This window comes from Hyaena hyaena, unplaced genomic scaffold (assembly GCF_003009895.1).
Source record: "Hyaena hyaena isolate Hyena2069 unplaced genomic scaffold, ASM300989v1 scaffold_199, whole genome shotgun sequence".
NCBI classification, from domain to species: domain Eukaryota; kingdom Metazoa; phylum Chordata; class Mammalia; order Carnivora; family Hyaenidae; genus Hyaena; species Hyaena hyaena.
In genome coordinates, this window is record NW_024080831.1 from 761,571 (window position 1) to 833,659 (window position 72,089).

At 40.6% G+C, this 72,089-nt stretch overlaps 1 protein-coding gene across 1 annotated transcript; it reads left to right on the plus strand.

Moving 5' to 3' along the window:
- Nucleotides 1-36,603: 36,603 nt before the first annotated feature.
- On the plus strand, nt 36,604-55,932 carry TRA2B (transformer 2 beta homolog). The gene is made up of 9 exons (XM_039241676.1): nt 36,604-36,798; nt 48,262-48,395; nt 49,456-49,618; nt 50,356-50,544; nt 50,702-50,817; nt 51,949-52,032; nt 53,712-53,771; nt 54,332-54,405; nt 54,916-55,932. Exons 1-9 carry the CDS (start codon nt 36,763-36,765, stop codon nt 54,924-54,926), a joined length of 867 nt encoding a protein of 288 aa, XP_039097607.1. The 5' UTR covers nt 36,604-36,762; the 3' UTR covers nt 54,927-55,932.
- The last annotated feature ends 16,157 nt before the right edge of the window (nt 55,933-72,089 follow it).

The window sequence follows — 72,089 nt, forward strand, 5'->3', positions numbered from 1 at the left end:
TTGAAACTAGTCTGGGGACCACACTTTGAAAACCATTGTAGGAGTAGATGCAGGCACCATAGGATCCTACCCCACCCAGAGAATTTCTGCCAGCTGGAACACCTTTTCAAAGACAGACATTCTCAGGGAGCAGTTACCCGTGGTAAATGAGGAGGCATTTACCCAGGGTGCTGCACTTCTCTGGAGATTATAAAAGGCAGAATCAGTGAGCCTGACCCAGCCAAAAACTCAGTCTACTGCTCTGGCTCCTCCCTAACATCATGGGAATTTGTCCCATCAGCTTTTAAAGGTTCAAATAAAGTAACATACTCTGAACAAGGCACTAGGTGGGAATGGGGAAGACAAAGCTTAGTCCTGTCCCCAACATCACCAGCAGCACCCACAGGACACAGTCCCATGGAGCAGAAATAAGGTGGCATCAGCTTTGCCTGGAGGAGGACAGAAAGGCTTCTCAGAATGAACCATATTTGAACTGGATCCTTGAGGATGAGGAGGAATCCCTCTGGCAAAGTTGGGAACCAGGTGAGAGCAATCCAGGTGGAAGGACCAGCCCTGGCAAAGGCTCACAGACCGGGCATAGCGGCCCACCTGTGTGATAGCACATACCTACCTGGAGGTGTGCGAGGTTGATGGAAGGGAAAGGAGGAGGTGAGGACAGATGGTAGTTTAGGATCACCTGAACACCGTGCTAATGGTGAGGCTTTTATCTGATAAATACTGGGGAGCCTTGGGTGTTTTTAAGCAGAGAAATAAAAACTGACAGCAGCATTTAGGAAGAACGAGAGGGACAGAGAGGCATATCAGAAAGTGTCGCTGTCATTGGAGGATCAGGACAGGGGGTTGTACTAGGGAAGGACAGGAAGGGATGGCTTGAGAGATGTTGTGGGGGTGGAATCCCAAGGAGCCAAGCCTGTTCAGCATTGTGAATCCTTCCAAATCCCTTTTACACACCTACCCCCACAGCCCTCCAGCTCCCTGGCTCCCTAGCATATCCTTCTTCCCTCCTTGGCTGTTACATTCTAAGGCGAGGAGATTCCAAATGCTGACTACATCTTCCTTGGCCCATCTCAGCTTTTGGCAAATAGATTGGTGCCGTTCCCCAGAAAGCTTTTCTTGAACTTCATAAAGTTAGCAAAGAGAAGAAGTGTTAACAGTATGATCTGTTGAGTCTCAAATTCTAATCCCAGCCCTCACACTAACCCAGCTTTTTCACTCCCTGAAGTTCTGCCAAAATCAAAAGAGAAGGTCTGTGCCAGACGCAAGTAACTGCAGCTGAACAAGCACTCTGAGCGCCACAGAGAGCTGCTGTGCTCACAAAATGTCCTGTCGCCCAAGAACCGGCCATGGGCGGCTAGTGGTGGGGTGCATGGTGTCACACGGTCAAAAGGAGCATGAAAAGTAGTTTTCTTTGGTAAGTAAATATTCCACTGTGGACGCTGAGTTACAGCAGAGGCTCTAAAAAGACAGGTGTGATTCATTTATTAAAAGAATGGAGGCAGAGAGAAAGCATGGTTCTAGATGACCTTCTAATGAGAAACACAAAAGATTTATCCCCAGCAGCTTGAAAAAAATGTCAAGATATGGGAGGCGTGCAATGCACATTCTTGTATGTCTATTATGCATGTAACCCTTTAGAAATACTATTAAATTTAATCCCCACAAATCGCTCTATATGGCAGAGGGTATTATGCCCATTTCACAGATGACAGAGCTGAGGTTTAGAAAGATAGAGATGTGTGCCCAAGGGAATGCGTAAGCAAACTTCATCATAGTGAAGTACAGACTGTAGAGAAATAATCTGACTTTGGGAAATGAAAGGAAAAAATGATGTTGTTTCCCTTACCTTTGTCTATGACTCCAGAGTTAGCAGAGCACACTCACATACATTATTCTCATGTCCTGCTCAGGAAGACCCTGTGAGGAGGACAGTGATATTCCCATTGTAGAGATGGGGGACCTGAGGGTCAGGGAGACGGTCAGTTGAACACTGCTAAACATAAAACTGAGTCTAGACCCAGTTCCTCTTCCAAAGAGGGAGGCTATGCAAAAGACCTAGGGTGTGATAAGAAAGAGAAGAGCATTCCCAAGAGAGAGAGGACAGGGGAAAAGCCCTCAGGGAGCCTTTATGGTGTATGATAGAGAGTCTAAGGTCCACACGGCAGGTTACACTGATGTATAATGGTGTTGCGGTCCTGTGTGTCAGGCCTGGACCCATGCCACTGGGATTTGAACACAGATTCTGCCATTTAGCCTCCCCGCCTCAGTTTCCTCATCTGTCAGTGCTGATAGTAACAGTCCATCATTCATAGAGAATGTTGTGAAGAGTGAGCTGGGGAGAAACCCTGAGCAGAGGGCCTGGGACATGGATAATCTTAATGCAGTTTTGCTATTACTGCCATTGTTATCGTTACTACCACTACAACTACCACCGGCGAGTCCTGGGGATAAGCCCAGCCTGAAAAGAGAAAGGTTGGAATCTCAGGTTGCAAAGTGTTAACCTCATCTTAGCCCATTCAGGCGGCTGTAACAAGGCAGCCCAGTGGCTTATAAACAACAGAAATGTACTCCTCATAGTTCTGGAGACTAGAAGCTGGGATCAGGGTGCTGGCACAGTCGGGTTCTGGTGAGGAACCTCTTCTGGGTTGCAGACTGCTGACTTCTCATTGTGTCCTCACATGGCAGAAAGAGGGTGAGGGAGGTGTCTGGGGTCCCTTCTACAAAGGCACTAATCCCATGCCTGAGGGCTCCACCCCCATGACCTCATCACCTCTAAAAAGCCCCCACCATCTGGTAACATCACATTGGGGTTTAGGGTTTCAACAACATATGACTTTTGGTGGGACACATTCAGCTCATTGCAAACCTGAAGAAGCAAAAGTAATAGGAGGGTGATCTTAGTTAAAACAGGATAAAAGCATTGTTGGATGATGAGGAGTCTGGCCAGCATACACAGGCCTCCCCTATCACTCTCCCCTATCTGGACCAGGATCCCATCTGCAGGCTTCCCAAGCTGCATGTGCTTCTTCCATCACCCACATTCACCCCAAGGCACTGTAAGCGCCTGATCATTGCCTGCCTCCCCAACTGGATCATTCTTGTCTTCCTCACTGGTGTGTCTGGTTTCTAATACATTGGCACCTACTGGGTACTCAGTGAATACCCTTCTGATGAACAAATAATAAACGGTTGGAGTAGAATGACAGTTTGGAGAGGAAAGAGTCTATATGGAGACCAGCCAAGAAGCAGGTCCAAGAGGCAGATGCAAGACTTTTGGTTAGGATGGGATAGGGAGTTAACAGAAAATAAGAAATGCAAGAGGCATGCGGAAGAAAAGACAGTCTTTGTGAATGATGGACTATGGGAATTCATGGGAAAGGAAGGTCAAAGACGACTCCAGCCCCAAGGGCCTAGACACTGGCAATGACGCTTCAAAAATGGGAAGGAAGAAGGAGGCATTGGCTTGTGAGAGAAAATCTGGCCGTAACTTTGCCTCTGTTGAGCTTCATAGAAGTTGCTGGTGATGCAAATGGAGTAATAAAGGGCAGTGTGGGGTAAGAAGTACTGGCTGGAGATGGGGGCTGAGGAGAACCTGTTAAGTAATCTTCAATGAGTGCCTCTTCTTCTGGGAAAGGGACAGCAGCAGGAGTGGGTAGGGACTGCCCAGTCCAAAGAGGCTTAGAGCAGAGAGGAAACGGGTGGATGACAAGGAGAATTCGATAAAGCAATAGGACCATCATTTCCAGCCTGTATTGCCTCACTTTTGCCTCAGACACCCCAATCCATCTGGTGGAGCTGGCTTTAAAGCCAACCCTCGGCCCTGCCCAGACATCCTACTGCACTCTACCTCCTCACCCTGCCCTTTTCCACTCTCCCCTTCCCTCCAGCAGCCACTCCGTCTTTTCTCTGATTTACTAAGAAAAACATAGGGGCGCCCGGGTGACTTAGTCGGGTAAGCATCCGACTTTCGCTCAGGTCATGATCTCGTGGTTCATGGGTTCGAGCCCTGCGTCGGGCTCTGTGCTGACAGCTCAGAGCCTGGAGCCTATTTCAGAGTCTGTGTCTCTCTCTCTGACCCTCCCCTGCTCACGCTCTCTCTCTCCTAGAAATAAATAAAACATTTAAAAAAATTAAAAAAAAAAGAAAAACATAAAATACAAGAGGAAGGCACATTCACCAAGTGTCCTAAATAAAGGCAGCACTTAGCTCTTGCAACCACTTATTGCCCTCTTTCTTTCCTCTTCCATCCATACGTGCCCAAGTCCTGCCCACGGAAGAACTGAATCAGAAAGGAAAGCCATCTAGATCAGAAAACCAACTTAGCTTCAGGTAAGCACAAAAAGAACACGCCACTTCATTTTTGTTGTTTTCTTGAACCGCTTCGTGCTAATCGTGGCTGCTGTGAACCCACAACTTCTCATTTCTTCATTTCTGCAGGAAAACTGCAGCTGCTGGGGTCTCAGGGGAGAGAAAGCACAGAGCCATTTCTGCACGTTTCTGCCTCCCCATGGTGGGTAGAAAATTCACAGAAAGAAAGCTAATGCTTATCCACACTTTGGGACAATAGGGGAAAAATGAACTCTGGAATCAAATATTCTCAGGTATACTCTGTCACTAGTGGCCTGACTCGTTGTCTTTCGAGCTGCCGGTTCCTCACTGATCAAACACAGCGAGAATGACTCTGTGCTCTGGAGACGATATGATCGTGGCATAAGGTGGTCAGGTACTTTGCCCAGTGAAAGGGCTCCCTGACACTGGCCCTGTGGTCCCTGACGCTTTGCACACGAACCCCCTAAGCTCTGATACCTGCCGGCCACCAGCGGAGCCACATAGGAGGGACAGGCTTAGGGGCACACTCTTCTATCTGGTGGTTTCCAAGAATTTTCACTTTATTACACATTGTTTTCAGACTTCATTCTAATTTGACTAAAATGTTAAGAGACCTCACATTTTGGGGTAGCTAGAGCAGGATGCCTTCCGAGGCTTAGCACGCTCTGTGGGCCCAAGTCTGACACCACCTCCAAACAAAACATCTATTTCTGGCCTAAAGAAGGCCCTAGAAAGCCTGAACTGTCTACTTCATCAAGTGGTGCACTTGCTTGGAAGGGGTCCAAGCGTGTTGGAGTCCTGGCCAGCCAAAAGCACCCAAGCCACTTTTGGAGAGGGCAGGCGGAAGTGAGGGCTCTGATTTTCATGTTAAATCCCCATTTGGCCTTGGAAATGTTAAAAATAAACTTTCACCTGCATCTGATTTTCCTCTTTGTTATTGCAACCATTGTCTGTTTGAACAAAGAGGTAGCAAGAGCCTCTTTGAGCAGTTCACAGAGTTCAAGCGAGAGCCCAAATTGGAGGGACACAGATGTTAATGAACAAGGGGACCAAGCAAGAGTGTCACTGGGAATCAAAAACCTTCCCCAGGATTATCAGGCCACACTCTGCTCTGGCAGCGGCCCCTCCCGGCTCTCAGGAGAAAGACCTGGGAGCTGCCTGTGTGTTTCCTCCTCTGTAACTAGATAATAGAGGGAGATGGTGATTCAGCCCTCCCCCAGCCCCTGTTTTCCTTCCCACTTGCCTGCATTTTGGAGGCACCCATCAAATTTGGGGGTGGGTGGATGGGTTACAATAGAACGAGAAATTTACTGCAGAATTTACTGGTTACCTTGGAAGCAGTATGTTGTTATAGAAAGAGCCTGGACTTGGGAGCTGGATAAACCTGGGTGCAAATTCATTTCTTTTCAGTTGTGTCCTTGGGCAAATGACTTGACCTCTCTGAGCCTCAGTTTGCTTCTCAATAACATGGGTATAAAAACATCATATTGGCTAAAACAATGCTAGCTGCTGTAATAAACACACACCCAAGAAAGTCAATTGGCTCTAACATTGTGGAAGTTCATTACTGATTCGTATAAAGTCCAAAACACGTATTTCTAATCTGCTGGCTGCCCTCCTCCAAGAGGGGAGTTACGTGCTGGGTCCTTTCTCTGTCTGGCTTCACCATTTTCTAAACATGGCTCCCAAGGTCATCAGGCTTATAAGTGTCAGTCCAATAGTAGGAGGAAGGTGATAGAGGACTATGGCAAGTGGAAGAGCTTTCTACTAAGCCTAGAAATATCACACAGCACTTCCACTCACAGGTTAGGTCACACCTATAGCACCTGTATCACAGGTGTGTGGCTGCAACTAATTGCAAAGAACACTTACAACTAAGGTCCAGCTGTGTGCCCAGGAAGATGAGGAAACAGGTTTGGTAAACATCTACCTAGTCTTTGCTACATACACCACCACCTTTTCAGGGCTAAGTGAAATAATGAGTATGAAATAGTGCAGCTTTCAACACATGTTGTTTCCTTCCCTCTCTCTCTTTCCCCACGGCCAAAGCAATGAGAGAATGCTTCGTTTGTAATGATGCACAAATAGGGGCAGCTGCTGTTAACAGGCAGACCCTCGCTGCCCTGCCTGGCATTTCCCATTGCCCAAAGCAGGGGACCCTGAAATCTTGTTCTTGCTCCTTCCCCTCATCTTCAAGCCCTCTCCCCAGTCCTTACAGCTCCAGAGGGTCCCTGCCCTTCCACAAAATCTGAAGTTTCGCCGGTTAAACTCAGGGTCAGAAAATCATCTATTAAGGAACAGTTGAGGTAAGTTACGTTTAGTGTTAGATTTTTTAAAAATATTTTTTATTTATTTCTGAGAGAGAGTGAGAGAGAGAGAGCGAGCAGGGGAGGGTCAGAGAGAGAGGGAGACACAGAAACTGAAGCTGACTCCAGGCTCTGAGCTAGCCGTCAGCATAAAGCCCAATGCGGGGCTCGAACCCACAAACCGTGAGATCATGACCTGAGCTGAAGTCAGGCGCTTAACCAAATGAGCCACCCAGGTGCCCCATGTAAGATTTTTATTAATGCCTGTGGGTAAGTCATGCAGTGTCTCCTTGCCGTGGTACCCACCATTTCCTGTGGTATTACAGCCAGCGGCTTCATGCAGTTACCTGCCTGGTTCTTGGAAACGTTTGGATCTGATAGCCCCCCAGACCTGCGGGGGGCTCCCTAGGTCTCCATGTGGGGCTTTCACTCTCAATCCCAGCACCCTTTTCTTAGAAGAATTCCCAGCCAGCCATTCAGACCTCATGGGTTTTGCCTGTAGCCTGAATCACTCCTTGGCTACAGGTTTTCTTTTCCTCCACACATACATGGCTTTGGGGATGCCCTCCTGGTGACTTCCCCAAATACTGCCCTGTCCTCCTTAACAGTGGTTTCATTATTCTCCTGGGTGTGCATCTGGGCGAAAGGTTAGGAGATAGTCTTATTTAGAGTGCTGGTACAAACATGTAATGAAAATATGTACATATAGCTCAGAGCATAATGACAATACCAAGTAAACACTCATAAATAACAATTTATTATGGTTTGCCATAATGTAAAGAAGAATTAGGCTGATCTATGCCGCTCATTAAATTGTATTTTTTACTTATTTTTTAATATAGTATAATTGACAATGTTCTATTAGTTTTAGGTGTACAACATAGTGATTTGACATTTATATATATTATGAAATGATCCCCCACAATAAGTGTAATTACCATCTGTCACCGTAAATAATCATTACAACGTTATTGACTATGTTCCCTATATTGTACTTTGCATCCCTGTGACTTACTTATTTTATAACCAGAAGTTTGTACCTCTTAATCCCTTTTGCCTATTTCACCCATCCCCACCCCTACCCCCAGCAACCACCAGTCCTGTGTATTTATGAGCCTGTTTCTGTTTTGTTTCATTGACTTGTTTATTTTGCTTTTTAGATTATTTGCTAAAATTTTAAAGTAACCTTTTTTTTTACATAAAGTCTCAACATATAATTAACATATTTTTACCATAGATAAACGAGGGGGAAGGAGAAACTTAAAGACGAGAAAAATAGAAATCAACCAAAATTGCACTATTCAGTGAACACCACGATTACCATCTTGGTGATTTTCTTCTCAGCATTTTACAATGTCCGTGTATGCTTTACACCATTGGAATTCAGCTAACTCTAATGTTATTTCACATCCAACATTTTCCACTTAACACACAATAAGCTTTTTGTCGGTAAAAATTCTTTACAAATGCTCGTTTTAAAGAATTTTCAATTCAAAGAAATTTCGAAACTATTCAAAAATGTATTTATCCATTCCTTTCGTGTTGAACATTTAGATAATTTCCACTTTTTTTACCCTCATGAACAACACCTCCCTATAAAATCCTGCAAACCTTATTTTTATCTATATTGGTGTTTATTTACTTAAAACAGCTTCCTAGCAGTAATACTGCCAAGTCAAAGGATTGCACATTTCTAATCCTCTTGCAAGAGCCAGCTGAGCATTTCCTTCAGAAATCCTATTACAACTTATTCTCTGGAGTGTTTTAAAACCCATGCTGTTGCTGTCCTATTGCCTTCTGCACTGAGCCCAGGAGTTGACTCTGTTGCCAGGGGACAGTTACTTTGGAGAGTATGAGGGTCTGCTTGGGGTCTGCCTGGCAAGCACTTCCTTTTTGAACAATGCCCTGAATTCCTTTGGGGGAACTGCCTCTGCCCCGTGTACAGTTTTGGTAGGACTCCAGAGTTGGAAGTGTCCTGTGGGCAGGAGACAGAATGACACTGAAGCCCACTCCAGGGGCACCCATACACAGGCTGTGGCCCCTCACTAATGGGCTGGAGAGCAGTGCTCTATGCTCCTGGGGCAGGAGCCTAAGGGTCCTCTATCCGTAGTAGGTACCCCTCTGCCCAGAGAGCCCCCTTCCAAGGCGGGTCAGGCCAGTGCTGGATTCTTTGGATAATACCCTGGCTCTTCCTTTCCGTAATCCCAAACTAAGCACAGAGAAGGCACTTGATCCCACAGTGCCAGGTGCAGAGACAGTATCCAGCACATGTTTGTTGAAATAACCTTGGAGGGGGACTGAGAGAGCCTTAAAGAGAGAGACCTAAGGGCTGTCATAAGCACCATATATGACTGTCTGCTGGAGCCCTGTCCTCAAGAAAGCCCCTGGAGGAATTCATGTGGGGCCAGGCTGGTGTCGCCCTTTCTAAACAGAGGACTCATCCTGCCACCTAGTGGTGGCAGAGGGAGCTGGGCAGGGACAAGGCCTCCATGGAGGGCAATTGGGGACGATGGACCTGGAATCTGGAAGCAGCTCAAGAGTGGGTGGGGAGACCCAGAGCGTCCTGTGGGCACCACACAACTCAGGGTGCCAAAGGAAGGAGGCAAGGGCATGAATTATTCCCAATAATATTTACAGCTACTGTTTATTGAGCACTTACTGTCTGCCAAAGACTGTCCAAAGTGCTCTTCGTGCTTTCAACCTTGTGATGCTCCCAGTGGGTTCTTGTGAGGATGGCAACTAAAGCCCAGAAAAGTCCAGTGACTTGCCCAACTTCCCACATTAGTCAGTGCCACAGACAGGAATTAAATACACCATTATCTGATTTGATAGTATGGATTTCTAGGGACCTTTCTAAAATCACAGAGAGAGAGAGAGAGAGAGAGAGAGAGAGAGCTATCTCCTTCCCCCTTCTGTTTCATCATTCCCAACCCACTTCTTGGACAACCGAAGGCAGTTTTGTTCACTGTGGTACACAGCCCTGTTTCCACCCTCCATGCCTCTCTTGGCTCCCCATGTCTCTACTCTGAGCAACTCCAAAGGAGCTTTCCTCTCCCCAAGCCTGGAGATTGTTGAGGAAGGACAAGGTGGTAGTGGACTCCCTTATCTACTTTCAACAAATATTAAAATAGTGTTGACTTTCTGTCATAGTCCTTTTCCCTGACTAGTTGTGGGAGATGATGACACAAACTAGCCCTTAAAAGCACAGTCCCATTTCAGATGAGCCACTGTAAAGTTTGCTTCGAAGCCCAGAAAGGGCTTCATGTGCCTTCTTTTTTTTTTTTTTTTTTTAATTATTTATTTCTAGGAGAGAGAGAGAGACAGCATGAGCAGGGGAGGGTCAGAGAGAGAGTCACAGACTGAAAGAGGCTCCAGGCTCTGAGCTGGCAGTCAGCACAGAGCCCGACGCGGGGCTCGAACCCACGAATCGCGAGATCATGACCTAAGTGAAAGTCGGACGCTTAACCGACTAAGCCACCCAGGCGCCTCTTCATGTGCCTTCTAAGAACAACGACGGGGCTGGCCCAGGCCTTCCCTTGTCCCAAGGCCTGAAAGCACCAACCTGCCATGCCAACGAATATACAAGGTGGCCAGGGAACCCACCAGCCTGCAGAGACTCCCAATTTAGGGAATGCTGAAGTTTATTTAGGAAAAAGCAGCCATTTTTCCTGCCTTGTCTACGCAGAGGAGTAATAAACTGCCTATTTTTAGTTTAAAGTTTTGTTTTTCTTTTCCCTTTATAGAAATTTATCCAGGCCCATTTCCCAGGGTTGAGAGTTTGAGTTGCATTGAGTGAGTTTATTGCTCAGTGGATAAGGAAAGTGCCCTTTGAAAAGGAGAGTGGTCCTCAGAAGCACTGTGACTGTGAGTCCCCCCCCAAGAGCTAAGAGTGTCTCCAGTAACTTCAATATCATTCATTCATTGCTAAAACTCCAACATCATTCATCAAAAACTCCTTGCCACTTGATCCCTTAAGAAAGAAAAATGGCCGATGCTTGGCACTGACCCAGCTCCTTCTCCGGGTCAGATCCTAGGCCACTGTCTCCTCTCACACAGGCACACATCCTGTCCTGGCTCAGCTGCTCCCAGCACCATCCACTGCCTGCTTCACCTTCTCTCCCAGAAGTGAACAATCTCTCATCCACTAAGTACCAGCTGCTGGTTCTTTCCACTCTCCAACCTATGCACATGTTTATTTCCTTTTTCTGATAATGATATCATCAATTACCTTTATTCACTCATTTAATCAACCCTTATTTATTTATCTCATAAATAAAAATCTCATAAAAATGAGTGCGAGTCTCTCACAGCCAAGAGGGAACTAGTAGGTAAGACAATTACAACATGGCGTAGGATACGCTAAGCCAGAAATATACAAATATATTATGGAGTCCCTTCCCTCATCTTCTCTCTCCACTTTCCTACTTTTGCACAGACCCCACCTCAAGCTCCTTGCCTTCACTTACTGCAGACCCTCTGAGGTTCGCTTTAACTAAATGGTTAAATGGCCCCCATTGCCCTGGCATGTCACAAATGAAACCACAAAGTGGAAAGGAGTGATGGCAGCCTTTGGAGCATGGACCACCCCAGTAGGAAAACACATAGGAGACGAGTGAAGTCCACAAATGTATCATCAGTGCTGGTGCTAAAAATAAAGCTTGTGGACTGCATAAATAAAGGGTAGATGAGTGAAAAGATGAATAATTGATGACTCAATAGATGATTTGATGGATGAATCAGAGAATGCACTTCCATCCTTGAAGCAACACTGAATTTTAGAGTTTCCAACACTTGTATTTGCTCATTGAACACCATGTTCCTGAGAAAATCCCCTACGTAGATTTTTAATTTAAGAAATTAAAACTACTGGGGCACCTGGGTGGCTCAGTCAGTTAAACATCTGACTTTGGCTCAGGTCATGATCTCACAAACCATGAGTTTGAGCCCTGCATTGGGCTCTGTGCTGCCAGCTCAGCACCTGGAGCCTGCTTCAGATTCTGTGTGTCTCTCTCTCTCTGCCCCTCCCCATGCACACTCTGTCTCTCTGTCTTTCAAACATAAACAAACGTTTAAAAACTTTTAAAAAAAGAAATCAAAATTTCTTAAACTCCACTGAGAATGTGACAATGCCCTTTGTAAACACTAGAGTTGCATGGAGGAGTTTCAAAACCAGGGTTCAGGGTCACTTATGCAGGAGAACAAGAATGCTGAATGGCCCCAACTCATATTAGGGAAGAAGCTTCAAATTCCTCAGGCTAGAGCCTTTTGAGGCAAATTTGACTGCGCAGGAGGGAGAGCTACCAACGGCGTAGGTTTGGGGCTTCTCTCTTAACCAAACAGGGGTACCACCCTGAACACTAGCTGGAAGGTTGTATGTGAGTCAAGTTACTATGTCAGTCACCACTGCAGTGTTCCTAGTGAGAAGAGAGCTGCAGAGGGACCTTTGGCCTTCCAACAATTGGTTCTAACATATCTGTTCTGTAAATGTAGATGTTGTGCGGTAAAGAGAACCAGGATTGGGGAGGAAAGGGGTTATGTGATCAGGGGCCTCTCTCAACAGTTTAAATGACCTTGAAGACTCCCTGGCTCTCTGAGATAAAATGGCTGAAGCTTTGGACTTTGGGGTTTAATCAGTCAGGGAGCCTGACATCACAATCTGGCTTCATTTGATAGAAATGACACATGTTGGCCATTTCCTCAGCTGCAGGAAATCCCAACTTCCCTCAAGCTTCTGGGGTGATCTTTTAACAACAAGTTAAAAGACAGGGAATGCTATAGCCCACATTTAAAGTAGTTTGAAAAGAAAGCATTCACCTTAGTGATGATACAGGTCCACAATTCTTTAGCCTCACTTGAAAACTCAAGAGAGTCGGAACTTTTTTTTATAAGCAACTTTGCAGCACACTGACCTCTCTGAGCTAATTTGGTGGCAAAACCTGATCTGAACTTATGTGAAGCTATTTGTGGCGTTCAATTATCCCATGTAATGGAAATAGTCACCTATTTTTCTGCGGAGATATTGATGTGTTGATTACAGTTTCCTGCCCCAGCCCATGTTGGTGATGTTACGTAATACATGTAGACCATAACCTATCTAAAGGCTGGAAGATTCTGAAAGCTAAGTGTTTTGGATAAGGTACTGTGGATCTGTACCCCCCCTTCACCTCCCACATTCCATCTACGTTTCCTCATGGCCTTCATCAGGCCACCCTCTGCGGTATTCCACACATTCATCCCTTCATGCAGCATCTGGGAGCTCTCTCACTCTGGCACTGGGCTCTCTACCTTTCCTTCCTTTCTGGCTGATACCCCTTCCATCATCACTCCCCTCCTTGGTTATAAATGAGCATTTTGACCACCCCAGTCTCTGCCAGGGCCAGGCCCAAACAGAAACACTGCTGATCACACGCCTACAGGCACCTTCTACAAAATCCACCCCCTGAGTCCCTTCTGACACTAACTGGGTCAATAGTTCCCCTATCTAAATCACCAAAGACCATTTCTAACTATTGGATCCAATGCAATCTGTCTTTAGTCCCCAAAGATAAACTCTAACCTTGCAATTCCACTTGGCTTTAAAAGATGTGACTAACATAAACAACTTCTATGAAACAGTGATTGTCTTGTGCCATTTATAATGATGAAAAATCAATAACAAATTATGTGTCCAAAAACAAAGGAATGGCAAAATAAATTTTGATACATTTACTCTAAGAATATTGTGCAGCTATTACAATTGATGTGTTTGAAGAAATGGAACAAAACAGAAAAATGCATAATGTTAAGTGAAAAGCCAGATACAAAATGGTACATATAGTGTTATTTTCATTTCATTAAATAAATACAATAAAAAAAAAAGATTAGAAGAAAGTCTGTGGAATTTTAACAGTTACTATCTCTGATAAATTGCATTATGTGATCGTTATTTTCTTCCTTATAATTTTCTGTATTTTCTGAGTTGTCTGCAGTAAGCATTTGTTATTTTTGAAATCAGAAAAAAATAAGTTTTAGTGAGTTTGGAAATAGAACCCTAAAGGAGAAGCATGAAAGGTGACTTCTGTCTCCTTGGGTCAGCCTCCCATCCTGCAATTTTGATTACTAATATCCCTCAGTCAAATAAGAGATTCTTTTCTGCAGATTTTTGGAGGAAAGAGATTTGTTCTATTGTGTCTCACTTTCAGAGAGAACAATGTTCCTTTTGGGATTAGACGGACCATTTCAGTCAGACCAGAGCTGCTGACACGAGTTTGCTTTGGGGCGTGCATTCACTGAAATAATTGAACAAACCACCTTCTTCAGACCCGACTGGGGGAAAGAAAGGCAGACTTCCGGGGCTGGAGCGCCACCTTGTGGCCACAAGCATCCTTTCCCAGAGTAGCGTCTTGCGGAAGGGCTTCCCCACTCTGGCTAGACTGGAGAGCATCTTGAAGTCAGACAAAAAACTAAGAATGGCATTAACCACACTATAACTCCCAGCCTATACTATCCTAGAACTTTTGGTACCAGAGAAGTTTCTGCTGCGTTATGAAACAATCTGCTGTACCAAGAATAGTCAGAGACCAGGTATTCCATTGAAAGATGCTTAGAAAGTTCTAAGCCGTTCAAAATAATGTCTATCCAGTCCTCTGAGAATCAACACACACACACACACACACACACACACACACACACCACACTCGCACGCTCCTTCACTTTTCTCCCCTTCTTCCTTGTGAAATTCAAACCCCACAAGACAAAATGAGTATAATACCCAAATGCAAATACCCTGGGAAAGGGGTTAGTCACCGAGAAGCAAATTTGTACCCAGGTACAAGTGACCTGGCAGATCCTCTCAGAAGTCCATTTTTTTAGCATGGGTCTGGGAGTAACATATTTTCTCCACTAAATTGTGTGTGGTTTTTAGTGAGATCCCCAGATGTGGTTTTGTAGTTGGATTGACAGCTGTAATAGCTCCCACCTCAAAAAAAAAAAAAAAATCTCTTGGTCTCCTTATAGTTCCAGTATCTGAGGCAGAATTGGGAATCTAGATACCCCCTAAGACTCACCTGGACCAGGAGTTACAGATAAAAACAAAACCAACCTTCTATCCCTAACTCTAGGCAACATTCTACTACGTGGATCAACAAGCTTTTTCTTAAAGGGCTAGATATAAATATTTTAGTCTTTGTGGGCCATATGGTCTCTATTCAGCTCTGGCATTGTATCATGAAGACAGCCACAGGCAATACATAAACAATGGTGGGTCTGTGTTCCCGTAAATCGGTATTTACAAAAGCAGCCCTGAACTATGTAAGGAAGAAGGGACCCCCTACTCTGGAGAGATGTTAGTGCTGGAAAGGACCTCAGAAATCCTGAGACAAGATTCTCATTTCACAGCTGGGAGAACGGTAGCCAAAAGAGGCAAAGAGGGCATTAGTTAACACCTGCCAGCTTGAGAGAAGTCATGGGCCCTCCTTTCAGCTCTGACAGACTCTGTGTGAGGCACACACAGACACACACTTCCTTCTCAGAAACCCTGTTCTCTTTCCACTTCCTTGGAGAAATGGCTGGTGGTGCTTAATGGTATCAGCTCCTCTTGCTTTTCTATAAAAGGTCTGTGCTAACCACACCCTAGTCCAGGCCCTTCCAGCCTGATCAGCTACTGAGGGCTCACTAAATGCCAGACCTAGTGTCAGGCACCTCCATGCATACCTCATGTCATCCGTGCAACAGTCTCAGGAGAGGGACATGGCAACCTTTTTAAATGTATGAATAAACTGAGGCTGGAGACTTAACAAGAGTCCACAGATAGATAAGCGGAGAGCCAGGATTTCCTTACTTCCCCCAAAGAGTTTCTGGTTTAGTCACGTTGAGTCTAGATTTTAGCCAGACCAGCATATCACTCCCTCCGCCCATACACAGTCTTGCCCATCCTCAAGGACCACTTCAAGGCCACTTCTCCACGTAGCCTTCTCCTACTCTTCTTTGGTCACCTATAGCACAGATAGTGTGACCAACGCAACCTGGCACCCATGGTGTCCTGGCTTGTGTTGATCATGGTGATCCCATCTGAATTAGCATGCTTACTTCACATCTGCTGGAAACGCCTCAAAGAATCCAGCAGGACATAATGGGGACCCGATATGTACTTACTGCATGCCAAACACTTCTCGCCATCTTCATTGCAACCTCCTTGGTCCAAGCCGCCATCCTCTCTGACTTTGAATTATTACAAAGGTGGTCTCCTTGTTTTGACTCTTGCCTTCCATAGTCTCTTTTCCACACAAAAGTCACAATGACTCTGTAAAAACTGAAGTCAACCCATGTCATAGCTGTCCATACCTGTAATGGTTCTCTGTGTCTCTAAGAGGAAAAACCAGCAGCTCACAGGAAGCAGATCTCTGTTCGCTCTGCCCTCACCTCCTACTTCCTCCCCACTCTGTCCCAGCCACACTGACGGTTCTCCTTGCCCTGAATATTCACACAGCCCATTATTCACCTCCATCAGAAGGTGCTTAGATGTCACCTCCTCGAGGAGGCTTGCCAGTCATCTTGTTTAAATCTCACATCCCATCCTTACTGCAATCTCTCCACATATACTTCCCCTGCCCTGATTTTTCTATAGCACGATCACCTTCTAACACAATATATTTTACTTATCTGTTTTATGTTCATTATTTGTCTCCTGCACCAGAATATGAGCTTCATGAGGACAACACTCTGTCTGTTTTGAACTACACACTTACTGATTCCCCAATAAGTGACTAGCAAATAGGCCCTCAAATATTTATGAATGAATGAATGAATGAACTAATGAACAAACATATTGGCTCACTTAATCCTCAAGACAACCTTGACACACAGGAATATTATGTGCTTGCCTGAGGCTACTCAGCCAGCAAGCAGCAAAAGTAGGTTCAAACCCTCATCTGTCACTCCAAAGCCTGCGCCCGCTTACAGGGTGACATGGCTTCTCATAGATTCCCAGATTCCAGGGCCAGAACCCAGAGTAGACATGACTTAACCCCAGAATGTTTGTTTTTTAAATGAAGAAATTAAATCTATTAACTTGCCCAATGCCTCATTGCTAGAAGGCAGCCAGCTAAGATAAGAATCAAGGCCTCGGAACGTCATTCCAGTGTAAAAGTGACTTCCGGCTTGACAGCCAGGGACTCAAGACCATATTTTGTCTTTTGTAACAAAATTAGCTTCCTGACTGAATATCTCATAGGCAAGAGGTCTGCTCGTTCCTTAGATTAAATTATATTTTCTATTTGTAAAGCAGTTGGAGCTTTTTGAGGCACTCAGAGTCAAGTCTGTTCTGACTTTTAGGCTTGTTTTTACATCAGGGTTGATGTTCTTGGGCTGTTTAAAAGCAGCTGTGGGGGGCGCCTGGGTGGCTCAGTCAGTTAAGTGTCCGACTTCGGCTCAGGTCATGATCTCACGGTTCATGGGTTTGAGCCCCGCATCAGGCTCTGTGCTGACAGCTAGCTCAGAGCCTGGAGCTTGCCTCAGATTCTGTCTCTCTCTCTCTCTGACCCTCCCTTGCTCATGCTCTCTCTCTCTCTCTCAGAAATAAAAAAAAAAGAAAACATTAAAAAAATAAAGAAATAAAAGCAGCTGTGGGACAGTGGTAAAGAATATGGCTCTGGAGAATAGGGCTCTAGCCTGGGTGGCTCAGTTTGTTAAGCGTCTGACTCTATTTCGGCTTGGGCCATGATCTCACAGTTCGTGAGTTCGAACCCCTCTTCAGGCTCTGCTTCAGAGTCTGTTTCTCCCTTTCTCTCTGCCTCTCTCCCACGTGCACTCTGTGTCTCTTTTTCGAAAAATAAATGAACTTTAAAAAATTCTTTTAAATAAATAAAATACTGTTTTCTGCTAATGGATTCTATCTGCATATCATTTGGATATTGAGGGTATAAGAAGGATATATATAGTATATATTTTATAGTTTATATAATGTATAAAATATATAAAATTTATATGTACAAAATATATAGTTACACAAATACATATATATTCTCTTTTTTGCATTTTTAGTTCCAAATTTTCCAAAGTGCTTTCATCTCTCTCTCTCTTTTTCTTTCTTCTTTATTTTCACTGTTCCCTCTCTCTTCCCTTTATAAAACACATGTAGCAGGCAAAGAAGACATAATTAATCTGGTTTAACAGATGCGGAAAGTAAAGCAGAGAAGGGACTTGTACACCTAGGCTCCACACTGAGTGAAGATCAGAATTAGAACTCAGAGTTCCTAAAATAAGCCCTCCCAAAGTTTATCACATACACACAAAAAGCTGCAAGTGGTATAATTAATATAACAGACATTCCTTAAATGGTTGAACCCTGCTCTTAATTTTTTGAATTGTGCCACTTTTGCAAGAGGCTGATCCTATCCGTTACAATTTTAAAATCCAATATTCATATTTTTCTAATTTATACATACATATCATTTTCAAATAGTACTGTCATGGGGGAAAATTAGATCTTATAATGACAGAACAGTTCCCTGAGCCCCAATGCTGATAACTGCTCTCCAGAAGTAACCATTTTCTTTGCTTTTAGCTGTTTCATTATTTCTAAATAGCACATTTACTTTGCTAATTCTTGATTTTTTTTCAGTTTAAGATATCCTCTCCCAAATTCCTACTATGAAAGAAGAGCCCTCGCCTTTAGCACTCTCTCTCAGTTTCTCTTTCTCTCTACTCTCTCTCAGTCTCTTCTTTCTCTCTTTGTCTGTCTCACACACACAGCCCACCACCAATATCACCGCCATACATATACAAAATTCCCTCTTGTTCATCCTAACACAATAACTGGGTTAGATCGATAATCAGGGCTTACACACAGCTGAAGCCGAACCATGTGACATTCTATGGTTGCGTTTGCCTTCTCTACAGACTTTTGTTTTCCCAGGAGTTAATCATTGTGGCTTTATTTGCTTGTTTAGTTATATTTCTATGTATCCATTACAAATCCATCCCCAAATTCTCTGCACAAGTGTACATATACTTATTGTATTTTTAGTCTTCTCATTCCACTCTTAATTTGAGGGGTGTCCTTCCTGCTACCCCTCATATAACATCTACAAACAAATGAGAACCAGAGAATCTAATGACTGCCTCTATTACATTGTCACTCTCGATTTTCCAAGGTCTGGAGATTGGACAAGTGCACATAACACTGATTTCACAATCAAAGACACCACTAACACGTACCCATATATTTCATAAGTGCTTGAGGGATGTTATGCAGTGAGGTCTATATTTTTGCCCAGGCTGAAGACCTACCCCCTTCCAGGGAGAGCAGAGCAGCCAGGGAAGATAAAAGGAAAGGGCTCCAAGGTGGTTGCCACCTAACACACTTCTTTCTCTTGGTCCCTTGGCTGAGATGGTCCCAGAAGTTGGTCACCACAAAGGTCTCTTAAAGCACCTTTTAAAGCAGTGTCCATTGACACTTCCTCATTCAAGTCCCCTTTTTCCACCCGGGCAGCAAAGTTCCAGAGCCCCAGTGCGTTTGGTGGAGTCAGAACCCTGGTCAGTGCTCTCACAACAAATGTTTTGCTCCAAAACGGCCCTGGCCCCAGAGCTACCCTCAGCTCCTGCAGGACCGGGGAGAGAATAAACACGGGAAGGCTCAGGAAAAATGTTCACTAAAAGAAGCAGAGCTCTACTATTCAGAGTCGAGCTGCTGCAGTAACTCCTTCAGAAGGTGACCCTCTGGTTTACAGTGGTTTTCAAACTACGCCTCCCACAGCCTCTGCAGAGGCAGCTTTGCAGAAGCCACAGGGGAGAGGAAGAATGGGAGAGGTCTGAGGCAAAAGGTAGCCAAATGAGCAGGGTATCAGAACCTGTACCCCACATTCACCTGAGCAACCCTACTGTTAGTGGGCTGAAGACTTTATTTTGAGGTTCTTCTGACTATTTTATTTTCAAAAAAATTCTTAGTATGTTCTCTTTCCTAAGATAAAGATACGAATGGAAGGTAGGTATATCCCAAGAAAGATATGCCGTGCATCTACCACCCTAGTCTGCACACAACCCTACCCCAGCCATAATGGATAATTCTCAGTCCCATTCCAAGCAAACATGCAAAGGAGACAGATTTATGTTCAAGGCAGCTTATTTGAATTGTAAAAAGCTGGACACAATCTAAAGGGGATCAGTTAAATAAATTATGGCAGAACCATGGGACAGAATGGTAGATCTCCATGAAAGACTACATTTTTTTAAAATTTTTTTAATGTTTTATTTATTTCTAGGAGAGAGAGAGAGAGAGAGAGAGTGAGCAGGGGAGGGTCAGAGAGAGAGGGAGTCACAGACTCTGAAACAGGCTCCAGGCTCCGAGCTGGCAGTCAGCACAGAGCCCGACGCGGGGCTCGAACCCACGAACCACGAGATCATGACCCAAGCGAAAGCCGGACACTTAACCGACTAAGCCACCCAGGTGCCCCGAAAGACTACATTTTTTAAGAATTTTCATAATATGGGAAAATACAAATAAAGTTATATGATATCAATAGACTAGAGAAATGCATATATAGTGATTCCAAGTTATAAAACAATAATTACACACACACACACAGCCTAAGAGTAATTGAAGGATTTTATGCAATATGTTGGTCATAGAGCCCGAGAACTGGGCATGCCATGTCAGCATCACACACTTTTATTACAGTGTGGTACTGTAATACACTGTAACTGCACATTCTAAGACTTGACTGGAAAAAAAATTCAAAGTCTATGAGCACACAGCAGCACTGTTCATGATAGCCAAAAGTTGGTAACAACCCAGATGTCTGTCCATCAAGAGTAGAATGGCTGCAGCACGGAAGATCCACATGCTGGCAACAAGAACAAACAAACTACTCCAATGTGCAACAGTCGGGTAGAATTTCACAATTAAATGTTGAGCAAAAGAGAAAAGGAATGGGGCGCCTGGGTGGGTCAGTTGGTTGAGCTTCGACTTCGACTTAGGTCATGATCACATTTGTGGGTTAGAGCCCCGCATCTGGCTCTGTGCTGACAGCTCAGAGCCTAAAGTCTGCTTTAGATTTCTGTGTCTTCCTCTCTCTCTCTGCCCCTCCCCTGCTTGTGCTCTGTCTCTCTCTCTCAAAAATAAACTAACATTCAAAAAGACAGAGGGGCACCTGGGTGGCTCCGTTAGGTAAGCAATTGACTTTGGCTTGGGTCATGATCTCACGGTCAGTGAGTTTGAGCCCCATGTCAGGCTCTGTGCTGAAAGCTGCTTCAGATTCTGTGCACCTGCTCTCTCTGCCCCTCCCCTGCTCATATTCTGTCTCTCTGTCTCTCTGCCTCTCTTTCTCTCTCTCAGAAATAAATAAAGATTAAAAAAATTTTTAATGAGAGAGAAAAGGAATACCTACCATATGGTTCTGTTTATATAAAACATGAAAGAAAAACCAATCTATGGTGGTAGACATCAGAATAGTGGTTACTTTTGGGGATAGTGATTGCAAGAAGGTTAAAGGGGCTTCTACAGAGATGATAATGTTCATTCTGTAAAAATTAATCAAGCTGTACAGTTAAGATTTGTGTACTGTGTACCTTTCTGTATGTATTTTATACTTCATTAGGAAGTTTACTTTAAAAATACCTTTTTAAGGAAAAATAAGTTTAAAGTGACTGCATAGGAAAAGCTAAAATGGGCAGATATCAGCCTGTAAACATTTATACGGGATGAAAATGAAAACCTGTGGCTTTTTAACTACACTAATCCCTTCCAGGGCAAGTAGTGACCCACTCTGTGTGGGGTACCTGGGTGGCTCAGTTGGTTAAGCAATCGGACTCTTGGTATTGGCTCAGGTCATGATCTCACAGCTTCTGGGGTTCAAGCCCTGCATTAGGCTCTGCGCTCATAGCTTGGAGCCTGCTTGGGATTTTCTCTCTCTCCCTTTCTCTCTGCCTCTCCCATGCTCTTCCTCTCTCTCTCTTAATCTCTCTCTCTCTCTAAATAAATCTTAAAAAAAAAAAAGAATATGTTCTCATGGAGAGTAGTGGATGGTGCCTTTTTCTTTGTAGTTTGAAGGCATCCTGAGCTGATGTCAAAGCGTTTATTTAGGGTCCCCTTGATGAAAGGAGTCTGGTTTTTTGGTCCAGCCAGTGAAGAGAATGGGCAGAGTTCTCTGCTCCTAACGTTCAGCTCTACACTCTCTTCCGTATGTTTGTCTCTTACTTGCAAGTGTAATTAACTGAAGCCAGTCAACTGTCAGTTAGAAGTTGCATAACATGATTAAAGCTGTGGACTATGGCTAGGTTTAACACTCAATTCTACCCCTTCCTAACTGTGGAATTAAATTTTCCCTACTCTTTGGGGTGCCTGGGTGGCTCAATCAGTTAAGATCCAACTTCAGCTCAGGTCATGATCTCACAGTTTGTGGGTTTGAGCACTGCATCAGCCTCTGTACTGAAAACTCCAATCCTGGAGCCTACTTTGGATTCTGTGTCTCCTTCTCTCTCTGCCTCTCCCCTGATCACACTCTCTCTCTTTCTTAATAATAATAATAATAATACCTTCATCATGGAGTTTTGGGCAGTCCCTTAAATCTTGTACTGAGGTGAGTGCTTCACCCTAGTCACCCTCACCCTAGTCAAAACAACCTCTCCAGAACCCCACACTTCTGTTTCCTTGGATGGTGTTATTAAGACTTGAGGAAAAGAGGGGCGCCTGGGTGGCTCAGTTGGTTGAGCATCCGACTTCGGCTCAGGTCATGATCTTATGGTTGGGGGGTTCGAGCCCCACGTTGGGCTCTGTGCTGACAATTAGCTCAGAGCCTAGAGCCTGTTTTGGATTCTGTGTCTCCCTCTCTCTCTGACCCTCCCCTGATCACACTGTCTCTATCTCTCAGAAATAAAAAAAAAAATAAAAAATAAAAAAGACTTGAGGAAAAGAATAGTAGAGTCCAGGTGCTACCCAGCCTTCAAGAGAAACTGCAGTGGGGTGTGGGGGAACACAGAACCCCATACTAGGCTAACCACTCAAATTTTGCCATTGGGATTGGAATGTGCTTCATGCCTTTCCACCCCCAGGCAGATTTATTTCCATATTTTCCTTTTTGATAAGCTAAATGCTGCTCTTGAGGACATATCCGTTTAGTAGTGTGGGGAAGATGAACTGCAGTAAGGGGTGGACTGTGGGGAAGAAACTCTTCTGATAGTGAAACACCAGTTGAGAAATAACAACAGTTAATTTCTTCTGACTACTACAACTAAATCTATTGCATATATTAAGCTGCTTGATTTCATTTAATCCTCATGACACCTGTATGTGGCAGATACTATTATAACCCCTATTTGATCAAGGAGGACATTGAAGCTTACGGGAATCCAAAAAAAATTTTTAATTAAAAAAATGCACAAGCATTTTTTCCCCAAGCAGGGGAAGGGGCAGACAGAGAGGGAGAGAGTGAACCTTAGGCAGGCTCCATGCTTAGAGTGGAGCCCATCAGGGGGCTCAATCCCATAAACTGTGGGATCATGACCTGAGTCTAAGTAAGAGTTGGACACTCAACTGACTGAGCCACCCACATGCCCCCATAAGTATTTTAATGCAATATTTTTAAAAATAAAAAATCCCCAAAATCCATGATGAAAATATATCAAAATGCTCAATAAAGACAGAATCCAAAAAGGCCAGGATTAGGGTGAAGCAAGTGAGGCCAAGACTCCTTAGCAAGTACAGGACGCCTGAGTATCTTAAATTCTCACATTTTACACCGGACAGCTGCTGCTCTCTGGTAACAAAACAAAACAAAGCAAAACAAAACATGTTTGTGTCATTTTCTTTTAAACTAGTTGATTCCCTATTTGTAGGAGCCTGGCCTAGGATTCATTCTGCTGGTTCCCTTTTGGAGCAGACTAGCTTTGGTGTCCTGCATTTCACAGAGTGGTATCGAGTGTGTGTGTGTGTGTGTGTGTGTGTGTGTGTGTGTGTGTGTGATCTCCCCTGAGAATGGGAACAAATTCTGATTGGCCTAACTTGGGTATTTACCTGCAGTCCACTCAGCTAAGACTGTGGACATCTTTATTCAAAGCTGTCACAGATTGTACACCTACTCCATCTCAGTCACTATGTTAGGTGTTAACAAAATATCCACTCCTTATACTAACCTTGTCCTTTAGGTATTACTGTCCTCACTTTTCAGATGAGGAAAGTGAGTTTACAGAGACATTCTATGGATTCATCTAAAACCAAAGCACTAGTGAGTGGCAGAGCCAGGATTAGAATCCATTTCTTCTTTCTGTCTAGCTGCAAAGCCCATGCTCTCTTCAATAAATACGCTGCCTCCCTTTCAATATAAGAAGGATATGATAGGGACGCCTGCATGGCTCAGTTGGTTAAGTGTTTGACTTTGGTTCAGGTCATTTTCTCATGGTTCGTGGGTTCGAGCCCTGCCTGGGGCTCTGTGCTGATAGCTTAGAGCCTGGAGCCTGCTTTGGGTTCTGTGTCTTCCTCTCTCACTCTGCCCCTCCTCTCAAAAATAAGTAAACATTTATTTAACAAATAAATTTATTTATTAATAAATAAATAATAAATAAATGATTTAGGCAAATTAAGCATTAATAAAACACCCCCACTAATAAATATATAACTACAAACAGAAATAAGTTCTATGAAGGAGAGGAACTTGATTCTGAGAACATATTTCAAAGAAAATAAACATATATTAGCAGCAGGGAAGAGGAGGAGGTCACTGGGGAGAAGAGTGATAGGGTGGAGGGAAGAGCTGGGTAGGAATTAACCAGGTGAAAGGGACATTGGGGGCAGAGAAAGCACTATACACCAGCAGAACCACAGCCAGCAGTCACTGGTAAAAGCAACAGATCAGGGGCACCTGGGTAGCTCAGTCGGTTGAGCATCCTACTTTGGCTCCCATCATGATTTCACAGTTCATGAGTTCGAGCCCCACATGGGGCTATCTGCTGTAATTGCAGAGCCTCGTTTAGATCCTCTGTCCCCCACACCCTGCCCCTCCCGCACTTACACCCTCTCAAAAACAAATAAAACATCAAAAAGCAACGGATTAGCAGAGATAATCTCTGTCACCGGTTGTTAAAGAAATGCAAATTAAATGGTTTCCAGATGTCCTGTTTCACTTATTAGATTAACAAAGTTCTTCATTGGGGTTGCAATGATATGGTGAACATTCATGGATTGCCAACTAGGAATGTAAAGTAATTCAACTTCTCTGGAAAGGAAGTTGACATTATGTTTTAAAACGCCTGGGAAAGAGATCTAGTGAAGAGTAAATGAATATAGACAATGATACTGTACTATTAAAAAAAATTCTTAAAAAAATCATACTTGTTGACAAAGTATTTCTCCTCCTAGGAATCTATCTTCAGCAAAAGAAAAAAATTTAAAACTCAGATGTAGATTTATTTACAAAACTATTCACTGAAGAATTATTTGAAATATTGAAAAGTTAGGAAAAAACCATAGAAAATTATTAAATAAACTATATACACCCATATGGTAGAATATTATACAGCCAGTAGTATACATGCGTAATACAACATTACTTTTATAATCAGAGAAGAGAATCCAATTACAATGTTCCAACTGTCAACAGGATATTTGAGTATTCAGTGCATAATTTGATGTTTTATTGCTGAATAAAAATTCCTGATTGAAAACCCAATATGATTTATAAATACCAGATGTATTATAATATTTTAATGTGTATCCAATTTGTACCTGTATATGCAACTGCCTACAGAGCTTCCACTCTGATGTTTCATAGCATCTCAAACATACTGAGTTCAAAATTCAACCCTATCCCTTCTCTTCATCCCCTTTAAACTCCTTGTCTTTCAGGCTTCCTCCTCTGTCTGGAGGACCAACACCCTTCTTGATACCTCCATCCCCATACCCTCCGAGGCAACTCAATTCTGTCGCCAAAATAGATCTAAAATCTGTCCATTTCTTTCCATCTCTTTTGTCACCACCCTATTACAATGGTCTCTCTCCTGGACCAGCGTGACGGCAACCTAACTGGTCTAGTTTTTACTCCCTTCTATCCCATTCTCCACCCAATGGGGAATGTGATCTTATAAAAATAGAAACTGAGTCAAGCCATTCCTGCAGGGTTTCACACTGCATATAAATAACATCTGACATCCTTTCTATGACCTACATAATAATTTCTAACTTATGGACTAGACAGTTGATCTAAATGTTTTATATTTACTAACTCATGGAATCCTAACAACAAGTCTGTGAGGTAGGCATCCTTATAATTCCTAATTTACAGATGAGACAAATGAGGCACAGAAATTAAACTTGTCCATGGTCTCTCAGTCAGTCATGGAGGAGGCAGGACTCTACTTCATGTGGTAGGTCTGCTCTGAGCACCAAGCCCTCTTACATCCCATGGTCTGGTCTCTGGGCTCCTAGAACCTGCCAAACATTCTCACCTCAATGCCTCTGTGCCCTGGCTGATTCCTTCCTAGGAACACTGCTTTCTTGCCTCTGCTCCACCTTTCTTAAGTTTATTTATTTATTTTGAGAGAGAGAGACAGAGGGAGAGGGAGAATCACAAGTATGCTCTTTGCTACCAGCACAGAGCCTGATGTGGATGTGGGGCTCAATGTCACCAACGTGAGACTGTTGTGTCCGAATCGTGAGCCCCCTTGAGACCGCTAAGGAGCCGTCACCGATGCAAGTACATAAGGGTCTTTATTACAAGCTCAGTCAGGGGCTCACCTGTCTACCGGCACAGCGGCAGCAAGGAGAAGCCTCGAACAAAGGCGAGCAGGGTTTTTATGGGGTAAGGGATGGGGCTGTTACAGTGCACACGTTGTATGTTTTGCATCATCACATAAGCACCAATCATAATTGAACAACACCCATGGTTATAATTTTGACCATTCAATATCCGTGAAGCGTCCGTTACTTTTGGCGGGATCCAATCGTGACCCTTGAGAATCCTTTGAAAATGACCAATTATAAGGTGAGCTCAAAGGGCCTCCCTGGGGTTTAGGCAAGCGGTGAGTGATTGGCTAGTTTGTACAGAGTAACTACCTGCAGTTCCCAGCCCTGACTCAGACCACAGGAATGCTACACATTTCTTTTGATTGGCTGATCCGAGGGTGATCCAAGGGTGGCTTCAGCTGAAGCTTTTCCTGGAACTGGGCTACGTGCAGCCCGAGGTTGCTCTTAATGGAGGACTTAATTTCAGGCTCTTCAAGACCACAACCTGAGTCAAAATCAAAAATGAGATGATTAACCAACTTTATTGCTCTTTAAACAGCTGGCTTCTTGGGGTCCCATGGTGGCTCAGTCAGTTAAGCATCTAGCCAGCTCTTGATTTCTGCTCAAGTCATGATCTCATGCCTGCGGAATTGAGCCCCGCATCTGGCTCCATGCTAAGCATGGAGTCTGCATAAGATTCTCTCTCTCCCTCTGCTTCTATACCCTGTGTGGTCTCTTTCTCTCTCTCTAAAATAAATAAATAAATAAAAATAAAAATAAAAATAAACGGCTGGCTTCTCATCTATATAAAAAGAGCATGGTATAAAGATCATGGAATGTATTTACAATGGAATACCATGCAACTGTTTTTAAAATATGAGCTAAATCTATATTTACTAATATGGAAAAATATTCAGTGTATTTTAGATTGCTAAGTGAAAAAAAGCAAATTGCAGAATATCGTGTTAAAAGAATATGGATGGGGCACCTGCATGGCTCAGTCAGTTAAGCACCTGACCTTGGCTCAGGTCACGATCTCATGGTTTACGCCCTGCATTAGGCTCTGAGCTGATGGTGCGGAGCCTGCTTAGGATTCTCGCTCTATCCCTCTCTCTCTCCCACTCACACTTTCTCAAAGTAAATAAACTTTAAAACAGTAAAAATCAAAATTATAAAAAACACAATAAAAGAATATGGATAGCATGATTTATGTGTTTTATAAAAAAATTTTTTGTTTATCAAAAGTCTAAATGTTTATACACTAAATTTTTTGTTTTGTTGTGTTTTGTTTTTCTTTTATAGTTTATTGTCAAGTTGCTTTCCATATAACACCCAGTGCTCATCCCAACAAGTGCCCTCCTCCATGCCCATCACCCCTTTTCCCCCTCCCTCATCCCCATCAACCCTCAGTTTGTTCTCAGTATTTAAGAGTCTCTTATGGTTTGCCTCCCTCCCTCTCCTTAACTATTTTCCCCCTTACCCTCCCCCATGGTCCTCTGTTAAGTTTCTCCTGTTCCACATATTGAGTGAAAACATATGGTATCTGTTTTTCTTTGCCTGACTTATTTCCTTCACATAACACCCTCGAGTTCCATCCATGTTGCTACACATGGCCAGATTTCATTCTTTCTCATTGTCATGTAGTATTCCATTGTATAGATAAACTACATCTTCTTGATCCATTCGTCAGTTGTTGGACATTTAGGCTCTTTCCATGATTTGGCTATTGTTGAAAGTGCTGCTATGAACTTTGGGGTACATATGCCCCTATGAATCAGCATTCCTGAATCCCTTAGGTAAATTCCTAGCAGTATACACAAAATTTTTAACTGGGGGGAGACTGAGGCGTGAAACTGGGAAAGAAAGGGGAATGGGAAAACCAGAATTTTCACTTTGTACATTGCACACTTACCATTTGAGGGTTTTTTTTTAAATCCTCAGCCTATATTATTTATATAATAAGAATTTTAAGACGGGGTGCCTGCATGGTTCAGTCAGTTAAGCCTCCAACTTCAGCTCAGGTCATGATCCCACGGTTCATGAGTTTAAGCTTGGGATTCTCTCTTTTCCTCTCTCTCTCTGTTCCTCCTCTACTCATGCACATATGCTCTCTCAAAAATAAAAAATAAACATAAAAAAAAGAATTCTAAGACAAACATTTTCTTTGCGTGTTAAATGTCTGATTCTAAATTTTGTTATTTTGGTATTCTAATTTTTGCTACCTTTATTTCTTTCCCAGATTTCCCTATGTAACTGGAGAAGGTTTCTAATCATTTTATTTTTTAAAGCTGAGTGTTTCTTTAGTGCTCAGGACACTCCAAAGTGATTGGTTACTTCACTACAGTATTTATATTATATAGCCATACTCATCATAGTAACTAAATGTTTTTGTAATTTCCTCACAGTTCTAAACTGGTTCATGAAAATCTGCCTTATCTAAGTCTCCAAGTTTTGACTTGCACATTCATGTTTCCAAGCAATGGACAGGTGTTGAGTCATTTTATCTACTATTAGTTCTCTGGAGACATTCCCACATCACTCCTTTAAGGATCTTGCTTATTTAGGGGCCCCTGGGTGGCTCAGTCAGTTAAGCGTCCGACTTCGGCTCAGGTCATGATCTCACAGTTTGTTGGTTCCTGCCCCGTCGGGCTCTATGCTGACAGCTGACAGCTGACAGCAGTCTGGAGCCTGCTTCGGATTCTGTGTCTCCCTCTCTCTTTGGCCCTCCCCTGCTCACGCTCTCTCTCTCTCTCTCTCTCTCTCTCAGGAAAAAAAAAAAAGGATCTTGCTTATTTAATGTAAGGTTTCCTTGACCATCTCTATACTGGTAATTCCAGTTCTGTATATTCTATTCAGATCTCCCCTGAGTCCCAGATTGCTATAACCAGTACTCACTGGACATCTTTGTTTGGATGTCCCAGCAATACCTCATTTTCTACCAAGCCTCAAACTGAACTCATCACTCTGTCCACTTGATCTTATTTTCCTTCCTGATGACCATTGTCCTTCCACCTTGTCACCCAAGCTAAACCTAGAAGTTGATTAGCTTTTCTCTTGCCTTCACTGCCACACCCCAGGGGCATTTTAGGGGACCACTCCTGGGAGCATTTCTAAGTCAGTCACGGTCCAATCAGGAGAGAGAAACCACATGGTAACATGAACAGAGAACTTTTTTTGTTGGAGTGTGGTTCTCAAACAACTTTTAATGACCAGAAGCACTCTCTAGGTGTTCATTTCCTAGAAGGATGGGCTTTTCCAGCTAAACAGCCATGATACCCATCTGGCCACATCTGACCTTCCTCCTGACACAAGAATAAGACAATTTCAAATATTTCCCATGGAATTTTCTGTCATGATTTTCTTTTTTATAGGGAATTTATCTTTTCTGATTATAAAAGCTTTTGGGTTTTGTAAACCTCCCAGTTTCAGATACGAGCAAGTGAGTTCAGTCAGAATTCCTGAGTCACACTCCAGGGCAGACTTTCCAGAGTTTGCACCCCTGAGTTATGCTGAACCCTGAAACTGTGGGGTTTGAGGTAGGAAAGCAGGTAGCCTGGCTGCGCCATTCTACCCAGCACTGAATTCCCCAGCAGCCACTTCCTATTTGACCTTCCTATTTGTTCTGGAAAATTCTTTCCCAGTTCTACAATTGACCACATTCCTTGGCTCATGGCCCCTTCCTCCATCTGCAAAGGCAGCAGGATGAGATCTTCTGACACCATTTCACTCTGACCTCAAACTTTAAAAAAAATTTTTTTAACATGCATTCATTTTTGAGAGAGAGAGAGAGAAAGAGAGGAAGGAGAGAGAGAGAGAGACACAGAATCTGAAGCAGGCTCCAGGCTCTGAGCTGTCAGCACAGAACCCGATACGGGGCTCGAACTCACTGACCATGAGATCAGGACCTGAGCCGAAGTTGGACGCTTAACCAACTGAGCCACCCAGGCGCCCCAGACCTCAAACTTTTAATATAAATAATTATTAACTATAACTGGGATAGAGGCGATGAGAAATCAACTAGTAAGAAGTAAAGGGATCTCTGAAGAACATAGGAACAGCAGATATAAGGAGAAGCCTTATCCCTAGATCTGTCACAGAGTCCCCTCAAAAGACCCTCTTCTCCTCAAGAGCTAAAGTCCAGACCTTCTCATAGACAGCGCAGCTGTGGCTCGCTGGATGACAGAGAAGTTGCTGAGGTGTCATCCTGGCAGAACTGAAGAGAAATTTGTACTCTAGAGTTTTTCAGAAATTTTCTATGATGCCAGGGAAAGCCGTTCATGGGGCAGTGTCTCACCTACAAAGCCACCTGACTGTGGTGCCAAGGCAGGCCACCAGCTGCTGGATGCCACTGGGCTCTGCGGTGTGCTGTACACTGTGGGAGCCTGTCACTGGGGAAGTTTCATGTGTTGCAGGAGACTGCGGAACACTCTAGAACTTAGAAGTAAACCCTTTCCTCCTATGATACCTGCATAATGTCTTATACTGACAAAGCTTCGTGGCCAGCTGGCAAAAAGGATATGTATATTTAAAGGGCCCATATCTATTTTCACAGAGCAGGCAAAAAGGATGAATTTGGAGCAACTGGTATAGGAAGTCATGTCCGTTCATTCTTCTCTATCACCATTGCCCCGGCTTTAGTTAAGGCTTACTCACTTCTCACTCTCTTTTTATTCCTTGTCTGGAACATTGAAAGAGTCTAGAAACTGGTCTCCTGGCTGGCTGCCACTGGCCAAAGTGATGATGTTGTGTGAATTTGCAAAAGTAGGGTCTTCCTTTTGGGTACAGAGCACACTGCCTGGGTGTCAGCTTTCACGGACACTTGCTAGGTATGTCCTGCACAGCTGACAACAGAGATCTTGTTCCTCATCTGTACCTAGACCCCAGTCTTTCTTGGCCATATCACTCCTTAAGTTCATGCTCCAAACCGCCACCATTTTTCTAGAACCTAAACATGACAATGTAACTCCTCTTTTAACCCCTCAATACTTCCCTATATCCTACTAAATAAAATCTAAACTCTTTAAAAAGGCATACAAGGTCCTCTGTAATCTGCCTCCTGCTCTTTTATCTAGTTTATTGAATGACTAAATGAACAGAAACAAAACAATAAATCAAAAAAAGAATGAATGCATGAAGTCCAGGACAGAAGTTGAACATCAAAAAAAAAAAAAAAAAAAAGATGTTGGGGAAGAGGGTCTAGTCTCTAAGGAGAAACAATAATCAAATTTGGGGGGAGCTTCTGGCTTTTCTCTAAGCTATGGGAGTAAGTCTCATTTAAGAGGGTATTCCCAAGCAGGCACATGATTTCCTCTTGCATATACCTTCCCTACAAAGACAAAGTTTTTATGGTCATTTCCCTCATCTCTTTGCCTTTTATCCACATATTCCCATCATCAGGTCCAGTTAGGTCTACCCTTTCAGTCTACCCATTCACTGTTTCCTCTCTCTTCTTTCTGCCACTGGAGTCTAGTCTTCTCCACCTTGTATTTGCAGTATAGGAACCATATCCCACATGGCCCCTCATTCAACAGCCTGGCCTTTTACTAGGTACTAGAGATATAGACATGAATGACACTTAAGCCCTCCAGACTGACCTCAATGTCTTTGCCAGGACAATAATCCCTCCTTTCAGCAAGTCAGTTCCCTGCTCAGGAGCCTAAAAAGGTATCAATTGCCATCCCAACCATTTCTAAATTTATACTTTGCTGTCTTTCATTCACTCAACAGGGGTTACCATATGCCAAGAACTGGTACTAGGTATAAAGCAGTGGATAGATAGGCATTGTCCTTGTCCTCAAGGAATCTAGCCTAGTGAGGAAGAGACATAAAAGCCAAAATCACAAAAATAATTATATAATTATTATTATTTAATTACAACTGCTATGAACGATACCAGGGGTGCTTATAAGGGTATGTAAACAAGAGATCTAATCTAATCTAAACCAGGAAGCAAGGAAAGGTCTGAGATTTGAGTAGGAGCCCAGCTTTAGGTAAGTGTTGGCAGAAAGAGCTGTTGTTGAATGTCCCAGGAAGGATATTCAAAGGTCTAAGATTGAGAATACAAAGACTGTGTGAAACTGTGCCTACAGCATAGCAAACAAAGGGTAGAGTGGCAGATAAGAAACAGATCATGAGAGAATTACAGCTTGTATTAAGGTTTTTGGACTTTGTCCTAAAAGTTATGAGAATCCATTGATGGTTCCAGAGCATGTGGTTACCATGACCTGACTTAATTTTTTTTCCTTCAACATTTTATTATGAAAATGTTCAACACAGTGTAGAGAATTGTACAATGAACACTTACAACATTTTGCTCAGGACTTAATTTTTAAATTACATCATGGTGACAAGTATCTAGGTGGTAAAAAGGGAGAAAGAATTTTAATCTCTTCTTCCCAGAGAGAATACAAGGAAGTTTAGAAATGGTATAGCCTAGCCAATAAAATTACTAGAAGTTAGGGGCGCCTGGGTGGCTTAGTCGGTTAAGCGTCTGACTTTCGCTTACATCATGATCTCGCGGTTCGTGGGTTCGAGCCCCGCGTTGGGCTCTGTGCTGACTGCCAGCTCAGAGCCTGGAGCCTATTTCAGAGTCTGTGTCTCCCTCTCTCTCTGACCCTCCTCTGCTCATGCTCTCTGTCTCTCTCTCTCTCTCCTAGAAATAAATAAAACATTAAAAAAAATTTTTTTAAATTACTGGAAATTAATACATGCATAGAAATACAGGGGATATCTGCAAAATTCAAAACAATTATTGGGAGGAAATGTACTAGAATTTTTTTTCAGGTATACCTTATACCATTTCACCATTGTGAACTATGACTCCAGCTCCAAGGTAATGGTTTGAGTCTTTTTGTAACACTATTTTCTCTTATTAGAACTTGAAATAAAGTGCTTAAAGCTGTAAAAACCCCCAAACACTATTTCACTTTTAAGATAATTGGAAATTCTCCGGGTAACTGAGTTGATGAGGCCCTGATAAATGGTGGCAAGGGGCCTGGAGAAGAAAAGAAATTTTTTAAAATTATACAGGAAGTAGAATTGATGAGCTATGCTAACTAAGGAGGGGAAGAGGGAAGAAAATTTTAGCAGGGACATTCAGATGGCAGAGGAAGAACAGGTTATAAAATGATTAATTTGGGGCATGTTAATTTTTATAAGCTTCTGAAATACCCAGGTAAAAAATTCAAGCAGGCAACAAGAATTTAAGCACAAAACTGAGGAGGGCGTTCAAAGGTGTAAATTTAAAATTGGAAACCATCAGCATGTAGGTCTCCGATTGAAACCATGAAAGCAGATGAGGATGGCTTGGTGACTATGTGAAAAGAGGACAATTATCACCTTGAGTCATCACCAAACCCCTGGGTCTCAGGTGCCTTAAATACTGATGTTGTATCAAGCAAGAATCAAATTGCCAATTCTTACAGCTCAATAATAAAAATATCAACAATCCAACTTAAAAAATGGGCAAGGAATCTGAATAGACATTTCTCCAGAGAAGATTTACACATGATCGATAAACACATAAAAAGATATTCAACATCATTATTACGGAAATGCAAATCAAAATTATAATGGGATACTATTTCACACTCATTAGGGTGGCTAGAATTAAATGGCAGGTATATTCCCAAAATAATTGAAAATTATGTTCAGACAAAAACTTGTACATAAATATTCATAGCAGCAATTATTATTCATAACAGCTAAAAAGTAGAAAAGTGCACTTTTGAGTGCAAAAGTCTATCAAATGGTAAATGGATAAAAAATGTGATTATGTCTATGCAATAAAATATTATTCACTAATAAAAGGGAATGAAATACCGATATGCTACAAGGTGGATGAACCTTGAATACATTACACTAAGTTAAGGGAGGCAGTCACAAAGGACTTCATATTATATGGTTCCATTTATAGGAAATGTCCAGAGTAACCAAAACTATAGAGACAAAGTAGATTTCAGATTCCTTAGAGGTGGGAGGGATGCAGGAGGAGGGTGGAGAGGAAAATGTGCAATGACTATTAATGAATACAGGTTTCTTTTCAGAGAATTTCTGAAATTGTGGGGATGATTGCACAGTTCTGTAAATACAATAAAAACCATTTGAATTGTGCACAAGTCTTACAGGTACCAAAGTGTATCACCAGCCAGGTACCATACTTCTTTTATAATGGGTGTGGAAATGACAGGTGCAGTGGGTAAGGCCTGGGCAGTACAGTGCTGTTTATTTATATTTATACTTATGTTTATGTGCATCTGGGTGGCTCAGTTCGTTAAGCTTAGGACCTAGGCTCAGGTGATAATCTCATGGTTAATAGGTTGGAGCCCTGCATCAGGCTCTGTGCTGACAGCTCAGAGCCTGGAGCCTGCTTTGGATTCTCTCTCTCTCTCTCTCTCTCTCTCTCTGCCCCTCCCCTGCTCAATCTTTGTCTCTGTCTCTTTCAAAAATGAATAAATGTTAAAATTAAAAAAAAATTAAAATTTAGACAGTGTAAGGACACAAGTCTAAACGTCTAAACCAAACTGACTCCATATCAGGCTTTAAGTTTCCCCTCTAAACTAGAAGGCCCAAGTTCCAGCTTCCCCGAAACTATCAGGCAGTAACACATTACCCAAGGCAGGAGAAACAACACTTGTAACACCCAATCAGGAAAGGCCAGCGACCACCCTACACAGTACTAAGGGAGAGGCCTATAGATAGAAACTATAGATAGGACCCTGTTACCTAATGTTAAAGTTAACCCATTAGTCACCGAACAAGACCCTAGGCTCGCTCTGTAATTGGTTGAATTTAAAGGTGCTCTAAACGTTGTAATTGGATCCCGCCAAAAGTAACGAATACTCTAGACAATGTGTATGGTTAAACCCGCTGTCAATAATGTTGAATAATTATGATTGGATCACTGTTCCCCTGCCACAACTTCTGTAACTCCCCCGTCACAAACCCCATAAAACCCCTACTCTGCCTTTGCTCGGCTCTCTCAGCACGGATCCACTGCGTTGGTGAGGTCTGGGAGCCCGAGCTTAAGCCCAAATAAACGCCCTTTGCTTTTGCATACGTGACGCGGACTCCTTGGTGGTCTTGGGATTTTGGGGAGATCGCGATCCGGGCATAACACCAGTATAAGTGCACCAGAGCGATTCAAACCCATGTTGTTCAAGAATTAACTGTAGGGGCACCTGGGTGGCTCAGTCAGTTTACCATCAATCTCGGTTTCAGCTCAGGTCATGGTCTCATGGTTTGTGAGTTGGAGACCCACATCTGGCTCTGCACTGACCGCATGTAGTCGGCTTATAATTCTTTCTCCCTCTCTCTCTACCCCTCCCCTGTGCGCGCTCCCTCCCTCAAAGTAAATAAACTGAAGGGCTTTTTTTTAAGCTTATTTATTAATTTTGAGACAAAGAGAGCTCGCAGGGGAGGGGCAGAGAGAGAGGGAGAGAGTGAATCCCAAGGAGGCTCCACACTGTCAGGGTGGAGCTGTGGATGCCCGGCTTGAACTCAGGAAAGGTGAGATCATGACCTGAGCGTAAACCAAGAGTCAGACGCAATGAGCCACCCAGGCAACACAAAATAAACTTTAGAAAAAAAATCTACTGTATGTCACGCTGTTGGGCGATAGCGAAATTAATCTTCCCTCCTGTAACATCGTTATAGCAGTACACGCTTCTAGCACTTAAAATCACTGTATAAATGTTTAACAGTTCTCCGTCACTAGAACACTAACTTCTGCAGAATAGAGATTGTGTCTGATTTCAGCACATCAAGGTCTGATAAAGTCGTTTGGCATTTAATAGGTGCTCAAATGAAGGTTTATTCAGGAAGGAAACATCTTCAATGGAAGCTAATAAATGCAAAGTAAAGCAAGGAACGTCGCGTACGGATTTTCGCCCTCTCCAACCAAAGGAAGGCAGAATAAAAGACAAAAACTCATGAGGCAGAAGAAAGGAATCAAGGATGGGAGAAAAGGAGGGCACCTCCTCCCTCCCACCGCCACGACAGTTTCCCTGGTAGATTCCAGGATAATTCAGGCGTGGCTGGGGTCACCACCGCGCCCCTTGGCGACCACCTCTTGGTCAGACCATCCGGCGCGCTTACTTTCCCGCCTTATTAAGACCCAGAGATAGGCGTAGGTCCGCGCGAGGTGCGGGGCTTACGTCACGTCCGGCTCCGGACGCCGTACGGCTGGAAAGGGGAGCCCGAAGGCGGAGGGGCGGAGCTAAGAAAGCGCGCGTTCTGAAAGGGGGAGGGGCCGGGTTAAGGAGCGCCGCGTCACGTCCGGCAGACTTAGAGCCCGTGCGGAGGCGGTGCGGCGCGCTTCGGTACTCAGCGGCTCGCGAACTTGTGCGTTCTACGAGGCTGCGGCGGAGCCTCTACATAGAAGGCGCAAGAGGTTGGCAGCTTCGATTGAAGCACGTCGAGCGGCGATAGCAGCTAGGAGTCATGAGCGACAGCGGCGAGCAGAATTACGGCGAGCGGGTACGTAGAGGTGGTGCAGGGGGCGGCTGAGTGGTCCCTGCTTGCTTCTCTTCCAGGCCCGTCGGCCTCAGCCCTGGAGACAGGAGATTTAGGTTCCGAAGTCTGAGGCAGGGAAGGAAGGGAGTTGGATCTAAAAAGCCCTTGCGGAGAGTGTCTTTAATCGTGAAGGAGGCCACCGGGCGGGTTACGTAGTTCCCTACCCGAGACGGCGGTTTTTTTCCGTTACAAGAGGGGGAAAGCTTAAAAATGGCCGCTGCGTCCCCTCGGTGTGGGGGGAGGGGAGCGGTATCTCATTTCGCCGTTGCTCTCCTGCGAAGCCTCGCTGCCGCCATCTTGGGCTGGCGGGCCGGGCGCGCTGCCAGAGGCACAAAATGGCGGAGGAGCCGCGCGTCCAAGGCGGGCCCGCGCCTCGCTGTGCCTTGTGGGGCTGGAGAAAGAGAGGCAGCGTTCTTAGGGGGTTTTCGCCCGGCGTTTAGGTTAAGGGATCGTCTTATGAACCCCGAAATGATGGAATCCAGGGTGTTCCTGGGACCTCTCAGGGTGGGGGAAACTAATCCGAGGTAGTCAAGGTCTGGGTCCGTTAGAGGCGGTTTCGCGCGCGCTTTGTGTTTGGTCTAAATGGAGTGTTTCTCTTCGATACCGAAAGCGCTTTCGAACGAAAAATCGTTACCGCAGTATCCAAATAGAGTATGCCCCGAGGCCACTGAGGTTTTCTTGTTTTATGGAGTAGGTATTTTTCACGGGGTCATGTAGAAGAAACTGGCGGGCAACAACTTGGGCGCCGTTATTTCCTTTGTTTTGAAGCCTTCTAATTCTGTGAACCACTAGTTCTGTTGGTACACTTTTTTTTTTTTTTTTTTTTAAGCCTCCACCTCTGAAATGTGGAGTTGGGTGAAGGTTAACTGCAGGAGTAAGATCGATCGTTTCCGGGCTTAAAAAGCGTGTTGTAAAGCTTGATTGCGAGGCTGTGGGTACTAATAATAGTGCAGAAATAGAAAGCTTGCCAGAATCTTCGCATTCGAGGTTATGGAGAACTTCTTAGAAGAAGGAACTTGATTTTTTTTAACTTGGTAGAAATACGTGGGGTGCTTTTACAGTTTGTTAGGTTTCCTTTTCTCCTAGTGCCATCGTAAGATCTCCGTAGCAGTCGTCGGGTAAATCTGTTCAAGCATCTTAACACACTCCTATAAAAAGATTTGGGACCCTTCATTAGAAGGGCAGTTTTTGAAACTTCTATCTTAGCTCCTGGAACGATGTCGAAATTACTGTTAAATTTGGTCTGAAATAACCAGGTTAGACCACCTATTCAGAGTGTTAGCTTTTTATATTTTTCCCAAAGGCTTTTGATCCGCAACATCACCAGTGCGTGTACGACTATTTTTAAACTCTTGCTCTCATGTGATAAAGTTTGGATTGAGCGCACAAATAGTTAAAGCTGTGATTTCTGATTTCTACCAGGTGACTATACTGTTGAAACTTGTCCTGTGTATTTGGACTGGAAAGCAAGTCTTTGGTTTTCTAAACAATTGTTGGTACTATTTGCGCTATTGAGAGAATACAAAATGGCTGGTATCTGGAAAAAAGCTCTCAGTTGAGCTTACATACCTTAAATAGTTACTTGTAATCGTGTGCTTGTGAAGACGAAAATTGCCCAAAAGTAATAAATTGGGTTATTTTATATGCGGGAGGAAACAGTTGTTGGAAGTAGGTTCCTGGTCTGAGACGACCATTCGAGAGGTTGTCATCCAAATAATTTGACATTTTTGAATTGGTAGGTTAGTTTTTTTCCTAGTAGTGAAACATACATTCTGGTTTTTCCACAATCTTGTTTATATAGATTATTCACAAAATTCTTATGGAAGGAAAGTTATAAAATAATTTCAAGCTACATATTAGGAATTGATGCATTTCTTACATAAGCGTTTTGGATCCTGGAAGGGCTTCTAAACTTTGAAGTTGTGGAATACTTCCACATTGTCTTATTTGGCATTTATTTTGTGTGTAGATTGTTTTGCAGTTGGTGAATTGGAAACTGAAAAGATTAGAATAGACCTTAAAAAAAAACCACGTTTGGATTCCTAAAGAATTCCTGGCAGAACCCTAAAGCTTAATGGAACAGAGTAGATATAATGCTTTAAAAATGATGAGGTATAATAGGTCTGACTGGCTAAAATTTATTTTGACAGTGCTTGAAAACATTGAAAAAGTTGCATTCAGGGTAATAATCTTGGACATGCCTGGTGTGAATAGCTTCTCTGAAGCCTGAAAACTTAATTCCATTCTAGGCCCTCAAACATTTCAAACTGTTAATGTAAATCATTAATATAAGCCTAATCCGGACTGTTAATGTCACTTAAAATACAAGTCTCTTTAGTTTGACTGGAACCCCGCCCATCCCCAGACCGCCTCTTCATTTAGCTGTCCAGAATCCAGACACTCACTCCCATATCCCCAGCAGTATTCCAGAAGTATTTTTTCCCCACTCCTTTAGACGTAAGAAATTTCTTTCCTAAATAGACTGTAGGTGTGCAATAAATTGCCCTCAATTTGGTCACCCATAGACTTTTACTTCTTGGGTGGATGAATATATTGACACTTAGAACTGTGGTTCAGTGTGTCTTTTTATCTTGTTTTAAATGCATAGTTAGGGTATGTTGTAAAATTTTTGTGGTTCATGTCACACTATTAGTTATAGCAGAGTAGACTTTACCTTTATTGTGAGATTTTTTTCATGTGACCGATTTAACTTAAAATCTATTTCTAGAGCTGACTTACGTTGTAGCCAGACCAGGGCAAAATAAAATACATCTCCAAATTCAGTTCTCTTCCAGTACTTTCCAAAAGTTGCTGGTAAACATTTTTGGGGAAAGGGTTGACCAGCGCCTTTGCAAGCAAAAAGTGTTCATAGCAGTTATGTCACAAAATGGACAATTAAGAACATGATCAAAGAGTGGATGGCAAATTTGTAGGTGCAGAGTAATACTGGGGGAGGGTAATCTTTAAGACCAGGTAATGGTCACAGTATTTAGAGTATGCGATGATTGTGTGTTTGGTCTTGGCCCTGGTTTAATGTTCTATCTTCCTAATGATTTCCACAAATAAGTCTCTACTTATTTCTATACTGTACTTCAGTTTCCACAAATAAGTCTATACTTAAATTAAAAACCTAAGTAAGGAAACACTATTGTATGGACAGATGGTTTTAATTTCTTTCCTGCTGTGAAAGTTACAATAACAAGCAGTTCAAGAACATATTCTGGTAGACTATTGGCTATAGTTTTTGTAGAAATAATGTTTTCAGTGTAGGTACATTATCTTTAGTCTTATTCTTTATGGAGATGAATAAGCATCTGGATACCATCCCATCAAACTGCCTTTCAGCTTTCTGCAGTTTTTCTCTTCTGCTTAATCTTGAATCTGTATTCTTTGTTTTTAGCCCCTAACTCTGAATTCTGATTTCCAAAAACTGAACCATCTGAATCTATTTCTTTCTAAAGAATTGCAGCCATTGCACCACATTTAATAAAGGATTTAATTAATGTCGAGTGGAGGGAAATAGTTTGCATTATTTCACTGTGAGTCTGGTTAGGTATGAGTCTCTTGAAGAAACCAGGTTGAATATTTTTCTTGGTTTTAACTAAGAATGTTTTAATGTTGTGGATGTTGTTTGGAACTAGAAGGTGGCATTTTCAAACTGAAATTACAAGTGATAACAAGGTAAGTACTGTGCTCTTGTCAAAAGATTGAAGAGGAATTCAGATGGTGAGATGTTAACAATTAATAGCATTCGCCTTTCCCCTTTATCTCCAATAAAGCCCAAACCTAATTGAGAAATATTAACATTTTGATAGTTCACATTTTGCCCAAAAGGACGACAGAACTGCAATTGTATTTTTTTGAGCCTCAGCATTCTGTTATGTTCAGTTTTCATAGGTAACTGCATCTTATTTTTTTAAAGGACATGGTGATTAGTGTTTAGGAATTTTAAGTGTTTTATCCAGTTCAGTTATGTTAACTGAGTTATGAGGTATTAACATCAAATTGTAGATACTGTTTTCATATAGCCTTGTTTTTAAGCAAGCCAAAAAAAAGTTGTTTACTATAGCAAATTTTAGTTTTCAAATTCCAAAAAATCTTTTTGGATTGGTTGTGGAGGTTATTTTCAGATTGCTACTTTGATTAACATAGGTGCCCGATACTGCAGCATGCATGAGGCCTCTTTTAGAGCCTGTATTATTGATGAGATGGGCTTAAAGCTGATTTAGGCAAGTCAGATTTTTTTTTTCTTCCAGAGAATATTCTCAGTCTTTTGGATTTTTCTCCACCCAATCCTCTGGTAGAGTTGCAGAAAAATAAAAACAGTATACTAGTACAGTGGGATCGACCAATTTTTCTTTGTCTCATCCCAATTTTTTAAATATTCCCTTGTTAGCAATTTACGGAATTTGTATATGTTTTTAATGTTACTTGAATTACAGTTGTAGTCCCTAGAATTGTTTTAAATTAACAAAAAATTGAGTTGATAGAAGTTTCTGCTTATTTCTAAGTGGGATCTCTTTACCAAATGGGCAATAACATTAGCCCAATAGTTGGTCGTCTGGTTTTATTAAAGTGGCCACTTGAGCTTAGTAGTTGAGTTAAAATAAACCTAATATTTACATAACCTAGCAGTGTGTTTTGATCTTTGAATATAAAAGGATGAAGACGGTTTGGAAGGGGTAATAAAATAAAAGCAGGAAGGCGTCCCTATTGAAAATTTTCAATATCTAGAGCTTTGGCCTCCATTCCAGTATCTCCTGCATCTAAGCCCTGTTTCTGTATGTTCTCTTTAGGAGGCCCTAAGAGGAAACCTGCTTGGGCATTCTGATTCCACGATTACATTTGTGCTGCCAGCCAACATATCCCATTACATTTTAGTGATGGATAGATATTAAAAGGAAATCAATTACTGTGGACTCCCTTAAATAAAAAGCTATTTAAAATTTTTCCTGGATTAAACGAACGATAATTGACTTTCAACAACAAAAATCTAGACTGAAAATTAAGCTTACTTTCTGAGGAAAGGCATCACAACACTTTCCACTATAGCCATGGTTGTCTTCATGCCCATATAAGATCTAAAGACTTTGCTTTCTCTTTTTTTTAAGAAAGCTTTAGCCCCACTCACCCCAAAAGAAAATAAAACTAGTAAATTGTTGAGAAGTGAAAGATCATCAGGTGAAGTACAGGATAACGGAGAATTAAGAGTGTTTTTGTGAGGCAGTATTAATTGTTTAGGTTTTGAACAGACCCTATTACACTTGATTGATCTGTTAAGTGATGCTGAGGGTTTTTTGTTGCTGTTTTTTCATGTTTTTTGTTTTTTTTTTAATTCAGGAGGTGAGCTGTGATTTTTTTTTTCAATATTGCCACCTTTAAAGTATGATTTCTTATTTGGACTGCAAAAGATTTTAATACTTTGTTCATTGAGGGGGAATTTACAGGAATTCTTTGAAAACCTCACTGTTGAATTCAAGTTTGTTTTCCTTCATAGCTACTTGGATATAGTAGTGGTTGAGCTGATTTTGTCTTTTTATGGTTCTAGTGCTAAATTGAGTAGTCGGGACCATTCATATTCTAAAATCTCACTAGAGCAGCTTTCTAGGGGTGGGTTTTGAACAGATTAGTCCAAATTTTCTGATTCCCTGACATTGTCTTCTACGGAGCTCTTTAAGTATGCAGTACAAAAATGTGTGACATTATATTTCCTTACCTTATATATTATCTAGACAAGTCACAATTTGTAAACCTGTCCAACCCTCAGCTTTGTCATCATTGTACAAATGAATTGTCCATGCTTTCCTTTCCTGCACTTTTGTATTAATGTGTCACTTTTTGACTAGAGTTATGCTTTTGACACTTAACATTTTCTCTTGATGAATACAATAAGAAGTGTGAAATGTAATTAAAGTTCTTAAATGTTAGATGAACAGCAAATGTTCAGTTGCGCACTTCGCATTCAACTTAAGCATGATAAATCTATTTGAAGTAGACAATTGAGGTTGGTTACCTTATATATTTTAGAACCAACAGGAAGTGAGTTTTCAGGTTTTTGAGCTGCATATTCTAGGGTTTTTTTTTTTTTTAAATCCAAAAAGGGATTTTTTTTTTCTAGTTTCAGTTTTGGCACTGGATTTTATCCTGGAGTTTTAAAATATTCTTCATCCTGTTCTTTTTCTATTAAGGTTAATGTTGAAGAAGGAAAATGCGGAAGTCGTCATTTGACAAGTTTTATAAATGAGTATTTGAAGCTCAGGAATAAGTGAAGCTGAAATTTGAAAAAGTAAAAGAAAGAATGCATGCTAATTATCAGACCAGAAGTCCCACTTGTAGAATATTGAGCAATTTGTGTGAAGTGGGGAAGATGAAAGAAGTCAGAATTTGAAACGGAAGAATGAAGAAAAGAAATAAAAATGAAGTTAAGATAAGAAGTAATCTGGAATCAGAAAGCACTACGCTAAGTAATTACTAGTCTGTTTATGTGTCCCTGTATATTTTGCTAAACATGCATGCATTATTTGTTTAATAGAAGAAAATATATACAGGGCAAAGAAGTGCCTTCCAGGGGAAACGTTTAAATTAGGTAATTCTGATTTTAACTTCTTAGTCAAATGATTGAAATGCAATTAAAAAAAATAACCCTTTGTAGTCAAATAGGAGGCAGGAATGAGCTCTCCAGCATGGGTAACACAGTTGGCTTCATGTTGTCCCTCTAGATTTTTTTGTGTAACGCTGTTGGTCCTGGGCCATGAGTGAGTACCTCCAGAGTTGGGATTGGTGGTTTGTGCCACCTCCATGGACTCTTAAAATTCACTGACCCTTATCTTTTAGTACTAAGCACTATGTAGTAGAATGTTTTCTAAGTTTGTCATAGTTTTCCCAAAGAACATCACCACAATGATTATAGAAGCAAACCAGTGAGTGAAGAGAATAGTTTCTTTTGACATTTATGAAAATACTTTCTTTCCAGATGGCATAGGGGGAAGCTATGACCAATTAGGCCCTAACTTTTAACATGCAGGTACTAAATTCATGAGGATGATTTTATAGTTCTTTTCTGTTCTAATCCTGTTCCAGTTGAATGACTAGGATTACTGCTAAAAATCTGTTAGCTTCCCTGAGAATGAGGTGGGTCACACAAGTGAACAGAATCTCTAACTCAAAGTGGCAATAGTGGCAGGTGCTTTGTTCAGAAAACTGCTCTATTCCCTTTTCTCATTTTCTGCTATGATGTAAGAGGTATAGATTATGAAGTAAATTAATTTTGGTGCCTCACTTTCATCACTTAGAAAAATAAACCCTACAGGTCTGTTATTCCCCCTTCTGCGTATTTTTAGTTGAATAAAAGAATCCGATGGATAGCGTAACATACTTTCAGTTGGTTCGGACAAGTAAACGTGTCAAGATGATACCCAGTGGTAGCTAACCAGTAGTTGTCTTCTGTTGGGAAAGCCAAGGATATCACTTCTTCCTGAATGAAGACAACCTAAAATTTTTGAGGGTTGTCAGATCTTCTGTCTCTTGGAAAAAGTGGTTTTAAATGACATTTCTAAAGGGATAGATCTAGGATTTTAGGGCCAATTGACTGAATTTTTTGTGCTTTTTGTAATTATTTCTGCTTTGCAAGGGAAGAAAATTATTCCCAATTTATAGTAGTTTCCAGCATTTGCGTTACCCCAGTTATTAGTTTGTAAAAAATTTTTGCCGTGTATAAGCTAATAACGTTAATGTTAATTTTGCGCTCTGAATTACAGATTAGGCAGAGAGCAGAGGTAAAGCGATGTGAATTGATATTTTATTTATGTTCAAGTCCATGAACTCCTGAAAGGTCCTTGGGGTTTAAAAGAGGAAAAACCTATTAATCATCTAAGTGGAAAGAAAGCAGTTTGGAATTTAATTATATGGCCTAAGCTGAATAAATGTATGGCAAAAATAAATGCTGATGCTTGTAGACCATCACATCCATTCAGGGTTTTCTTTTCTTCCCATTGTCCCCTTTCCCTTCCCCTTGACCAAGGCATCTTTGAGTCTGACAGTGCCTCCTCTCAGCCCTACTCTGGCTATTGGAGAAGTAAGAAGGAGACAGGTCTCTTATCCTGGGGCAGGTGGAGCAGAGAAAATGAGAGAAACAAGGTTCCAGGAAGATGATTTTGCCAAGAAAAATCAATAGGTGGGAAGCCGGAAACTTCTGAAATTGAGTAAATCAGTGAGACTTAGCATTGTAAATGTGTATGGTGCTTTTAAGAAATGTAGAAGATGAACTCCAGAGTTAATTAGAATAAGTTGTAGTTTAGGGACTTGTATAAAAATGCTGTGTAGGTTTACTATATACCTCTGTTTAAGAGCCACTGTTCAAAATCTAATTTACTGCATCCAGTTTCTAAAATAACACAGGAGAAACCTAATGATTTGATGGTTCCAGATGGTTTCTACTTCCTTCATCTCTTTCAAAAGGTTTTTCTAAGATACTGCCATGCTCAGAGTAGGAAGATGTAGATTAAGGTATTTTGTTGAAAGGCTGAGTTAGTTTTTCTGACCTGTTTCCTTTAAGTTTTTTATTGTTGGAATATGACTAAGATCCAGTCTATGGAAAGGATTCCTTGAGCAAAAATTAAGGGAGTTTTTTTGGCTTTATTGTTACTTATGGTAATTTTAAGTTCATGATCCTTTTTCTTGAGGTATTGATGTCCAGAGTAGTGTTTTTGGTAGGGTTTTAATGTGTTGACACTTAAACTTTTTTTAGCCCTAAGAGTGGACTTCAAGTTTTCCTTGTGTGGAGGCTTTCCCAGCTGGGTTTGCAGATTGGCCTGTGGATTAAAGTTTAAAATTAACTTTGTTTTTAGATTTGGCTAATAATTTTAGGTCTATTTTTTTCCCTCCACAAGCTAAAATTCCTTGAGTGTGTATTTCCAAAATAGCTAATGGCTGACATAACCATAAAGGGGTTTAAATTCTTGAAGAAGTATCCCTGACCAGAAAGGTAGGAGGAGGAGACATTGTTTAGGTGTTAGTCTAACCAAATGTCAGTGTAGAAGGGAAGACCTTTGCATTCTGCCTGGTGTTTCCCCTGTTCTGGTCTAAGAAATGATTGCTTACAAAATGTCTGCAAATAGCCAGTTAATTTTAGAGGCTGAGAGAAAATGCTCATAATTTTGTAGATCCTGCATCTTTGACCCCAGGTCTGCTAGAATTTCATGGGGAAGTTTAATTAAGGCTTCTGACCTAGGCTAAAAGTAGTATGTCTTCTCTGAGTGGACAGACTGGTAAAGCAGGTTAGAATAAGGCTTTTCTGTTAATGAAGCAAGAGGCTTAAAAAGAGGTCTTGACTTTCTACCCTTTATGTTTTGATTCTTAGGCTGATGGATTTGTTAACTACTTGATTGGTAATCTTTTAACTCTTGTTGTGAGTTATTTGAGCATATTCTCCTCTTTCTTTCCAAGGTAAATTGTTTTCTTTAGGTTTCCACTAAAAGCTATATAATTCTATGAAGTAATTTTTCTAGCATTGGGATAAGTGAAGGCAGTTCATTCAACGTGTCTCAATTTCTGTCTTTGCTTCTAGATTAGTTTTTAGTTTTTTGCATGTGTTAAAGATGTCAGAAACCACATCACTGTTTTTGAGAACTTCTTTGTCCAAGGAGAGGAGGGAGGTGGAGTGTGCTTTTAAATGTCTCAGTGTGCAGAATATTTGCCAGAGAACACCAAGAGATTGTTAATTGGGGTCCCCTAAGCTGCAGTACACCCTTTAACCATTCTTTGTTAAAGGTAGCTGTTCTCATTTAAAAAGAGTATCATTATTTTCCTTGAATCTCTTTACAGTCACTCATGGGGGGAGGAGAGGAGGCTGTCACATTCCATGTCCCTTTTATGTTTTATAATGACTGAAATCTTTTTGGGGAGTTATTAGAGTTGTTTCAGGACTAACGACCAGAACTTGTTTTACTGGCATAGTTACTCTTTCTTTCCTGTTCTAAACTTCAAACGCAGTTACTTCTGTATTGCATATAATTTTTTTTCCCATTATGCTGTAGATTACAACATGTTCCAAAAAGTTTTGAACTGTAATTTAATCCTCTTTTATCCTTCCAAGAATGGCCAGAATATTCTGAAAGTATATCACACAGGGAGGTCTCCTATGAACATTTTATCCAGTAGCTTCAATATTGGTTATTACCCCTGTAGTAATGTTGGTTCCTCTTGAGTCTGGCCATTTCTGCTCTATCTTGGGTGGAAAACCTCACCAGACTTGATGCCTTTTAATTTGCATTAAGTTGGATAACCTAAATAAAATAAGGGTTGTCTTGCTTGCAGCTGCTAACCTTAGCTAGCTATTAGACTGAGTGGTTTTGTTCTCTCTTCTAAATCCGCTGTTTTTGCTTTGGTGCTTTGGCAGAACATTTCCTTGGTACAATTATTTTATATGTTTGCTTTTTCTGATGAGTTGACCATGCTTTCACTCACTGATGAACTAGTTGCCTTTAGAGCTCTTCCTTACTGTGCTACTTAACTACCAGCTAGTCTAGTTGTGATTGGGAACACTATGGCTGTACAGTATATACTTAGACTATGGTTTTTTAACCTACAATTCTGAACTCTCCCTTCCTGAGCTTAGATAGGAGCCCCTGATTTAATCTGTTCTGGATTTACTGTGTCCTTTGTGTAACTTTGCTAGCTACTTACTCCCTGATCCCCATCGGTTTGCCCTGGTTCATCTCCATTTAGCTGAGGAGTCTCTAGATCTCTGCCACTCTACTCTTCATTCTGCACAGTTCACTGCCTTTTCTGCTGTGGCTCCATCTGGTTACTTAATTTGAGATTCTTAAGGGCCTCTCACCATGATTAGGTGGAATTAGAGTCTAGCGTACTTTAAGCTGGTCCTTTGTACTAGGTTTCTGCCTTTTGCTAGGACTTGAAACTTGATCGTCCTTGTCTCTTTTCCCACTCAGTAAATATAACTTGAGAAGTTGAGGTCTTATGAAAAAAATCAAAAGCATTTTAAAAGTAAGTTTTATGAATTTCATAGGGTTTTGTTTTATTGATGGCAACTTGATTGAAATAGGTATAAGGTATAGGTGTCATAGTTAATAAGTTTCTTTCTCACCCTAGTCTTTATGGAGTAACAATCCCAAAACACAGTCCTTGGACAGTTCCCTTAACTGCTTGGCTTTGGCACCCCTTTCTGAAGAGAGTGGGGTCAGTTAAGTCTTACTTATCTTTGCTCCAGGAAAGGTGGAAGTTCAAGTTAATTGGCTTATGTCAGTTGGAGCAATGTAAATATACCAGGTATATTCAGTTCCTGCCCTACCTATGTTTTCTTATCTTGGAAGGGGATTGCTTTCCCTCACCATTTATCTCACAGCAGCTTATTTGTTTTTAAAGTTGCCCAGAAAGTATACAAATTAAACTTTTGACATCTACGTGTAGGAATCCCGTTCTGCTTCCAGAAGTGGAAGTGCTCATGGATCTGGGAAATCTGCAAGGCATACCCCTGCAAGGTCTCGCTCCAAGGAAGATTCCAGGCGTTCCAGATCAAAGTCCAGGTCCAGATCTGAATCTAGGTAAGAAAGACTGTCTTGGGATTTTCTTCTGTTACTCTTAGCTTTGAAATTGGTGTGTGCTTTGTAAACTAGGAAGATAGAGAGGGTTAGATCATTTGTTGGCTTATTTAATATTGCTACTAGTAATGAACTTATGAATAAGTTCTGGGATAGAAGACTAAGTGGTTAAGAGCCTGGGCTTTTGGCGTTAGGGTTCAACTCTTACCTCTGTTTTTTCTGGCTTGGGCAGATTACTTAACCTTTTTCCACCTTAGCTTCCTTATCTTTAAAAGGCGAGTTAGTAATAGTACCAGTTCTTGAGAATTGTGAGGATTCACTAGGAGTTAAAGTATGACAGACTGCAGGACATTGGCTTTCATAACTGCAATTCTTGATAAGTAGGTGTAGTCTAATATTATATATATGTGCATAAAACAAAAATACCTTATTTAACACAGCGCACTTTTTTTTTTTTTTTTTTCTCTCTCTAAATGTTGGTCAAGAGTAGGCTATACGTCCTTGTTTGCCCAGGACAGCCCCAGTTTATGCCTAATTGTCAGGCATACTTAACTGCACCTCTTCTCTCTTACAATGTGTCCTGTCTGGTTTAGATGACAGTTCATATGATCACTCCAGTTAGGAGCAATTGATTGGTTTTAAAACACTGCTGGAGAAAACTTATGGTGATGGTGATTTTATCTTAAGTGAATGGTGGGCATAATGGGAGAAGCTGAAAAATACAGGGTGGTATTCTGAGGGGGAAGGTGGGCACAAATTAAGCTAGTGTGAAGTGCTGCATGTTTTATGATTGTCGAGGTTTTTTTGAGTATGTTAACTGATACTGAGTATAATTTTGATCTCCTTAATTATTTTAAGAAATGGAAGAGAGCTAGTAGTGGGTTTTGGAGCTCTTCCTAGTAGGGTTGAGATGACTGTAGATACAGCAGAAAAGTCTTGATTCTATGTCTGGTTTATGTTCCGCCTTTTGGACTTTAACCCTAGAGTAGAATATTAGAAGAATTGAAAGCTATATCTTATTGTCAGCTAATTAGTTACAATCTTGAAACCTTTGTCTTAACAGGTCTAGATCCAGAAGAAGCTCACGAAGGCATTACACAAGATCAAGATCCCGGTCCCGCTCTCATAGACGATCCCGTAGCAGGTCCTACAGCCGAGATTATCGAAGACGGCATAGCCACAGTCATTCTCCCATGTCTACTCGCAGGCGTCATGTTGGGAATCGGGTAAGATGGAAAAAAAATGTTGTTAAAGCAATGGACTTTGGCTCTTTTGTTTTGAAATTAGAACTGATTATATTTGACACCGGACTCTTAGCAGTAATACATGAGTTCTTTCGAGGTCTCTTTAAAAGGTATTTTTCTATGATTGGGCTGTCAGTCACATGTAAGCAAAGTATTATGATGGTATAACTCAGCTCATCAAATATAAAATAGCCATTTTGTATTACTGTTAAAATATGTTAAGTTTATAACGTCTATGTACTGTACTAATATTCCTGAAGTTTTCTGACTTAGTTTTAATACTCTTTTTAGAACACTCTCCTGGTTTTTCCATTTAACTTTAAGAAAGTTTATTTTGGGTACTAAGGCTTATCTTCCCTGACTTTTTTCACTCTGGCTTAGAGAGAGAATGCTATTCTAATTCTTACGTGTGGAATAAATCTCAGAAGATGAATCTCTTGGTCAAATTGCCTTTTAATCTCCCCTCACAAAAATTGCCAGTTTGGTATTCACTAGTCGAAGTCTCTGTTTCCCTCCCCCACCCCCACTTCCCCTGCCTTGTTTAATTCTGAGGTTGAAGTAGTTTTGCAGTCATTTCTGCTCATTCTTAATGCTTGTGACTATTGGTATAATATACTACTTTTAAATTTTAGTTAATCCCTACCTTCATTGTTGTTGGCATTTTTTAGCTTCGGTTTATGATAAGTTTTAAAGTTTAAAATTAATTTTTCCATTTCTAGGCAAACCCTGATCCCAACTGTTGTCTTGGAGTGTTTGGATTGAGCTTGTACACTACAGAAAGAGATCTGAGAGAAGTGTTCTCTAAATATGGGCCCATTGCAGATGTGTCTATTGTATATGACCAGCAGTCTAGACGGTCAAGAGGATTTGCCTTCGTATATTTTGAAAATGTAGATGATGCCAAGGAAGTAAGTAAAAGTCCTGTTAACTTCCAACTACTAATGAATTTGGATAATTTTTGCTTTTACGTTGTAAATAGGGTATATTTATAAAAGTATGTTTTATTTATTATTGGATAGTTTGTGGCTTACTTGTACATAATAACTTTCAATGTATCTTTGAAAGGCAAAGGAGCGTGCCAATGGAATGGAACTTGATGGACGTAGGATCAGAGTTGATTTCTCTATAACAAAAAGACCACATACCCCAACACCAGGAATTTACATGGGAAGACCTACCTAGTAAGTTTAAAATTGATGGCTGAGTACATTTTCTCTTAACTACATTTACTGTGGGAAATCTTTGGGTTTCATCCAGTCCTATCACAGTGTAAATCATTTTTCCTGTGTTAAGTTTATTTCTTGATTTTGAGAGTGCAGGGAGAGAATTCCAAGCAGGCTCCATGCTGTGAGCACAGAGCCTACCCCACAAATGGTGAGATCATGACCTGAGCCAAAATTAAGAGTCATACACTTAACTTGAGTCACCCGGGCACCCCATCCTATGTGTTGTGTTTTGTTTTAACTAGCTAAAACTGTATTCAGTAGGAACATTGTGTTTGTGCTGCACACTGTGAGAGATGACATCCTACCATATCATACACAAATGCCATGTCTCTGGCTTTGGTAATGTTCTTGATTGGACCATTTTTTCCCATAAGGAAATCTCAATCTATGTGAAGTCAGGTTTGTAACAAATCTTATTCAAGTGCATTTTTTAGTTTTATTTCATTAAAAAGTGGAAAACACAAGACTTCCAAGTTTTTGCATTGGACTGTGATAGGCTGTTTCTGTCCTTTGTCATCATTCTCATCAGTGTTTAAATTGATAAAAATCTCGTCTCCCCCCACTTTTTAAAATTAAAATTTATTTGTTTTAAATTTCCCCTCCTGAAGCCACATTCTCCAAGTAATGATTTCATTTTCCCTTCCTCTAGGGAAATTATGGGCTTATTATATTAGCAAATGACACTTAGTTGAAAGTGAGTTAGCAGAATTGGTATCCTTTAACCAAAAGATTCTTAAAATGTATTTATGTGCAATGTTATAAGGGCAGAGAAAGGACAGTGTTTATCCAGTATCAGTGAAAATTTACATAGGAATACTACTTTTCTAGTTAACTTCTTTGTTAGAAAAGGTCTAAGAATTAAAAATTAGGGAACTAGTAGATAATCATTTTTGCCCAATAGAACAGAGTAAAGAGGTTATACTTAAAGCAGTTGCCCAGTTATATTCTTAGAGCTCAGCTTGTGGCTCCCAAGACCCAAATAAGCCATGCTGCCGCTAATGTCTGAACAGTTTAAAACCATAAAAGTCATATGTAGGAGGATAGGGAAGGCCATGTATTTTATGACGCTGTATCATTTATTCATAGTGGCAGCTCACGCCGTCGGGATTACTATGACAGAGGATACGATCGAGGCTATGATGACCGAGACTACTATAGCAGATCATACAGGTAAGTTTACCATAATATGAGGTTTAAGTTGTTAAAATTTTGAAGGAAATACCTCTCTTCTCTTGAATAATTTAAGGTAGCACTATACCTAAATTTTAGTGTTTGATAAAATCATTTTTTATACTAAAATCTAGGGCTAGAGTTTAAACTAGATTTTTAGGTTCTGTGTCTTGTTAATTTAACTTATGTATTTTTAAGGGTCAAGTTGTAAACCAACTGAAATCCCTGGTTTGAACATGACAAATACAATCAAAATTCTAGACCATATTTTAGTTTTTTCATCTTTTGCGCTTGTTTTGTTTTTTAAAATAAGTTCCACATGCTGCATTTTTAAAGTCCTTGCTTTAGAAAGGTGGGGTTTATTTGTTGGTTGGTGGTGGTTTGTTTGTTTGGTGTTTCTAATGTATCATGCACTGGAGAGACATGGAAACCTAAGTCTTAGAAGAATCCAAAGAAGTAACTACTGAAGAACAATAATTTAGTGTAACAGTGGTTGGGGTATACTTTGAAAGAGACTGCACAAACTGAGGAGAGACAGAGAAGGGGGAGAGAGAATCCCTGGATTCTTTGATAGTGTGGAGACTGATGTAGAGGTCAAGCTCAAAAACTGAGATTATGATCTTAGCTGAAACCAATAGTCAGACGTGTAACTGACTGAGCCACTCAGGCACCCCTGGAGTGGTGGTGTTGGCATTTTAGGTTTTTTTTTGTTTTTAAATTTATTTTGAGAGTGAGCAAGCATGAGCAGGGGAGAGGCCAAAAGAGAATCCCAAGCAGGCTCTGCACTGTCAGCCCAGAGTCCAGTGTGGGGGGCTTAATCCCAGGAACCATGAAATCACAACCCAAGCCCAGATAAGGGTCAGATGCTTAACTGACTGAGACACACAAGAGCTGCCCCCCCCCCCGAGTTTATTATTAAAAATTGATAAATTTTTTTAGGAGGTTAAGGAAATATCATATTGAGAGTACTTTGAGGATAAAAATGGAGTAAAATTCTTCAGTTTAGCAGGTAATTTAGAACCTTGTATTGCTTATGAAAATGGAAATTGTGCAAGGATACTTTATTTGGGTGTGGTATTGATGTGAATTTTTTTTTCTTCTTTAAAGTAGTTGTGTGGAAGTGAGTCCTTCAGTGTGCAGTTGTCCAGCATTTTATCCCTGACAAAAACTTTTTTTGCAAGAATGTTTTTGTCTTAAATGGCACTTTTATTTATTTCTAGTTTATTTTGAGAGTGTGCGCCAAGTCAGGGAGGGGCAGAGTCTCAAGCATGTTTGCTCTGCATTGTCTGTGCAGTGCCAGACACCCATGAACTAAGATTGTGACCTGAGCTGAAGTCTGACGGTTAATCAACTGAGCCACCTAGGCACCCAATTATAAGGGATTGATTGCAGAGGCTGGGAGGGTTAAGGTTTTAGGTTTGGTTTTTTTGTTTTGTTTTGTTTTTTTACGTTCAGATGAGCATTTACTTTAGAAATGTTCTTTGTTCTGATACTCAGTTTAGCCACCAGAGAGAGCTCTATGTCAGTTTGTAAAAAGGGTGGCAAATGTAGCCCTTTTAATTACTTTACTTCCAGAAAACTAGCTTTCACTTCTCTGTGTGAATTCTAACTTTAACTACATTAGTATACCAGTTTTAAACCTTAAAAAATTAATGTGTGTTGCTTTTCTGCCTTCACAGAGGAGGTGGTGGAGGAGGAGGAGGATGGAGAGCTGCTCAGGACCGGGATCAGATTTACAGGTATGGTAGGGAGAGGATTTTAAATCTACATAACAGTAGGATGCCTCGCATAAAAGACTTGATTACTGGTATTTTGGTGATTAAGTGTAAGTTGCGTCTCACAAGTTAGGTTACATGAATATAAATTGTAATCGAAACCAGTGACAGTGTGTATATGGCTTCATTTGTGTGTTTACAGAAACGAGTTGGGCTTATAATAGGTAACTCAGTGGTACCATTTTGTACCTTAATGAGAGATAGCTTAAATTAAGGGTATATAGTATTTTTCATCTCTTTATTCCTATATCATCTTGTACTATTTCATTTTTGTTAGCTTTTAATGACTATCAGGATAAGCAAGTGAATATTCAAGTTAATCTGTCTTAGACAAAACAACCACTTTGAAGCACTAGTAAGATTTGTTTGGAGTGTTAGTTCATGAAGGTGTGGTTCCAAATAGTGGTGTTATTATCAGGACTAAAACGGACTTTGAAATACTGTGACTGTTGAAATTTATATGTCCTCTAGTCTAACTTAAGTCTGTGGAGTGAGTCTTAGATGGTCTTGACATTTGTTTACAGAAGGCGGTCACCTTCTCCTTACTATAGTCGTGGAGGATACCGGTCACGTTCTAGGTCTCGATCATACTCCCCTCGTAAGTTTTTTATTTGATTATTTATTTAAGTATTAGAAAAGTATGGCTTGATTTATCAAACCACAGCAGATAATGGATTAATTCAAGAAATAGTTTTATCTGTATAATCTCTTCTGCCCCTCAGTTTTTGTGTGAGGGTCCAAAAAAGTATATGCAAACAATCCTTGGAATCCCATTCTTATTACTAATTTTAAAAAGTAAACGTATATTCTGGTCACCATTTGTAGCTTTTCTGTTTAGGTATGTTTGCAAGTTTTGTATCGCGAGGAAACATTTGAGTAACTTTAAAACCTTAGCTATTGGGTTGAGTTTGACTTTCCAGCTATTTTTGTTGTTTAACATTGGTGTTTTAATTTCTAGTGTAATTCTTGTATGAAAGAGTTTCTCTAGTTTTCCTGGAGAGAATCTGGTACATAGAATTTTCTAATGGCACAATAGTCTAAAAGTCTCAACATTAAAGTATGCTTGGTAAATGTGCTTTGTTACTGAGACACTATTATTTCTTCCTAGGTCGCTATTAAAGCATGAAGTTGAAGACTTTCTGAAATCTGCCCTAGAGTTGGGATATTGTTTGTGGACAATATTTTTTATTGTCTCCTGTTTAAAAAGTGAACAGTGCCTAGTGAAGTTAGGTGACTTTTACACCTTTTATGATGACTACTTTTGGTGGAGTTGAAATGCTGTTTTCATTCTGCATTTGTGTAGTTCGGTGCTTTGTTCAAAGTTAAGTGTTTTCAGAAAAGTATGTTTTGCATGTATTTTTTTACAGTCTAAATTTTGACTGCTGAGAAGTTTCTATTGTACAAAACTTCATTTAAAAGGTTTTTCTACTGAATCCAGGGTATTCTGAAGATCGAAGCCTGTGTGTAAAATGCTACCATATGGTAAAAAGCAACAATAAAGTTTGGTTTTTACTTTTTTTTCCTAACATCAATGCTTAGCAGAACTGTTCAGATTAGGTTGTCAGTAGTAAATTTCAAGACAAAAATACCCATTTTCCTCCAATCCATGAAACATACTATACTTAATATACCTGCAACTAAGTGTTAAAAATTATGCTCTGTAACCCTGTACTGCTAGTATTAGAACTAAAGAACTTTCAATACAGCAAATGCTTAATGCTTCTATAAATGTGGATTTGTCAGCCTTTATGTAATCTGTATTATATAAAGCAGGGAATAAGAAAAGAGGTACACAATGTATGCCTTTAAAAGGCTGTTAAAGCTGTTACAAGGGGATAATGGTATTTCAACTAGTTATCAGCAAATGACAATACATTCCACCACAAATGTACTCTTGTTCTTCTAGCTTTTAGACTATGGAAAAAACTGAGTGTTTCAGAGTTCTGGAAAAGAGAAGGGAACACTACACCTGTGTTGTGGATGAACTGAAGACTTTGCCTGTTCATTTTTTAAATATTAATTTCAGGTCCTTTGCTTACCAAAGGAAGCCCAATTTCACTCAAATGTTTTGAGAACTGTGTTTAAATAAATGCAAATGAAAAGAGTAAAAGGCTGGTACAACTCAGTTTACAGAAAAGATTTTGTTTCAACCTTGTCACTTACAACTAGAGGGTATTTTAAAATAGTTTTTAGTCCCTAGTACAGCATTCCTTGGGCTAAAATGTATTCTTTTAATAGTTGTACATTCCTGGAAAACTTATTTAAGAGGGCAGTAGCTCCACGAGTTGTTGTCTTCATATGAGTGGTGTTAATATTAAATCTAGTCTCCACACTTGTCCTGAGGGTGGCAAATTCAAGGGAAACTGGTAATTATGTCTCCGGTGCTTTGTAAAGCACTTTACATATATTTCTTTAGTCTGTAACAGTTATGAGACATAAACAGCTTCTAAAATGACAATGCCAAGATCTGAATGTGCGCAGATCTCCGTCCTCAGTCTGTACTCTTAATCATGATGCCATTCTGCTGCGAGTTTGGGTAACCGGATGATTCAGTATACTGGTATTGGTGATATGGGTGCCTGGATGCCTCAGTTGGTAGAACATGACTCCTGATCTCAGGGTTGTGAGTTCAAGCTCTATGTTGGGCATGGATCCTACTTAAAAACTATATATAGGTAGTGGCATATAAGCAATATTTGCAGGCCTTAATTTGTTACATAGGGTGCTGTCTCACATGTATATCTCTCTCATACTTTGGGAACTGTTGAATGCATAAAATACTACCTCTGCATGTTTATGGGTTTGTTTTGTTTTTTTTTTTTTGAGAGAGGAGGACAGAGTTTGAGCGGGTAAAGGGCAGAGAGAGAAGAGAGAATCTGGAGCAGGCTCCAGGTTCTGAGCTGACAGCATATAGAGCCCAATGTCGGGCTTAAACTCAGGAACACCACAAGATCATGACCCTGAGTTGTAGGCGGACACTCTTAACTAAGCATCTGGCACTGACTTTGCACCTCTTACATTATTTCAAATCTATTCTCAACTAGTTACGGACTAAGAATTGGCCCGTAGTGATAGAATGTATATGAAGAAATATGCATGGTGCCACTTGGCGCTGTCTTGCTTAGGTCAAAGGGTAGGTAGGCCAGCACCAGAACCGTGGGTATGAGAACAGTGGGTATCTGTAGGTCTCACTGACTGAGCTGCCCTACTCAAACTCTTACCTCTTGTTCCAGGATGTGGTGGGATAAGAAATACAAAGATTTCCCAGCGCTCTAATTGTCTAGAGCACCTTTGGAAAGCAACCAGGCCTAATTGATGCATCCCAGAAGGTGTTTACTTGCAATTAATCCATATAAGCCACCCATTATCCTTCCAGTAAAGTGCTTTTTAAAGCTAGTGATCAGTTGGACCTTTGGTTCTGGAAGCATTTTGACTATTATAAATTGCTACCAGGAGTAGCAGTAGGCAACAGACTCAAGAAAATTTAGAACTTACCAGGTTTAATGGGCTAAAGAGTGAAGACTCCTTTCCTATTCTGGGATAGGAAACACATAGTTTGTTCTTCATGTGCTATAACAGTGGTCATCTTGTGGGTCTCTTGGGTTAACTGCTGCTATATGCCAGTTTAAAGACAAAGTCCCAGAACCATAGAAGAGATACTGGATAACTTCAGGATAGGACAGTGCAACTCAATTCTTGCCTCAAGTGCAAAATAACCCAGGTTTTTATATGCCAATACTAATAATCTATTGTTTACAGCTGTAGGCCTGAGATGATTGAAACCAGATGTAAAGTCAATTTGGAGGACCGCTGAGTTAAAATAGTTAAAATTCATAATCCTGCTAGGGTCTTGTGAAAGCACACATTAATCAGAAATGAGTTAGATCCCCACAACTGGCATAAGTTTTTGGTTTTTGTTTAGTTGGAGGCCTTTGAGAACCTCCCAGTGGTCTTAAGTTACTTTCCTTGCATTAGGGGAAGTATACCTCGGGGTGCCTGGGTGTCTAGGTTGTAAGCCTCCCAGCTTTGGCTCAGGTCAGGATCTTGCCGTTTGTGAGTTCAAGCCCTGCATTGGGCTCTGCTCACTGTTCTGAGCCTGGAGTCTGCTTTGGATTCTGTTGTCTCTCTCTCTCTCTGCCCCTCCTCTGCTCACGTTCTCTAAAAAAAAATAAGCCTAGAAAAGGAATTTTTTTAAGTAGGCCTTAGGATAAAACTAACAATTCTCAACCCTCATTTCCTGCTAATAATTTCAACTCTGCAAAGGCTCAAAGGGAGAAACTATGAATGACTAGGAAAAATTTCTCCCTGAAGGATTTTATTTACAGTATCCCAATTTGGTAAATTTTAGAGATTTATTGCTGCGAAATGCACACAAGCAGTTCTGCTTCAGACAACAAACTGAGGTCTTAGGTAAGATGCTGAACTCTGAAGAAAAGGCCAGAAATCTGAAATAAGAAACACCTATGCATAATGAACCTTCTCAGTTTGGCCAGAGGGTTGTAAAATCATTTGCACACTTACCCATGTACTAGAAAAAGAAATAACCAAACTTAACCGGAAATAGTGGATACTGGTTTGTAGTTAAACTACTTGGGAATCAAGGATAGACACCATTATGATCAAAAGTCAAAACTTGGGCTTGCAACTAGGTAAGGAATAGAATTCTGTTTACCCATGTTAAGGCTGTAGAAACCTCAGATTTATTCTGTGGGTATTGTAACTAGTATCTTCCACTAGGAGAGATCCTCTTAACCTTGGGATGAAGGCCAAATGGAAGCCATTTAGGGGACTGAGTGATAAAAGTCATTCTTGTCCCTGAGGATTACAGGGAGTAGTGGTTCTGGGATAGAGAATGCAGACATGGTTTTCCAGTCACTTAGTTTTGCCAGTGTGGAGACATGAGCATGTTAAGTTTTAAGCACGCGTGCTAAATCTGAACTTTCCTTATTGGGACAAATAAGGCACTCCACATGCACCTGAAATTTAAAAAAAAAAAATTTTTTTATTACTACAGTGAACATCCCTAAAGCAGTATGAATTTATGTTGGGAGGAAAGCAGTTTACTTTTCCATGTTAATTTTTCAGTTTCTAAAGGTAGGCAAGCTACACTATCTCTGGACTAAATCTGGCCAGTTGTAGTTTTTACAGCCTTGACCATTTACTTATTGTTTAGGACTGCCTTCATATTTTAGTGGCAGCATCAAGTAGTTGTGACAGACCATATGACCCATGAAATTTGCAAATAATTAATGGTCTCTTCTAAGAAAAGCTTGCTGGTAACTAATTACAGCCTCCAGGTATCCAATCACTTCCCCATCCTACCTGAGCCTGGTGTATAGGTAGCTCTCTACCCTCAATGCCAGCATCAGCCACATTGGACTATACAATGTTCAAGGCCTACTCAGGTGACTGAATAACTGCAGATTTTCCCAGTGAGAACTAAGTAGTGTGTATCTTCACTGTGCTGTCTAAAAACAGTTCGTGGGCATCTCCTGGACAGTATCCCATAATACCACTATATGGCTAATTGCTTGGCAGTAGCAAAATAGGTTAGTAATATAGCAAAGGCAGTGAACCTTTATCAAATTTGAAGATCTTTATGTAGGCTAAACATCAGTTCCAAGAGCCTATCTTGCCAGTAATGTGACCAACTGAGCTCCAGTGTGAAATACCTGGAGACGAGTCCTTTGTAGCTTTTTAATTCAGTGCATCCAAGGACAAGTGACATTGGGAATGGAGCACAAGTGTCTTCCATTATCCATTCCATTAGCTCACTGCTGCTTAATTCCTCACTATGAGATGTGATGATGGAATTACACTCTATAAAATTTTGGCATTTCATAGGAAAATGATTATTGGGCTAGAATGAGTTTATCTAGAGCTCTAAGCATTGAACACAGATGCCATCTCTTAACCTTACATTCAGCTTAATGCGTCCAACTTTATAAAATTGGTCATGGAAGACTGCATTTAGTAGGACATTTGGTTGTAGAGATGAAATTCATGGATGTTTGGGGAAGGAATATTGGTGGACTAATAAGTTGCTTGGCTTGTTCAAATCTAACACATACCAGGGAGGCCATTATGGGTAAAAAAGGAGTAAGATCGTGGGGGTAAGCAAAGAATCCTGTCAACTTACGATTTTTGTAGACCGGAAAATTTGGCTTTTGTTTGTGATGGCATGGAGAAAGGAGTGTTCACAGTAGAAGAGTGAGATGCTCAAAACCCAACTACAGACTGCCAACAATGTGTAATGAATAGAATGAGCTCTCCAGTGGGAAAGACCAGCATATACAGGGGTGATATCATTACAAAATAGAGCTGTTACAGAAATAGACTTGATACTACTGAAATCCTATAGTGGAGGGGTCCTGGGCAAGACTTGGTCAGAGACAACCACAGTACTTGGGGGTTTATGATTATTTTGCAAAAGTGCTGAATGAGCCATAAAAAAATAAATGTGAGAGAATTTTGAAAATCACCCATACATATGGAGGCTGAATGGTTACTCAGCAGAATTTGGTAGACAGGTCTCTTAATGACTAACAATCTGAAACATTTGTTTCCATCATTAAAACTTTGTTTTTCAACCTTTTCAACCTTGTGGATCTTCTCCATATACTCCCAAGGGAAACTGGTCAACTATTGTGTAATAAGCCATAAAAACTGAGGGGCATACAGTATTTAACTGTTGATCTCAGGCTCCCATCTGCAGGATAGGTGGTATCTTAACCTAGACTGCAGTGGCAGAGACCAGTTGACTTCACACTGCAGGTGTGGGTCGGCTCCACATGTCTCACCCTCCTTGGAAGGGTGAGTGGTCAAGCCAGCACATGTTCCTCTTACGGTGGCAGAAACACTCAATTGCCCAAGTACATTTCAAGCTTCTGCTTGTCTATTAACATTCCATAGGCAAAAGCAAGTCACATGGCCAAGGGTTGGTGGGGAGGGGGGGAACCACAGGATGAGGAAATAAACTACCTGTGGTTGGGGAGATTGCAGATTACATGGCAAAGAGCATAGACACTGAGGGGTCAGTAATTAAATCTACCATACTAAGTTTCCCGTTGCTGGTACTGAGTGTGTCATTTTCTCACCTTCCCGGCATGCAGACCTGTCAGATATTCCCCAGTGCGTTTGTTGGGAGGCAGAACCTACCTAACACCAAAGATGGAGAAAGTCCTAGATAATTTTACTCCAGCCTCTTCTGCTAGAGCCTGTGCATGTGACCTAGGCTTGGTCAAGCAAATGTATCCAAACTTGAAATCGGTAACCAGCAACCCCAAGAAGTAGGGACAGTAGAAAAATCTATTCAAGTGGGCAGGAGCGCCTCAAAGAAGGAGGGAGGAGGGGTGAAGGTGGGGGTGAGAGGCTTCTGGCTTTAGTAACCAGATTGCTTGTCTGTCAGCAGTGGGGCAAGCTGTGACCACTGTTCATTGGTGACGACCACACTGAACTAAGTGAAGTAATTGGCTTTTAAACTTAACTTCTGAGCCTGGTTCTCCCTTCTTCCTGCAGAGCACAAACCACCAAATGGTCTTATTTAAAAAATAAAAACCACCTCCTTTTCTGCTTAGTTCAGCTGGCCTTTTCTATTTTTTTGCAACCAAGAATTTTCACTGATAGTACTTCTCAACTGTGACACCCAATTCTAGTCTCATTTTCTAGCTCTTCTAATCCATTCTTCACTTAGCAGTGAAGTTCTTAAAATGTAAGTCAGATCACATCATTCCTTTACTTTGAAACATCTCTCAAACCTTGTTATGACAGCATACTGCCTGTTTGTGAAAAGAAAAAAGAATGAAATAAAATCCTTCAAGACCTTCTTGTTGCATTTAGACATTAATCCAAACTCTTAGTCACCTGCAAGAACATTTGTCATTTAGCCAACCCCCTACCCCACCAGGTCTCCAACCTCATCTTGCAACTGTATTCTTTTTAATACTAGGAGCAGGAATTTCCTCAGTTTTGGTAATACGGAGTAGGATCTCCAACAGTAAGCCACATGGGACGAGAAGGGGAGAAAGAGGAGGGAAGATGGAGACCTCTTGGAACTGGGTGCCTCTCAGTGGTACTTCTCAGGCTTGAAATATTACTTCCCTAATCCTTACTTTGCTTAGCGCCTGCTTGGCCTTTGCGATTAGAATAGGGCTTATTTTATTTTATTTTATTTTATTTTATTTTATTTTTACAAATAGTTTATTGTCAAATTAGTTACTACATAACACTCAGTGCTCATCCCCAAAGTGCCCTCCTTCATGCCCATCAGAATAGGGCTTATTTTAAAACCTACTTTAAGAAGTAGGCAGCCTAAAGTTTTTTAACTTCATTTTCCCAAGCAGTAAAGGCCTACACTCTTCTTGATTATGTTGTTTATTTGTTTTTTTTTGGAACACTAACAGGGCAGAGGGCAAAGGGACTGAGAATATTAAGCAGGCTCCACACTCAGTGCAGAGCTGCATGCGGGGCTCCATCTTAGAACTCTGGCATCACGGCCTGAGCCAAAATCAAAGAGTTGGCTGCTCAACTGACTCAGCCACCCAGGCACCCCAAGAATTTTGTTCTTTAAATTATTTTATCAGTATAGTGGCTACATGTTTTATTAAATCTAAAAGGCTAATGGACTCCTGGTCAAATACTGTCTTCCTACACCAAAAAACATCTCGTTGTGTAATATAAAGAGAATTGTAATAGTATTTGTATTGAGAATTCTGTGCTTCGGTCTTTGGGTTATTTGAATGAAAAGTAATCCAATGACTTCTGGCTTCCAGATCAGGCATAAAGGAGCTTGGAAGTCACCACTCCATCCTAGCAAGTGTAAAGCTGAACAAACTGAAATATTAGCAGAGCATTTCATTGTAGATCCATAAACTGGGGACAGACAAGCAGATACAGAGAATCACAACTTAACTAGAGCAGAAGCCCACAAGTAGAAATCTCCAAAAGAGCCAGTGTCAGGGTAGGAAACCCTAAACTAAGTGCTGAATTGCTGGAGGCTCAGTGCAAACACAGTCTTAAGTCAAAAAAAACAAGGGCGCCCAGCCATAGGGGAATCCTTACACTTTTGTTTTTTACCTCCAAAGGCTCAACTAGCTTTTTCACAGTGAATGTTGGAGAGAAGTCCCTTTGTGCTTCTGTCAGTGGGGAGGGGAAAAGGAATCGCTCTGAAATTTGCCAGAGCATTCTGTACTTCTTAACAAGGTTTGCCCCCAGGAAAGTCTTTAACCAGACTTTAACCTGCTGGGGTTTTATCAGAGCCATTACTAATGACCTGGGTAAGGGAAATAACCTAACTCCAGCCTCCTCTAGCCATCCGATCCCACCCTCAAAGGTCCCACCCTCAAAGGTCGCAAGTAGTCAGGGAGGAACTGAAGGGGGACAGGGGGATTCAGAAGCATTTGTGAACTTTATGGTGCAGAGGCACAGATACTAAAAGACTGAAACCTAGTCACAGAACTAGAGACCACTTTCCTCCCCCTGCATCTTAACTACCATTCACTAAAGGCCTACAGCAATTCTTATACCCAGTACACCATGTCTGACAATCAAAAAAATTAGAAGGCCAAACACAGTTTAAAGAGAAAGTAAGCATTAGAACGAGATTCAGATACAGCAGGTATGTTTGAGTTAACAGATTGAATTTAATAACTATGATTAATATGCTAAGGGCTATAATGGACAAAGTAAATCTACTTTGTAAATTTACAGTAAATCATATAGGAGCAGATGGACAATGTAAGGAGAGACAGAACTTTTGTTAAAAAATTGTTTAATGATTGATTTATTTCTGAGAGAGACAGCGTGAGCAGGGGAGGGTCAGAGAGAGAGGGAGACACAGAATTCAAAACAGGCTCCAGGATCTGTACTAGCTGTCAGCACAGAGCCCGATGTGGGGCTTGAACCCACAAACTGTGAGATCATGACCTGACCCAAAGTCGGACTCTCAACCGACTGAGCCACCCAGGCGCCCAAGAACTTCTAAGAATTAAGAAGAAATGCTAGATTCTTCACAGTGCTAGAATAAATGTAAAATTTGGAACCAGAAAAGACTGAAGAGCCAAAGCAAGCCTGAAAAAGAAAACCAAAGCTGGAGGCATCACAATTCCAGACATCAAGATGTATTACAAAGCTATAATCATCAAGATAGTATGGTACTGGCACAAAAACAGACATCAGATCAACGGAACAGAAAGAGAACCTGGAAATGGACTCCCACAGATGGCCAACTAATCTTCGACAAAGTAGGAAAGAATATCCAATGGAATAAAGACAGTCTCTTCAGCAAATGGTGTTGGGAAAACTGGCAGTGACATGCAGATTGAACCTGGACCAGTTTTCTTACACTATACACAAAAATAATCAGAAAATGGATGAAAGGCCTAAGCATAAGACAGGATGCCTTCAAAATTCTGCAGGAGTAAACCTCGGCTGCAGCGACTTCTTACTCAACATGCCTTTGGGGACAAGGGAAACAAAAGCAAAAATGAACTATTAAGACCTCATCAAGATAAAAAGCTTCTGCAGACTGAAGAAAACAAAACTAAACAGCAACTGACAGAATGGGAGATGATACTTGCAAATGACGTGTCAGATAAAGGGCGAGTATCCAAAACATATAAAGAATTTAGTTCACTCAACACCCAAAAAAACAAATAATCCAGTAAAGAAATGGGCAGAGGACATGAACACTTTTCCAAAGAAGACATCTAGGTGGCTAACAGACACATGAAAATATGCTCAACATCACTCATCAGGGAAACACAAATCAAAACCACAGTGAGATACCACTTCACACCAGTCAGAATGGCTAATATTAACTCAAGCATCAACAGGGTGCTTGACAAGGATGTGAAGAAAGAGGAACTCTTTTGCACTGCTGGTGGGAATGCAAACTGGTGCAGCCCCTGTGGAAAACAGTACAGAGGTTCCTCAGATAACAGAACTACTCTATGACCCAGCAACTGCACTACTAGGTATTTATCCAAAGATACAGGTGTGCTGTTTCAAAGGGGCACATGCACCCCAATTTTATAGCAGCACTATTGGCAATAAATAGCCAAATTATGGAAAGAACGCAAATATCCATTGACAGATGAATGGATAAAGAAGATGTGGTATATATAACACAATGAAGTATTAACAATCAAAAGGACTGAAATCTTGTCATTTCCAACAACATGAAAGGAACTAGAGTGTATTAAGCTAAGTGAGATTAGTCACAAAAAGACAAATATCACAGGATTTCACTCATGTGGAATTTTAGATAAAAAACATGAATTTAAGGGAAGGGAAGCAAAAATAATATAAAAAGAGGAAGGAGGACAAAACATAAGACTCTTTAAATACAGAGAACAAGGTTGCTAGAGAGGTTGTAGGGGGAGAGGTGGGCTAAATGGGCAAGAAGCATTAAGGAGGACACTTGTCGGGATGAGTACTGGGTGTTATATGTAGGGGATGAATCACTGGATTCTACTCCTGAAATCATTATTGCACTATATGCTAACTTGAATGTAAAGTAAAAAATAAAAATAAATCATAAAAGGAGAAAATGCTAGAGATCACAAACAACAGAAATGAATATCTTTAATGTACTTATTCATAGGACATACCTGAGGAAAGAATCTCTGAGCTTAAGGAATGTTCAAATAGAAGCTGCCAGAATAAATGCAATGAGAAAAAACACCCAACAGAACAAAATATCCAAGAGCTATGAGAGGTACAAAAGGTATAACAATGGTAATCCCAGAAAGAGAAGAAAGGAAGGAACAGAAGAAATACTTCTAAAACAAAAGTAACTGAGAATTTCCCCCAAGTTCATATCAGACTGTGGTACACTGTGTTTCCCCCAAATTCATGTTAAAACCTAATGTCATGTTATTTGAAGGTTGGGGCTTTGGGAGTTAGTTCATAAGGATGGGGCCCTCACAAATGAAATTGGTTCCCATATAAAACAGATCTTAGAATGCTCCCCTTGCCTTTTGCACCATGTTAGTGCACAGCAGAAAGACAAAATGACAATGAATCAGGAAGTGGATCTTTATCAGACACTGCATCTGCCAGTGTCTTGACCTTGGACTGCCCAGCCTTGAAAACTGAGAAAATAGATTTCTGTAGTTAATAAGATTCCCCACTTGATAATCAACAACAACAACAAAAACCCTACAGCCGACATCACACTTAATGTTGAGAAATTAGAAACTTTCCCACTAACATCAAGAACAAGACAAGGATGTCTTCTCTCGCCACTCCTTTCAACATCATCCTGGAAGTCCTAGCTAAGACAATATACAAGAAAAGTAATTAAAAAGCATAAAGATTGAGTGGAAGAAATAAGACTGTCTTTATTCACAAGTGACATGATTGTCTAGAAAAGCTGAAAGAAGCCACAAAAAAAAGTAAAAATTTTAAAAACTGGAACTTACAAGCAATTATAGCAACATTGAGGATATGAGGTAAATATATAAAAGTCTACTGCATTCCTTTGTATCAGTAATTAATGAGTGAAATGTGAAATTAAAAACAATACTATTTGCAGTAATGGTCAAAAGATTGAAATGAATATCAAGTGTCTTTCTAAACACAACTGGTATGAAACTGAAAATCAGTAACTGGAAGAAAAGTGGACATTTTAAAAATATGTAGAAATTAGGGGCCCCTGAGTGGCTCAGTTGGTTGAGCATCTGACTCTTGATATTAGCTCAGGCCATGATCCCAGGATCATGGGTTTGAGTCCCACATGGGGCTCCATGCTTAGCATGGAGCCTCCTTAAGATTCTCTCTCTACCATCTCATGCCAGTCAAAATGGCTAGAATTAATAACTCGGGAAACAATAGATGTCGAGAAGGATGTGCAGAAAGGGAAACAGTTTTGCTCTGTTGTGGGGAATGCAAACTGGTGCAGCCACTCTGGAAAATGATATGGAGTTTCCTCAAAAAGTTAAAAGTAAAAGTACCCTAGGACCCAGCAATTGCATTACTCTGTATTTATCCAATACAAAAATGCTGATTTGAAGGAGCACATGTGCCCTGATGTGCTATGTGCACATCAACAATAGCCAAATTATGAAAAGAGCTCAAATGTCCATTGACTGAAGAATGGATAAAGCTGTGCTGTATACATACATATATGCATATATGTAAAATGGAACATTACTGCTGGGTGATTAAAAAGTATGAAATCTTGCCATTTGCAACAACCTGAATGGATCTTGAGTATATTATTACACTAAGTGAAGTCAGTCAATCAGAGAAAGACAAATATCATGTGATTTCATTCATATGTGGAACTTAAGAAACAAAACAGATGAACACAGGGGAAGGGGAAGGGAAGGGGAAATAAAATAAGATAAAAACATAGAGGGAGGCAAACCATAAAAGACTTAAATATAAAGAACAAACAGCGTTAATAGAGGAAGGTGGGCTAGAGATGGGTTAAGTGGGTGATAGGTATTAAGAAGGGCATTTGCTGGGTGAGCACTGGGTGTTATATGTAAGCGATGAATCACTAACTTCTACACCTGAAACCAATACTACACTATATGTTAAGTAACTTTAAATAATAAAAAGAAGATTCTCTCCCTCTGCTCCCCTCCCCCACTCACACAGTATCTCAATTTTTTTTTTTTTTTTTTTTTAAGTAGAAGTTAAACAGCACACTCCTGAAAAACCTCTGGTCAAATAAGAAATCACAAGGAAAATAAAAAATATCTTGAAACAAAAATGGAAACACAATATACCAAAACTCATGGGATGTAGAAAAATTAGTTCTAAGATGGAACTTTATAGCAATAAACACCTACATTAATAAAGAAGAAACACCTCAAATAAATAATGTAATTTTACATCTCAAGGAATTAGAAAAAGAACAAACTAACCTAAAGTAAGCAAAAGGAAGGAAATAACAAAGGCTAGAGCAGAAATAAATGAAATAGAGACCACAAAAACAATAGAAAAGATTGATAAAACCAAGAGGATGGCTTTTTGAAAAGATAAAATTTACAAATCTTTGCCTAGACTAAGAAAGAAAAAAGGGAAGACTCAAATAAATGAAATCAGAAATGAAAGATGAGACATTACAACTGATACCACATAAATCCAAAGGATAAGAAACTACTATGCCAACAAACTGGTTAGCCTAGAAGAAATGAATACATTCCTAGAAACCTAACAACCTACAAAGACTGAATCATGAATACATAGAAAATCTGAATAGACCAATAATGAGTAAGGAGACTGAATCAATAAACAAAAACCTCCCCCAAAAGAAAAGCTTAGGAACATATGATTTCACTAGGAACTATAATAAACATTTAAAGAATTAATGTTAATCTTTCTCAAACCCCTCCAAAAAACTGAAGGAGGAAATACTGTCAAACTCATTTCATGAAGCCAGCATTACTTTAACAGCAAAGCCTGATAAGGACATTAGAAGAAAAGGAAACTACAGGAAATATTCCTAATGAATAGAGATGCAAAAACTGAGCAAAATATTAGCAAACAATACAACAACACACTGAAAGGATTATACACTATAATGAAGTGAGATTTATCCCTGGGATGCAAAAGTGGTTCAACATATGCACATCAATAAACATGACACACTACAGTAATAGGATGAATGAATGATAAAAATCATATGACTATCAGGGTTGTCTGGCTGGCTTAAGGTTTAGGCATCTGACTTCAGCTCAGGTCATGATCTTGTGGTTTGTGAGTCTGAGTCCCACTTCAGGATCTGTGCTGACAGATAGGAGCCTGGAGCTTGGTTCAAATTCTCTGTCTCCCTCTCTTTATACCCCTCCCCTGCTCATGCTCGCTCACTCGCTCGCTCGCTCTCTCTCTCTCAAAAATAAACATTTAAAACAATCATATGACTATCTCAATAATGAAGAAAAGACATTTGATGAAACATCTTTCCATGATAAAAATTCAACAAGTTGGGTATAGAAGGAATATACTTCAGTATAATAAAGGCCATATATATATAACAAATCTACAGCTAATATTACACTTACCATTGAAAAACTTGAAGGCTTTGCTTCTAAGATCAGGAACAAAACAAAGATTCCCACTGTCACCGCTTGAACTCAACATCATATTGTTAGTCCTAGCCAGAACACTTAGGGAAATGAAAGAAATAAAAGGTATTTAAATAAAAAACAAAAAAGTAAAAGTGTTGTTATTTGTAGATGACATGATTTTATATACAGAATTTCTAGGGGCTCCTGGCTGGCTCAGTTGGAAGAGCGTTTGACTCTTGATCTCAGGTCATGAGTTTAAGCCCCACATTTGGTGTAGAGATTACTTAAACAAACAAACAAACTTAAAAAAAAAAAATCCCAAAGACTCAACCAAAAAACTACTGGAGCTAATCAGGGAATTCAGTAAAGGTACAAGATATAAAATCAACATATAAATATCAGTTGTATTTTTATACACTAACAATAACAATAAACTATCTGAAAAAGAAATAAGGAAACTATCTCATTCATAATAGCATCAAAAATAGAATGAAATACTTGGTAATAAATTTAACCAAAGAATTGAAAGATCTTTATAGTGAAAACTATAAGGGGCTAACATCCAAAATATAGAAAGAACTCCTATGACTCAATAACAAACAAAATAATCTAATTTTAAAATAACAAAATAATCTAATTTTAAAATAGGGGAATTAATAGATGTTTTCCCCAAAGGAAGACATCTAAAAGGCCAACCACACATGAAAAGATGCTCAAGTAATCATCAGGAAAGTGCAAATTAAAACCACAGTGAGAGATCACCTCACACCTGTTAGAATGGCTATCATCAAGAAGATAACAGATAAATTCTGGCAAGGATGTGGAGAAAAGGGAACCCTCATTCACTATTGGTGGGAATGTAAATTGGTTCAGCCACTAAGGAAAACAATATGGAGTTTCCTCAAAATATTAAAAATAGAACTACCACCTGATCCAGCAATCCTACTTCTAGGTATATACCCAAAGGAAATGAAACAGAATATTAAAAAGATATATGCACTCCCATGTATATTGAAATAGTATTGACAATGCCCAACATATGGAAACCACCTAAGCATCTGTCAACAGATGAATGAATAAAGAAAATATCATGTAAAAATATACAATGGAATGTTATTCAGCCATGAAAAAGAAGGACATTCTGCCATTTGCAACAACATGGATGAAATTTGAAGACATTATGCTAAGAGAGATAAATCAAAGAAATACAAATATTGCATAGTATCATTTATATGTAGAATCTAAAGGAGCTAAATTCATAAAAACAGACATTAACCAGTGGTTATCAGGGGGAATTGGGGATATATTGTTTAAGGGTACAGACTTGCAGCTTAGTTAAGTAAGTCTGGAGAGCTAATGCATAGCATAGTGATTATAGATAACAATACTGTATCATAAACTTCAAAGTTTCTAAGAAAACAGATCTTAATTCTTCTCACAACAAAGAAAATAATTATGTGACATGATAAAGAGATTAACTAATGCTATTGTGGTTAAAGCATTGCAATATATAAATGTATCAAATCAATGCACTGAAGATCTTAAATTCACACAATATTACATGTCAAATATATCTCAGTTTTTTTTAAGTCACAATTTGAAACCCTAGCAAAAGAAATCATGATCATCTCAACAGATACAAAAATGCAAGACAAGGGTATCCACTCTCTCTGTTCCTATTTAATATATCAGACATCCTAACCAAAGCAATTAGGCAAGAAAAAGAAATAAATGTATCCAAATCAGAAAAGAAGTATACCATCTGTGTTTGCAGATGATGTGGCATTCTACAGAAAATTCTCAAGACTTCACCAAAAATGTGTTACAACTAATAAATGAATTCAGTAAAGCTGCAGGGTATAAAATTAACACACAAAAAAATCTGTTGTGTTTCTATCCACTAATAAGAAACTATGTAAAAGAAACATACTATGTAAGGAAAAGAAAAATCCTATTTATAATGGCATCAAAATCAATAAATCCTTAAAAACAAGTTTATCCATGGGGTGCCTGGGTGGCTTAGTCAGTTGAGTGTTCGACTTCGGATCAAGTCATAATCTCACAGCTTGTGAGTTCGAGCCCCGTGTCAGGACTCTATGCTGACAGGCTGGAGCCTGGAGCCTGCTTTGGATTCTGTGTCTCCCTCTCTCTGTCCCTTCCTTGTTCACTCTTTCTCTTAAAAATAAATAAACATTAAAAAAATAAGTTTATCCAGAGATATGAATGATTTGTACACTGAAAACACACTGATGAAAGAAACTGAAAAAGACACAAATGTAAAGCTATCATGTGTTCATGGATCAGAAGAATTAATATTGTTAAGATGTCCCTTCTACCCAAATTACTACCAAGTGGTCTACAGATTTCAAGCAATCCCTACACCAAGATTCCAATGGCATTTTCTACTGAAATAGAAAAAACAAAATCTCAGCTTCATATGGAACCACAAAAGATCCCAAATAGCTAAAGTAATCTTGAGCAAGAACAAAGCTGGAAGTATCATACTTCTTCCTGATTCAAAACATATTATAAAATGACAGTAACCAAAACAATATAATACTGGTATAAAACCAGAAGTATGTGCTAATGGAACAGAATAGAGAGACCAGAAATAAGCTCACACATATACAGTCAACTAGTTTTGGTGCCAAGAATACACAACAATACCAAGTCAACTAACAATAGTGCCAAGAATACACAACGGAGAAAGAATAGTCTCTTCCAAAAATGATGCTGAGGGGCGCCTGGGTTGCTCAGTCAGTTAAGTGTCCAACTTCGGCTCAGGTCATGATCTCAGGTCATGTGGGTTCAAGCCCTGCATTGGGCTCTGTACTGACAGCTAACTCAGAGCCTGGAGTCTGCTTTGGATTCTGTATCTCCTCTCTCTGACCCTCCCCTGCTCATTCTCGCTCGTTCTCTCTCTCTCTCTCTCTCAGAAATAATCCCCCCCCCCAAAAAAAAACCAAAGAATGGTGCTGGGAAAACCAGATAACCACATGCAGAAAAATGAAATTGGACCCTCATTTTACACCATATACTAAATCAACTCAAAATGAATTAAAGGCTTAAACATAAGACCTGAGACTATCACTCCTGGGCAGGGGGGGGCAGGGGAAAAGATTTATGACACTGGTCTTGGCAATGATTTTTTGATTTGACACCAGAAGCACAAGCAATAAAAGCAAAACTCAAGAAGTGGGACTATATAAAACTAAAAAGTTAATGCACAGCAAAGAAATAATCAACAAAATGAAAAGGCAAT

Coding starts and splice junctions, on each gene's coding strand:
- TRA2B (XM_039241676.1), top strand. CDS start 36,763: ATGAGCGACAGCGGCGAGCAGAATTACGGCGAGCGG. Junction 48,396..49,455: donor AGGTCCAGATCTGAATCTAG/GTAAGAAAGACT, acceptor TTGTCTTAACAG/GTCTAGATCCAGAAGAAGCT. Junction 52,033..53,711: donor TACTATAGCAGATCATACAG/GTAAGTTTACCA, acceptor CTGCCTTCACAG/AGGAGGTGGTGGAGGAGGAG.